The 60,948-nt window shown below is 43.3% G+C and overlaps 4 protein-coding genes across 9 annotated transcripts in view; all 4 read left to right on the top strand.

Moving 5' to 3' along the window:
* The window catches only part of LOC133898814 (uncharacterized), a 6,298-nt gene extending 820 nt beyond the window's left edge, over window positions 1–5,478 (top strand). For all 4 annotated transcript variants that reach the window (XM_062339569.1, XM_062339566.1, XM_062339568.1 and 1 more), the window contains 14 exons: window positions 664–957; window positions 1,050–1,129; window positions 1,227–1,327; window positions 1,417–1,542; window positions 2,964–3,033; window positions 3,166–3,252; window positions 3,334–3,399; window positions 3,513–3,605; window positions 3,700–3,756; window positions 3,838–3,966; window positions 4,037–4,127; window positions 4,222–4,310; window positions 4,646–4,836; window positions 4,977–5,478. In XM_062339569.1, coding sequence (XP_062195553.1) covers window positions 723–957; window positions 1,050–1,129; window positions 1,227–1,327; window positions 1,417–1,542; window positions 2,964–3,033; window positions 3,166–3,252; window positions 3,334–3,399; window positions 3,513–3,605; window positions 3,700–3,756; window positions 3,838–3,966; window positions 4,037–4,127; window positions 4,222–4,310; window positions 4,646–4,836; window positions 4,977–5,085 — 1,524 coding nt within the window. In that variant the 5' untranslated portion in view covers window positions 664–722 and the 3' untranslated portion in view covers window positions 5,086–5,478. The remainder of the gene's footprint in view (window positions 1–663; window positions 958–1,049; window positions 1,130–1,226; window positions 1,328–1,416; window positions 1,543–2,963; window positions 3,034–3,165; window positions 3,253–3,333; window positions 3,400–3,512; window positions 3,606–3,699; window positions 3,757–3,837; window positions 3,967–4,036; window positions 4,128–4,221; window positions 4,311–4,645; window positions 4,837–4,976) is intronic.
* An 18,677-nt stretch (window positions 5,479–24,155) lies between these two features.
* Window positions 24,156–27,396, top strand: LOC133899053 (uncharacterized). Its single transcript, XM_062339965.1, has 5 exons — window positions 24,156–24,512; window positions 25,250–25,467; window positions 26,583–26,711; window positions 26,833–26,964; window positions 27,035–27,396. Exons 1-5 carry the CDS (start codon window positions 24,200–24,202, stop codon window positions 27,146–27,148), a joined length of 906 nt encoding a protein of 301 aa, XP_062195949.1. The 5' UTR covers window positions 24,156–24,199; the 3' UTR covers window positions 27,149–27,396.
* A 10,739-nt stretch (window positions 27,397–38,135) lies between these two features.
* On the top strand, window positions 38,136–43,328 carry LOC133898493 (uncharacterized). 3 transcript variants are annotated; one of them, XR_009906245.1, is made up of 6 exons: window positions 38,136–39,203; window positions 39,282–40,694; window positions 40,786–40,900; window positions 41,500–41,725; window positions 42,434–42,507; window positions 42,990–43,328. XR_009906245.1 is itself a non-coding variant. In XM_062339210.1 (5 exons), the coding sequence occupies exons 1-4, from the start codon at window positions 38,478–38,480 to the stop codon at window positions 41,715–41,717; spliced, it is 2,472 nt and encodes an 823-aa protein (XP_062195194.1). In that variant the 5' UTR covers window positions 38,136–38,477; the 3' UTR covers window positions 41,718–41,725; window positions 42,434–43,328. The 3 variants fall into 3 exon arrangements, 1 of the variants encoding a protein (XP_062195194.1); XR_009906244.1 differs by having other exon boundaries at window positions 41,500–42,051; window positions 42,990–43,288; XM_062339210.1 differs by having other exon boundaries at window positions 42,434–43,328.
* An 8,884-nt stretch (window positions 43,329–52,212) lies between these two features.
* Window positions 52,213–52,985, top strand: LOC133898522 (predicted GPI-anchored protein 58). Its single transcript, XM_062339242.1, has 2 exons — window positions 52,213–52,391; window positions 52,577–52,985. Exons 1-2 carry the CDS (start codon window positions 52,213–52,215, stop codon window positions 52,983–52,985), a joined length of 588 nt encoding a protein of 195 aa, XP_062195226.1.
* Window positions 52,986–60,948: the final 7,963 nt, after the last annotated feature.

Here is a 60,948-nt window from a genome sequence, read left to right on the forward strand (position 1 = left end):
TCCTATAGGGATTGTTCGTGAATTTGCTCTGATTCCGCAAGATTTGGATTACGATTTTTTCTTGGATTTTCCTTTTTGGTATCTTTTTATTGTTAAGGGAACGGGCGTTGCCTCAATTTTGTATTCTTGAATCTGTAGCAAGTCTCAATCTTTGAGACGCTCATGTAACAGTGTTTCCATAATCTTGGAGTTGCTACCTTTAGCCCGTTGTGCAAGAATTTAATGATCTCCGGCTCTTGATTTCGTGATTTGGGGCTTAAAATAATATTTCATTTGGCCATAAAATTTGTAGTTCATCGATGGAGATGTAGTTATTCTGGCCAATTTGATTCGAATTCCTAGTTTTCCTCTGGAAAGTTTAAGGGACCTTTTTTTTTTTTGTTATTCCTTGCACTTATTGTTAAGTGCAGCTAATGTGTAGTAACTGCATTTCTTTTAATTATTGAGCACACTTTTCGTGTCAGTTCCCTAATTACCTTCTGTGATGGTAGATTCCAAACCACATGCTCCCAACCCATTTTTTCTTTGTTTGCTTACTTTTGATGTTTCCCTGTTTATTCCACATGATTGATGCTTGTTTCGTCACATGATCGGTAGTATACTACTCTTAGGAGATGTGCCTTGTATGTTTTTTAATGGATTCTTGGTCCGCTGCATTTGTAGGTTCCATAACTTCCTTGTGGCGTCTGCCTAGAAAGTAGTAAGAAAATACATAGCGGAAGATGAGATCAGTATTTCGGTCTCTCCACCAGCTCCGTCGTGTCACCCAGCACCATGCAGAGAGACACTCGTCATCAAACAGATTGATCAGGCAGCAGAGTGCTCTGGTCTTGTGCAGTTCGACATCCCGTTCACTGAACACGCTACATCATAATGTTGAAATTACCAGATTTACGAGTCCAGCTGTGAAATTATTTAGGTCCATGTTCTCCACTATTGCGGCTGATTCAATCAAAGGTTTCATTTCTCTTTACTTTTTAAGCATGGAGCCCTTTGTTTTCTATTGGTAGCATTTGAATCAAATAATTTACTCTCTTAAACTGTGCTAGATATTGGACGAGCTGGTCCAATGGTGGAATATGAGAGGAGAATAGCATCAGGGGAACTTGTAGATGGCGATAGCTTTCAGGTGTTGTACTGATCCTGACCACCAATGGTTTTTTCTTGGGTAACTTTCTTTCGATGCTGTAGAAAAAGGTTTCCCACATTATTACCGGTTAATACAGGTTGACACAATTCAACAATTGCAAAGGCTCTATGAGGAGCTGATTGAGAACGAAGAAGCCTGCCAGCTGGATAGATATAAGTCATCTGAGAAATCAGGACGGTAAGACCGTAAGAGCAGTTTGAAGTCACTGTCTTCACATAGTTTGTACATATTGAATTATTCTAACCTTACTCCTTGATGTTTGATAGGAGTCGATGGCTATGGTCTCGCCTCATTACCCAGCCTTCTACCTATGCTCCGGTGAAGGGGTTGTATCTGTATGGAGGTGTCGGTACAGGGAAGACAATGCTTATGGACCTGTTCTATGAGCAACTGTAAGTACATCAGTTCTTGGAGCAGATGACACTGCTTTAAGATAAATAGAATGATGTTACGAAATTCAGTCGAAGTTGCTTAAAACTGCTCCATAAATCACCTTTATGGTCTATTTGTTCGTACTGTTTATTGAGGGGAAGTTTGGAAGTATATTTAATGCTTATCTTTACATTGCATTGTCTAAATGAGTTCCTGTCAGGACTTTACAGAACCTATTCAGGGCCTAAGCGTTGTCCTTCCAATTTTCGTTTTTCAAACTGAATATTTTCCCTTCATGCTAATATATATCGAACCTATTCAGGGCCTAAGTGTTGTCGTTCCAATTTTCGTTTTTCAAACTGAATATTTTTTCCTTCATGCTAATATATATTGAAACTTGTTTGTTCACATGTATTGTACTTGCTGTTGCATTGTAGTACCACAAACCATGGAAAAGAAATTGTCCTAAAACCGTTCACTGTGAGTTGCCCGTCTTAGTTCTTAGTCACTAAGGCAATGAGATCACTGATGTAAATCAGTGCGGCTTGCTTATAATAGAATTCACTACAAATCACATAAGAATAGTCCTTGCTTATATTTCTATAATGATGAATTTATTCTGGTAATGAAGCTAGCATGATTCCGATGGACTAACCAATATTAACCATCTGCAAACTGTTGGTACAGCTTTAGCAGAATCTTATGAGTTTAATTAAGCAGAGAAACTTGCTTGAAATAACTCACTGTTGGTTTTACTTCTTAGGCACTAAGGTAATGACCGAATCATTATTGGAAATCAGTGAATCGATTTATCAAAACGTAAATTTTCCTTAATTATTTTAGCACTTATTCGAGGACATACCATTAATCCATCTGGTCTAGGAGCTCTGTCAAATTATTGATCTGTCAGCATAGAAAGGCATAGCTGAAATATAACCGGTCTTGTTTTTGTGACTTTGCAATTCCTTAGAGATGCCTAAGAATTGCCAGTTGTATTTTGGCCAGTTATCTGTTCTATTTTTATTGGGTGTCAAATTATTGATCTGTCAGCATAGAAAGGCATAGCTGAAATATAACCGGTCTAGAGATGCCTAAGAATTGCCAGTTGTATTTTGGCCAGTTATCTGTTCTATTTTTATTGGGTGCAAAATGTCGTAACCTCCTATGATTGTAATGTTTGTAACCTATAGAAATTTTGTCATATTTCCCAAGTTAAAGAAAAAATTGCTGAAAATAAATGAAATGCTATCTTATCCTCCTTAACCTTTTTATGAATGCTGCAAGATATTTGTATTCCCCAAAAAATCTGGACATTACATAGTTTGCATCAAAACCTCATCAATTTGTGGTAATATTTAGACAAATAAGTTGGTCCTTGCATATATTTTTCCCTTCACACTTTTTTTTTCTTGCATAATCTGATTCTCATATTACTTGGCAGGCCAGCTAATTGGAGAAAAAAACGAATTCACTTTCACGATTTTATGCTGAATGTGCATAGTTGTCTACAGGTATTCTCTTTTTGTTATAAGATGTGCAACTGCCTTCTTAGGTCTAGAATTTGTAGTACCACAAACCATAGCAAATATATATATCTTCAGGAATGTATGGTTAACATTTCATAAACGTGCATCTATGAGCAGATGCACAAAGGTGTTTCAGATCCCCTTGATGTGGTAGCAGCTGAGATTTCAGATGAGGCCATCATATTATGTATTGACGAGTTTATGGTATGTGTATCTTTTCTGTTGTAAATAATAATTTGTGTGTTGCTATGTATCTTTCATAACAGTCCATAACTTACTGCACAGGTAACTGATGTTGCTGACGCTATGATTTTGAACCGGCTGTTCAGACATTTGTTCAGCAAAGGCGTTGTATGTGACTACTGCTCATTTTCACTTTCTTATGCCACTGGAACAACCTAATCATCTATAGAAGGATACTTGACATTTCACATTCATTATTTTACACAATGTCTTGTGCTCAGATTCTTGTCTCGACCTCTAATCGTGCTCCAGATAAGCTTTATGAAGGTGGCTTACAGAGAGACCTATTCTTGCCTTTCATTGACACCTTGAAAGTATGAGTTGTTTCATGTTTGTCAATTTCTCTGTTTTGTCAATTGAAGTTGAATGTGCTAGTATGCTGGTGTTTACCTATGTAAACCATTTCAGGAAAGGTGCATCGTGCACCCCATTGGCTCTGCGGTAGACTATCGTCAATTGGGCTTTGTATGTTACCAACTTTTGCAAGCTAGTAATGTTTTTTTTTTTGTTTCCCTTTCTGAAATCTTCAATCTGATACCTGAGCAGGCTGAGAAAGGTTTCTATTTTGTCGAGAAACATTACAGTACGCTTTTTAAACAGAAGCTCCAATCTTTAATCGGAGACAAGGAACCTAGACCACAAACTGTTGAAGTAGTTATGGGACGGAAATTGCAGGTATTTTAGAAGTATTCCAAAGCAGCTCAGTGAAACACACTGTTATTGTTACTTAACCATGACGCTGCAGGTTCCACTGGGAGCAAATGGTTGTGCATATTTCCCGTTTGAAGATCTTTGTGATAGACCTTTAGGTGCTGCAGATTATTTTGGACTCTTTAGTAAGTACATCGGTGCAATGTGATTTCTACCATTAGTATTCCAAAATTTTACTCTTTGACGTAATATAACTGATACCCAATTGTTACTGTGCAGAAAAGTTTCACACCCTGGCACTTGATGGTGTTCCAAAGTTTGGGTATAGTAACAGAACAGCAGCTTATCGGTTTGTCACACTGATTGATGTATGATCCATATCTTCTTCCACATTTTTATGTTTAAGTTTGTATGAGACTCATTGTTCAGAAGCTTCCATTGTTCTATATTTGAACATAGACACGTTGAAACTCGACAGGCATGGCTGACAGCACTAGCAGCTTCCTTTTATAGGTGCTCTAAGGAGTTTTTCTCATTAGTCTAGATTATATGTGATTACATGCTGCCGATAATCATAGTTAGAAATTATTCTCGAATGGAACCAACAGAAATGAATTTCCACTCAGTCTGAAATTCTCTAGCTAATAGATTTGCATGGTGCAGCATAAGTGATCTTATCTCCAAACTACTAATGATTTTTCAGGTTATGTATGAGAATAAAGCAAGGTTATTATGCACAGCCGAGGCTGCGCCAATAGAACTATTTGAGAATATTGTGACGGTTGCTGAAGCACAAAAAAATTCTCCAAGATCTTCGCGTTCACAGAAAAGCGACGATCCTGACCTATGTGTGGACAACGAGCTTGGATTTGCCAAGGATCGTACTATTAGTAGGTAATATAAAATGTGTGTGTTGATATGATTTCAGCAGGCTGTAGTTTTTTTATCAGTCCTGTGCCTGGAATGCTGAACTAAAATTAATCCTATAGACCTGTATGAAATGGATGCCGTATTTTACCCTTTTGGGATTGCAGGTTGACAGAGGTCAATAGTAGAGAGTACTTGGAGGATTTTGAAGCGAGATTGCAGCAGCAGCAGCCCTTGCAAGGTGTAGATAATGGTGGTGATGTTGTACTGGCATGAGTATAGCAGCACTCTGTGCTTGATATTTGAAATTCATCTTGTATTTGCCCACCTGGATTACATAGGAAACTGAAAAGGTCTGCTTTTGCAGCAGTGGTGCATGCAAATTTGCATTAAGTAGTGAAAAAGGCATGCTTAACCAACAGTGATGGATGTAAAAGTACAATAAGCTTTGTAAGAATTTTTTTGCAAATGGGCGGGTGATCCATAAAATGTCTCATTGTAGAGAGGGGGGGGGGGGGGGGGTTTCTTACCGGAACCTGTGTTGTATTTATGTTTGTCAAACATTCAGATAGGCCTAAGCTCGAAACGAGTTGGCCATTAAAAGTGCTCTGGAGAGATCATTTGGGCATTAAAAGCGTGCTCTGGTGGAGCTCATTGATCTTTTTCTTTCGCAATATTTCCGGTGTGTACCAAATCTTACAGGACCATTGTTTGGCTAGTGCATAATATACCTCCATGGTTGCAGCATCAGTTCACTGCATAAATCCATAATAATAGGTAAAAGCTTCATTGAACTTTCATAATTGAAAAAGGAAAAGGTTAACCATTGCTCATATTTTACTATTGTCTTACCTAGCTTTCCTGACATCCTTACCTTAGCAGGAAAGCAGCTCTGGTTATTGTGGTTGCATCATGTCTGCACGCAGATCTAATACCTGTGTCAAGGAAACTGCCTTGTTCCAGAATTGAATGCACAAAACAAATATTGATGGTCAAAATGCTCACCTAAATCTCAAGAACGCATGATACAAGAAATAAGGGAAATGGCTACTTTGTAGACTTCTCTCTTTGTAATATGTTGTATTCTTTCTAGAATCAACAAAGCTTTCTTTTTGTAAAAGAATCAACAAAGGGCACACAAAGATATCAGGATAGGAGACGTCAACTGCAATTCTCGAACTTTAAAGAAGAACATCTAATTCTTTTGGATTCATAACTGGCTGCAATGTTGCCAAGAAGCAAGAAGTCAGCTCTTGCATGATAGCCGTTTAGTCGCTACCAAGAATTTCTTCATTCGACGTTTTAAAAGGTAGAGACGGAGACCGAAAGATAGCTAAGCGGGAGACATTCTGATTCCCTCATGAAAAGATTTGGGCGACATGTCACTCACTCACTCTTCACGATTCACACCGTGCTTGTAAATTGATAGTCGTGAAACCACTGATGCTTGCTGTAGCTACCTACCTCCTCTTCTTAGGGGTTGATGGTTTATGCATCTTTTGGTGTATGGTATGCATATGCATTTTTTTCAGTTTTCATATATTGTACTTTTTCCCTTTTTAATGCTGCATATTATCTGAAAAAGAGCAGATTTTTTACTCGAGTTGTAATTTTAATTATGGAAGTATTTTCCAAAGATAAATATAATTGTATTTTCTTGTGGCCGTTTCTAGTAAAAGTCATGTAATTCCATTACACTTTCCAGAAAGACATTTCTTTTTGACAGATTCGAGTAAACTGAGCGAAAACTCCAACTAGATTTCATTTCAAAAGCTTCCGTTAGCAAGGTGACCAGACATGACTTTATGGTATTTACTACTAGCACTCGGTATTTAATAGGGATACTTGATGAAAAATATCGCTAAACCTTTTGCAAATCATGAGCTCCTAAACCATCTACTTTGACCTAAGGAAGTAGTTTCTAGAAGGGAAATGTCAGTAAAAAAAGAAAAACTAAAAGTAGAAGCCGCAAAATATCCGTGGCACGATGAATAGAACTACGTGTCTTTGGATAGAGATGTTACTCGTAGGAAAAGGGCAATATGATGGATTGGTTCTCGAAGAAGGTAGTCGATTTGTGGGAATCAAGACTAGTTTTGAATGCGGGGTTTCTCTACATTCGGTGCCATATATACAGTTTATTTTATATAATATTTTATTAAAGATCCTGCATTTCAAACAGGACCCAAAACATACATCCTGGATCCCTGATCTGTTGCTCTTAAATTGCAGGTCCTTTTGAACGGCTGCTTTTGCAGGAAGCAAGCAGACACAGAAATGACACGATTGCTATCTGAAAATCCAGACACAGAGATGACATGGTGCAAATTCAGAAAGAACTGGGTTAGTGCCTCCTAAGTGGTTCCAGAGAGGAGGAATTAAGCTTAGATTCCAATTCATCAGTATTGGTCCTGATTTTATATACTGGCAATTTAAATATGGTTTGTCAGCGGCATTCCAACTATATGGATGTCTTGTTTTTGTCAGGATTTACGATATGTTTGGTAGAGCTCTAATTTCAAGAATATTTGGAGCTAGTCATTCTTATCTTCAGAAATTTTTGAAGCTGGAGTTGCGGACAGATTGAGAGTTTTTGATTGAGATATCTTGTTCTTATTTTAGACTAAAAATAGATATTTAAATCACTTTATTTTATCCTACAAACTACAAATCTTGTATGGATCTCGAAGTTGAAGCTCTGCCAAATATAATCTTATATAGCTTAGAGTTTCTTGACATGTTGGCCAGACTCTGATCCAACCATGACAACAAATCCGTCTCATTACTGTAGCTCTGTATTGTTCATCCATCTTCCCCGAAGCTTTTCTCCACAAAAGCTCACCTTGTAAGCTTGGATCCGGCCTCTCCCATCCTTCTCCCGCTTTCCATAAACAATTCATGAGCAGAACTAATAAACTGATATGATCATATCATCAAAGTATAATCTAGACATGTGTATGAAAACACAATATATGACTAGATCTACTATACTCAAAATTAGAAATCGGAGGAAATAAAGTACAAGTAACATGGTTTTTACATACTGGTCCTGTATTGTGGAGGTTTCTGAAAATTTTGGTTGTACTATGTTGACGGCACGATCGATCCTACTAATGACGCGCCTAATTTGTTGATGATGACAGCGGGCAGTGACCAAGCGACTAGGAAGACAAGCCGTGGTGAAGAACTTGAGCAGTCGCGCGAAGCGCTTCTCAAAAACCTTATTCGCCCTCTCCCGGTGCAAGATCTCAAGAGCGAGGGTGTTGGAGACCTGCTCTCCCATTCGTCGGTGCATGCTGATGCTGGGATGGATTAGACTACAGCGGTAGCACAACCGAGAGAGAAAGAGGCAAAACCCAAACTCTTATATAGACTCACGTAATAAGAGCGTTTCTAATTTTAGCGCTATTCTCAATTAGCAGTCTATGTTGTACGTATACCCAATGAGGTAGCCAGGTAGGGTCCTTGCATATATATAGGGAGAAAACCCCCCACCTCTACCTCCATTAGGTAGTAATAGAGGGTGAACCTCAACATGGACCACCTCTCCATAATATGGGCCTTTGAGATTTATTAGGAATTATTACATGAGTCGTTCCTAATAATTCTAACAATCCTCCAACATATCTCAAAGTCTCATAGAGAATTGCCAGTTTTCTACTGTTGTTTAATATACCAGTGTTTCAGTGAAGACTGTTAAGTTGAACATCGACCTAGAACATCAAGCTACACTCATTCACAAATTGAACAATGGACTATGCCTTGAATTGCTAGTTTTGTGCAAACAAGTTTCACTTAAAGTCATAACTGATACTTGGCTGCCAGTAGGCTACCCCGTGGGTGGAGCATATAAGTCCTACTCCACGGTCTCTTCATGAGTTTACTAGAGATCACACAAATCTTAAAGACTGCGACCAACAGTTAGACTCATATAGGTGTGTTCTTTCAAGAATGCCATGTAGGTCAGCATCTTCATTACTTAAAGCCAACAGAACACATTAAGGCAATAGCCAACCTACCTTACAGATCTCTGAGAGTATTGCATCTTCACTCAAGTGAGTCAAACAACAAAGGTACTCTCCTCCAGTTAGACCAATAGTTTGTTCTTCCTAGATTCTAATTCACGGGATCTCCGATCATATAGGTTGGATTACCATTGTGGAATAACTCATATGGGTCGCATACCCATCTCCTACGATGCGTTATCTATCACACTCTGTGATAGTCATTTTGTAAAGGGATCTACTGGGTTCTTAGCTGTTTGGATATAATCCAAGGTTATCACTTCGGAGTTTCTCAATTTCCTGACAGACTTCAATCGTCTTTTTACGTGCCTTGAGGACTTGCCATTATCCTTAGAACTATTTATTGATAATAACCTTCTGATTATCACAATTCATAAGGATAGCTGGTACCAGTTTTTCAACCACAGGTAAGTCTATCAACAAGTCACACAGTAATTCTGCCTCAACAGTGGCTGTGTCTAATGCAGTGAGTTATGCTTCTATAGTTGACCTCGTCAAGATGGTATGTTTGCAAGACCTCTATGACACAGCAGTATCACTTAGAGTGAATACATATTCACTTATGGCATAAATCTTATCAGCATCAGATATCCAGTTTGAATCACTATAACCCTCTGGTATTGATGGGTATCCAGAATAGTGAAGACCATAACTCATACTACCAAGAAAATAGCGCATGACTCGCGCAAGCGCACATCAATGTTCATCACCCGGGTTAGAAGTAAAACGACTCAATTTGCTCATAACAAATGAGATATTAGGCATTGTAGCACTAGCTAGGTTCATGAGTGATCCAATAATCTGAGAGTATCTCAGTTGGTTCCTGCCACTTTTCTTATTGTTTCGAAGTATCACACTAGGATCATAAGGTGTTGGAGAAAACTTGTTATCCTGGTAGCCAAAGCAGCTCAAGACCTTCTCAACATAATGAGATTGTGTAAGAGTAATCTCATTCTCTCCTTTGATTAACTTGATATTTAAGATTACATCAGTCTCACCTAGATCTTTCATATCAAAGCTTTGAGATAAGAAAGACTTGACCGCATTAACCACATTAAGGTTTGTCCCAAATCTTAGTATGTCATCAATATACAAGCACAATATAACTCCCTCACCCCCACCATGATGATAGTACACATATTTATCTGCCTCATTGACTGAAAAGACTGCAAATATTAAAGTTCTGTTGAACTTCCCATGCCATTGTTTAGGAGCTTGTGTAAGGCTCTACAAGGACTTCAACAACTTACACACCATGTCTTCTTGACCTTTTACTACAAACCTATCAGGTTGTTCCATATAAATTTCCTCATCCAACTCTCCATTAAGGAAAGCTGTCTTAACGTCCATCTGATGAACGATAAGACCATATGAGACAGCCAAGGAAAGTCACACTCGGATAGTAGTCAATCTCACAACAGATGAATAAGTATTAAAGAAGTCTTCACCTTCCTTTTAAGTATGACCCTTAGCCACAAGCCGAGCCTTGTACATTTCAATAGTACCGTTGGGCCTAAGCTTCTTCTTGAACACCCACTTGCAACCCACAACTTTGCAACCATATGGTCATTCTATGACCTCCCAAGTCCCATTTGCGAGGATGGAATCCATTTCGCTCTGAACAGCCTCCTTCCAGTAGTCTGCAAATGCAAACGCTTCTAAAATAGACTTAGGAGTGTCATCCACAAGGTACATAGTGAAATTATCACCAAAATATTTTCCAGTCCTTTGTCTCTTACTCCTCCTAGGAGCATCACTGTCATCCTCCTTAGGATCTTGCTCATGTGTTTGTTCAATAAACTCAAGAGGTGGAGTAGGTTCAGAAATTATCTCAGAAGATAGTCTAGACATGCTATGTAAATCTTTCATAGGAAATATGTGCTAAAAAATATTGTGTCACGAGACTCCATCATTGTATCAACATGCATGTCAAGTACCTCAGATTTAACCACTAAAAACCTATAAGCAATGCTCCGATGAGCATATCCCAGAAAGACACAATCCACTGTTTTAGGTTCGAGCTTGTGCTTTTTAGTTATTGGTACATTGACTTTCACCAAGCATCCCTAAGTGCGCAAATAAGAAAGTGACGGCTTTCTCCCTTCTCATTCTTCATATGGGGTTTTCTCCTTATCCTTGAGAGGAACTCTATTCAGGACTTGGCATGAAGTTAACAGGGTCTCCCCCCACCATGCCTTAGATAATCCCGCAGTGTCTAACATGGCATTAACCAAGTTAGTCAATGTGTGATTTTTCCTTTCGGTAACCCCGTTTGATTGAGGTGAATAGGAAGACGTCCTCTCATGAATAATCCCATGTTTCTCACAGAATAAGTCAAAATCACTAGAGAAATACTCTCCACCATGATCTGATCTAATTCTTTTGATTTTTCTCTCTAGTTGATTCTCAACTTCTACCTTACAGATTTTAAAGTGATCTATAACCTCATCTTTCATTTTCAACAAATAAACATAGCAATATCTAGTCGTATCATCAATCAAAGTCACGAAATATCTTTTTCCACCCTTCGTCAATACACCATTCATTTCACATAGATCTAAATGTATGAGTTCTAGAGGTGTCAAATTTCTCTCCTTAGCTATCTTGTGGGTCTTACGAGGTTGTTTTGATTGCATACAACTATGACACTTAGAACCTTTGACCATGGAAAATTTTGAAATTAAACTCATGCTGGAAAGTCGAGTCATAGAACCAAAATTCAAATGACATAACTACGAAATATTGCCACAAATATGGTTCACAGACTTACTGCTGAAATCAGAAAGGGAAAAACAGAACATGCCTCCGCACTCATAGCCTTTACCAATAAATTATCCATGCTTTGACACTACTACTTTATTGGACTCTAACACCACCTTAAACCCGTCTCTACAAAGAAAAGAACCGCTAACTAGATTCTTGTTCATTGTAGGGACATGCTGCACATTTCTCAGCTGCACGATCTTTCTCAAAGTAAACTTCAGATCTACCGTACCAACACCACGAACAGAAGCATGTGACCCAATCCCCATTAGGACGAAAGAATCATAGACGACCTGATAAGAAGAGAACATTGAGATATCAACACATACATGAACATTGGCTCCTGTATCAATCCACCAATTAGTAGACTGAAATACTGAAAATACTGAAGGTAAATTTTCATACCCTATAACTCCATTTTCAGCTTCGCCAATGGTCACCACATTAGCAGTCTTTGAGTTCTGCTTTTGTGGAGCATTTCTTCCCTTGCGGTTTGGACAATCCTTGGCGAAATGTCCAATCTCATCGCACATAAAGTAAAGCAGTTTTGCTGTGTTCATATTCTTCTTCTTAAAGGTGGTAGTTTTATTTGGCTTATTATCTTTTCCTTTGTTATTGTTGTGGATGGGCTTTTGCACCATATTGACGCTAGTCTCCCTCACATCCTTTTAGAGTCACATCCTTAGCCTGAGCTTTTTCCTCAACATCAAGAGACGTGATCAAACTCTCAACAGTAATCTCTTATCTCTTGTGCTTTAGAACAGTGGAAAAGTTCCTCCATGAAGGAGGTAACTTGGCAACAGTGCCTCCAGCCACAAACTTGTCAGGTACATTGATCTTGAGGAGTTCGAGTTCCTTCACGATGCACTGAACCTCATGAGCCTGCTCGACTATAAAGCGATTTTCAACCATCTTGTAGTTATGATACTGCTCCATGATATATAGTTTACTTCCTGAATATGATGCACTAAATTTAGCATTTAGTGTATCACATAGCTCCTTCGCGCTTTGTATGCGTATGTACACATCACAAAGATGGTCACCAAGAACGCTAAGAATGCATCCTACAAAGAGTGTATTGGCATCCGTGAATGTCTTTTCCTGTTCAGCAGTAAGGATTCCTTCTTGCTTGCCATTAGCCACCCAGTAGACATTCATAGCCGTCAGCCACAGAGTGACCTTAACTTGCCATCTCTTAAAATGCACACCAGAAAACTTGTCTGGCCTCAGTGCATCAACAAAACCAGTCATTGATAAAGCTAAGTGCCTACAATAAGGTTTTTGGATTGTTGTAAAATAAGGCACATTTAGGTTTACTTTAATCCATAAATAATTCATGAGTAGAAACTTGTAAACTGATATGATCATATCATCAGAGCATAATCTAGACATATGTACGAAAGCACAACATATGACTAGATTTACTATACTCAAAATTAGAAATCGTAGGAAATAAAGTACGAGTAACATGGTTTTTACGTATTGGTCCTGTATTATGGAGGTTGCTGAAGATGCTGGTTGCACTGTGTTGACGACATAATCGATCCTGCTGATGACGCGCCAAATTTGTTCATGATGGCAGTGGGCAGCGCCTAAGCGACTAGGAAAATGAGCCGTGGTGAAGAACTTGAGCAGTCGCACGGAGCGCTTCTCAAAAACATTATTCATCGTCTCCTAGTGCAAGATCTCAAGAGTGAGGGTTTCGGAGACCTGCTCTCCTATTCGCCAGTGCATGCTGACGCTGGGATAGAATAGACTATAGTGGCAGTATAACCGAGAGAGAAAGAGGCAAAACCCTAATTCTTATATAGACTCACGTAATGAGAGTGTTCTCAATTTTAGGGCTACTATCAATTAGCAGTTTATGTTGTACGTGTATCCAATGAGATGGGGGTCCTTGCATATATATAGGGAGAAACCCCCACATCTATCTGCATTAGTAATATGGTACTAATAAAATATGGGTCTCAACATAGGCCACCTCTTCACAATATGGGCCTTTGAGATTTATTAGGAATTATTACATGGGTTGGCCTCAATAATTCTAACAACTGATCCCCAGATTCATCCGGGAAGCCCCCAATTTGTGAAGCCCGGTGATGCATCCTTTAGAACTATGGCTTCGACCTCTTCAACCTATTTTGTTGGTGCGTGATCTGAGGCGACTACCGAGCGGACCATCGGCATGTCAATTGATCTGCATCGTGAGGCCCCTTCTCCATCTATGCTGCAGTGGTTCGATGGCTTCTCACCGTACATATTGCCTCGTCTCGGCGTGGATGGCGGCATCCTTGTCTGGTGCTCTGGTACTGGAGCCATGGCTGATCTGTACCTCTTGGTGCGGGGCGCTTCTGAGGTGGCACGAGCTTCTTCTCCATCGACGATGCCGATTTTCCCGAGAGGACTTGATTGAACTTTCATTTATGTTTATGTCCTCCTTTTCTTGCTTAAAGACCCTAGCTTAACTCTAGGAACTTGTAAGGAACTTTTTTGCAATTGTACCTTTGCTCTGAGAGTAATGGAGTTTTAAGCCCCTTGAGGGCGTACTTCCTTAAAAAAATAGTACAATGCAAGGTTTAGGTTTGTTAGGTCCGCTCCCTGTAGGTGTGTTTGGTCAGAGGATAAGATTGGATGAGATATGGTCATTCATGTTTTGTTGGATGGATCGATCTAATTTCTTGTTTGATAGCATGGATAGGGTGATCTAATTTCTTGTTTGGTTGGACGGATATAACTTTAATGGGGTTAGCCAAACATTTATGCAACCCGCTTGTCATATATTTAGATTTTCATCAAAATACAATCATGCGAGATCTTGTTTTGTTAATTTAATTGCAATGAATACAATTGTACAATCGGATCACAAATCAGATAAAAAGTTTAGGAGACAATATCATTTAAAGTGTGTGAACAAAAAAAATGCATGGACTCTAACCAACTAGAATATGTCATATCAGCAGGGATAAAGTTCATCCAGAACATAGATCGGTTTGTTTAGCAATTTTTTGCGGATGAGCTCATCTAGCATCTAAGAAAAATATTCCATCTAGATGGTCATCTCATTCAGCTTGCCTCCAACCAAACACATCAAAAAAACTAGATGATCATCTCCCATCCAGGAATATCTCTCCAACCAAATACACCCGTACTATACAAACCTTCCCCTAATCCGACCTAGGGCCTGTTTGATTCAGCTTCTGAGCTGCTTCTAGCAAAAAAAGAGAGCAAGATTGGTCTCCCAAACAGCTCTCGTATAGTCCAATTTTCTCAAACTAGATTCTAGCCCACACCCCTCAATACATACAAACGCGGAAGTGACCAAGGTTAATGTTTTATATTTTCATAGATAATTCCTTATACGAGTAATGTTGTTTCAGCACAATTGTCTGACAAGAAATTGAAATTGTGGTTGTTCATTCTGTGACAACATAGCTTTACACTAATTATGTGTTGGCATCAGGCTGCTGGTGTAGAGTGTTTGTGCTTTGGTGTGCAACAAATATTTTGTTGCTCTACAAGTGAACTTCATATGATTATGAAATCTGAATCTGGGTAGATCTTTCCACCCTTTTTTAAGGATCTTTTAAGTTGATATGTCAGGGTTTGAAAATGATGTTTGGTGTGGAAGATGATGTGTGTGTTTGGCATGTGCTTTTTGGCTCTTTGGGAGAATATGACAATATCTACAGATTAATTCCATGAGCTTGTTATTTACTAATTTTGTTTATTAGTAGTTACCACCTCTTTACTGTCATTCATGTGAAATTCATTGTTATTGTCTGAAATGAAAATGATATGTTTTGTACTCTTGTATAGATGGAAACAATTGAAAAGGCCAAGATAATGGTTGAGAAAGGGATGCATTTTCCACTAGAGTTTTCATTGAAATATGTGTAGAAGTACTAGCAAAAAATGGACCACATGGTTGCTTGAACAATAATGGCTATGGTAACCTAATGGCCAAGTTCAAAGAACACACAGGCAAAGATTACCCCTGTACTCAACCGAAGAATAAATAGGAATACTTGAAGGGTGAGTATGTAACATGGAAAGCATTGAACATCTATGCGTTCAAATTAGGATGAGATCCTAAAACTGGTAGAATTGTTGCATCTGATGAGCAGTGTGAAGAAAAGATTAAGGTACATAATCTTTTAGGTGTTCTTGATGCCATGTTCACTATTTGTTTTTGTTACATGAAATGTAAAAGTGCATCTATCTTTTATGTGTGGTTTTGGTAATTAATAACAATACCTATGTACTAACTATGTTGTTGAGAATTGTTAGTAGGATATTTCATAGGTGATGCATGAAGGAGAGATATGCATAAAGATCAATGAGCTCTAGGTAATGCTCGGCTAAGTGATGACAATACCTATAGACTAACAATTATGTTGAGAATTGTTATTAGGTTATTCCATAGGAGATGCATAAGAAATAAAGTATGGATTCGTTGAAGAATGCCATGAGTTCAAAGGATTGCATCAAACATTGAGATCTTAGTGATGCTCATAAGAAGAAGAAAAAGCTTGAAGATTGACAATAAACATGAAGGCTAAGTCACTTGTGAAGATTAAGTGACTAAAGGTATAAAGTTATCAATTAAGTTTTATAGACTAACCCATGTGCTTTGTGCTTAAGAGTGAGTTGTGATTAAGATCTATAAGAAGGCATAAGTTGAATTGAAATCATATATGCCAAGAGTGAAGAACAAATAATGGACTCCATACATGATAAAGTGAATTTATTGAAGATGTCGGATACAAAATGATTTTCTATGGTAAGACAGTAAAGGGCAAGCAAGACTCAGCTACGATGGACCATCCGTGGTGAAGGGCAAGGAAATGGCTTGGCGCCGAATGACCAAGGTGGCGGCGAAGAGCGAGTGAAGCCTTTGTTCCAATGAACCGTGTGAGGCCATGGGAAGCTATGAATGATTCATATCAATCATATGAACAATCAAGAAGAGATGAAGTGAAGATTATATGGAAGTTGGCAACTCCCAAAGTTTGAAGAAAGAAGCGGTACTCGAAGGTATTCGAAGGCTCAAATGTGATTCAAATGAGTTTTATCTTTAAATTTGAGTATAGGTATGCCGCCTATTAAGAGGAATACAACATAGAGCTAATTATCATGTCTCAGTGCTCAAGAGTTGCTAACCAAAACCAAAGTGAGAGTTCGCTGTAGGAGCCCGATGCCGAAAGTGTAGAAGTGTCAGAATTGGGTTTTAGAGAGTTCCTAGTTTGATCATATGGGTTTAATATTATGAATTCAGTTGGGATGTGTAGTTCTTTGAATAAGATTTTCATAGAGTCTGAAATCGTTGAAATCAGACTTCGGGATCAAAAGTTATCGCCATTTTTCTGAAGGTCGGTTGTGTTGTTTTGTTAACTGTGGAGACTCCGCACATTTCTGCGGAGACTCTATACATTTTTGTGAAGGATCTACAAATTCCAAGTCCAACAGCTAGTTTTGGGGTTAACTGAGAACTGCAGAGTGTCCGCATTTCTTAGGCGTAACAGCTAGTTTTTGGAGGTTGGGTAATTATACCCTCTCACCCCCTCTTTTAAGGGTTGCTGGTGCCTCAATGAAGATACACAAAGCCAAAGCCAAATAGAGTTCTCTCCACTCTATTTTAGTATGAGATTTGAGAAGAAAAGTGAGTTGGGTTAAGAGATTGAAAGATTGAGTGCAAGTGAGCTAAACTTCATTCTTGAGCACTTGAGTTCATCAGCAAGAAGTTCGCGAAGCGTTTGTTACTCTTGGGGATTCAATCCCCTAGGCGGCTAGGCATCGCCGGCAAGCACCCAAGGTTGTGGTGTCCTATAAGAAGTTTGTGAAGGCTTTGATTTCGCCTTCGCAAGGAAAAAAATCAAGAGTGGAAGCTAAGCTCAAGTGTGACCGAGCTTGGAGAGGAAAAGGGTTAAGAGAGACCCGGCTCAAGTGTGATCAAGCCCCTCAACGAAGACGTAGAAACCTCTTGAGGAGGTGTCCGAACTTCGAGAAAAAAATCACGTGTCTCATCTCTTATTTCCTTGTTTTTGAGTTATTGCTCAATTTTTGTGCATATTGCTAGATCTATTTTCTTGTGAACTTTGAGCTGCAGGTACTTGGTGAAATTGGTTTGAATACATCCACTGATGTTGGGTAATTCGTAGATTTGATTCATGTTATATTGCATAGGCATCTCTTGAGTTTTTCCTGAAATCTCCAGAGTATCTGTAGATTTCTACGGAGTGTCCGCACTTTTACGGAGACTCCGAAAAAATCTGCGGATTGTCCGCATATTGCTAATTCATTGCATTTTGTTTGTAAAATTTTCAGGATACGTCTATTCACCCCCCACCCCCTCCAGCGACATCGTTATCCTTTTCAAATGGCTTGTCTATGTTTTTCTAGACCATGTTAGGAGCCAAAAAAAAAAATTAGGTTTGTACCAATGTAAAATGAAGATGAATTACAAATCTTGTTTAATGGTGCTCGCATGGCTTAGGAGGACAAGGGAGGAGAGGAAGAAGTGTTAGACCTCATGTTATGTATTGCACGCTTGCATGGGTTTAGAATTTGTTTAGTATTAAACTATTTATCTTTGTTCATGAATTGTGTTGAATGGGGAACTATTTTTATTCAGTTCACATGTGTTGTATTGAATCTTTTATCTTATTTTATGTGGTCAAATTTTGTTGTTGTGTTCATCTCTTATTTACATCATCTTTCTTCTCACCCAAAATTTGTTATTTTTTAGACTACCCACAATTTGTTATCCAAATTTAAGATTGTGCTCTAGATTTTGTTACATTCATCCCTTCGGAATGTGATTGAGCTTTGCTTCAAAATTCTAAAGATGAAGTGGTGTATTTTGTTTCTATGAAAAATTCTAATACTAGATTATATTTATCTTTAAATATAAAAAATAAATGAAAACAACTATAACTATATTAATCAGTAAACAGATAAGTCATCATATTATTCAGGATTCAGGGGCATACTAGTCATTACACACTTAGGACAGACAATCTCTCAAAAAATCAGGGTACCCAATGGTCAGCTTCTCCAGCTAACAGATTCTCGAGATAGTTGTTTCTAAAAAAAAGCTAGCTTATAAAAAAAAATACTGAACAAAATAGGGCAGTAATTCGAAGCAGCTTGTTTTTTTGGGACAGTTGGCATATCCCACTGGAGCAGCCTCACTCATTGAAGACTGAACTTTTTTTTTGAAAAATTGCAAATACCCTCATATAAGTCACTTCAAGTTGCAAATTTCCCCTACAAATAAAATAATTGTGAAAGTCCCCCTCATGATTCTAACTTGATGATATGTTAACATATTTGCCATGATATGACCTCAAGTACTCTATGTAAGTATGGAAACATGGGGATGAAAAAGGTCTAACAACACACTACAATCTATTGAATCAAATGTGTTGTTGCAATTTCATCCACAAATTAGATCAAAGGGAAAGTTTAGTTGGACATAACACGTAGCTACACTCTCTCCAATCACCTCCTATTTATGTTATAGGCCTACATGATGCACTCGAAGTCATGTCATAGAAAATATATTGATATGGCATCAAGTTAGAGTCCTAAGACGAGATTTTACAATACTATTAGACTTATAGGGTGTTAAACGCAACTATATTACTTGTAGGGGTATTTGTGACTTTAAGAGACTTGTAGGGCAGTATTTGCATCCCCTTTTGTTTTGGCAAACCACAATCTGTAGGTGTTCCCTAAAATATGCGATTAAAGGGATAATTTCTAGATGCTAGCCAATGGCTGAATATGACATTATAAATTAAGGAAAAAGAAGTTCTAGAATGTTCTCTTTACTAATAGAATTGGTGGGTTACACTATTAAGATACAGTAGTTTGATGATATCTTAACAACATTTTGTTAGAATGATATGAATAAATTTGCATTAAAGGTGAATGTTACAATAACAATCGGTAGCTAGAGTTGTCAATTTTCAAAACTATGTCATACCAAGCGGAAATGTTGAGATATATAATTCAGGTATTTTGTTTGCTTCCTAAATGTCTCAACTCACAACACGAAGTATCCCACATCTGTTGTTGTGGTAACTCAGACGATAATAACATTTTAAACACAAATTTCTCCTAAAATCGTCATACCGTTACTATAAATAATACAAGTACATTCCAAAGAAAGAATTATACAAGTGCTTAGAATAGTTGTCACTAACATACTATCAACAAAACCAAGCGCCTCATCTTTGCTAATAGTTACCCATCCACTCAAGTTCTAAATCCTTTGTAACCAGTGAACAAGCGACACAAAGCATTTCTAGATTCTGAAATACACTTTTTAAAAAAGAAATCATACGTATGCTAGGGCCCCACCTAGAAATACGGTATAATCATAATTAGGGATAATTAGGGAGTATCGACGGACTGCCTCCCTCCCTCGAGCCGAGCGTTGTTATTAATATTCGGATCGCCGTCCGCTCCATTCCAGGACCGCCGTCCGCTCCGCCCCGCCCCGCCCCGCCCGCACCCAGTCTCCACCGCCCTCCGCGCCGGCCGACCACGCCTCGATCCAGATCCAGGTAGGCATCTCGCCTTCCTTCCTTCCACCGCAACAGCGCCCTCTCTCTCCTCCCGTCGGCCGGCGCCACATCCCTCCTTGGCCTGGAGTGGAGATCCGTCTGCAGTTGTGGAGTTGATTCATTCTTTTGCTTTAACGGAGTGCTTGTTTGATGTTTGTTCCGCGGAATATTTCCCTTTTGTTTGCTATGAGCGCTGGAATCCGAATGTTTGGGTATCTCCAATCGATCCGTCCAGCTTGTTGCTGCGGGTTTGGTTTGTTTGCCGCGCGGTGGAGTGAGTAACTGATACCGGTGGCTTTTGTTTATTTTCCGAAAATTTGGGGGTTGAACTGTCGTATTAATGGTCCCGGAGATGTCTTCTTGGAATTAGAATTGGGATCCATCGGTTCGGGGTACCGATCGGTGCGGTAACCGGGAGTTGAATTAGGCTGCTGAGAATGATTTCCAGTTTAAACCGGAGATGAGTTTCTGGCCTAGATCTTGAACCACTAGAAAGCAAGAAGCCGTGCCTGATTTGGAAATTCATGGTTCAACTTGGAATAGCACTGCGTAAGTGAGGCTTATGCAATTCCACTGTTGACAACGACAGCGATGGTGCCGCATTAAGGAGTGAGTTTCGCTGTGCAGTGCACAATGTGGCTCCACACTTCCACTTTGATACCCCCCCCCCCCCTCTTCAATCTAAAAGGTCAGATCAAGGCCATAGATAGATAGTACCATGTATATTTGAGTTTCTGAACACTCTCCTTTTCTTAACATAATAGGCAGCTCCGCTGCCCGTTCGTTTAATATATATATATATATATATATATATGGGTTTCTAATTTATGATGGTAACTTTCATGTTGGTAGCTGAAGTAACCATCTGTAATGGTTATTATTTTGGGCCTTTAGCATTGCTGTCAGTGAGAACCTGTTCACAGATAAGTATATGCTTTACTATCACGTGTACACCGCCCTGTTATGTGATATAGGATGAACTATTTAACTTCACCCTGTTAATAGAGTGATATGGTACTCCAGATTTATGTGGTGTAAGATATGCTTTCCGATCTAGTGGAATATAAATAGGCGGAACCATGTGAAGAACATGCATCGATGTCTGTCTCTTGCAGTTTGTTTGCTTAACAAACTATCCTTCTCCTAGTTGGCAATTAAAGCATGTTGCAGGTGACTATAAACTGTATGCTAATGCATGCTTTTTGTGCTGATTTTGTGATAACCTGATGGAAGCACCCAGTGCTTGACTAAAATTTCTATATATGCAGAATGCTAGTGATCGGTCCTTGTCCATTTTTATGTGATACAATAGGCAGTAACTGTTTCCAGAAATGTTAATTGTCCGTTAAGGTTCTGCTTTCAGTGAACAATAGAAATGTTCTTTTTCTGTTTTACGTACACTTGGGTTGACAAAGCACACAGCTAAACCAAGCATCTTGAACAGTAACTGTTATATGAACTCGAATTCCCATGTGCCTTTTCTACTGCAACACTAGTTTGGACTTTGGAGTAACCTTACTCATTTTGTGCCTTTCTCTGTGCTGTCCATCATAAATAGATTCTTTCCTTCCCTAAAAGAATGTGTTGAATCTTTCTAAGCCATCTCTTTGTATCACTATGTGTTGGTGATTAGATTCTAGTTTATTGTAACATTGTCTGGCCCTTAAATTGTTAGTATGATTTGAACTTATGAATGTAGGTATTAAAACAAGTGAGAGAAAATTGTGAACTATGAAGTATGTACTATATAACATTCATTGAAAATATCTGGAATCATTTAAGCAAGAGTGACTGCTTAGTAAAAATGTGAATGATTATCTATTGCATGGTCTCTGATTTTTATTTGGGTTGTCAAGACATGTGCTTATCATACTTACATTTGAATGAAGCTGTATCGCCAGATGTGAAATATTTTTTTCTCTGTCAATTGGCAGTTAAGTTCTTGTTGAGTCACCTAAGTGTCACAGCATATGGATATGGACATGTGTAGTGGTTGATTTGAACATCTGATGGGTTTTATTCCTTAATGTAATCTTTCTTGCAAGTAGATAGCTTGAGAATATGTATTTGTCTCATTGTTCTTACTTAGTCTTTGTTTGGACAGGATTGTTACCACCATGGTTCTGGATTCATTATCATCTCCTCATAGGAGGTCCCAAAACACATTCTTTGTGTCATCCTCAAAGAAGCCTCAGTCATCTCGCGATGATGTGGGCAGTTGGTCTGCACTAGTTGAGCGGCATCAGTTCCTCTTGACAACGCTAGTTGTGCTTGCCTTCCTGTGCACCATCTATTTGTACTTTGCAGTAACCTTGGGGGCACCAGATGCTTGCTCTGGATTGGCAGACACTGAATGGGTTGAATGTCAAGCAAAATCTGCTCTGCGACATGGAAAGTTGAAATTTTTCTAACTCGGTCCTGCTAGACTCATTGATGAAGACCAAATTATTGAGGTTTATATGCGCTCTGGTCACAGTTATTATTCTTCATACCTAGAATCTGTATATTTTTGGTGGTGGGTGCCTTGGTTTGTATTCGTGTTCATGTACTTGTAGAGGCAACAAATTTAATAGTGATAGGAGTTGTCTGTGTTGTGGAAACGGTATAATGAAGTAGGTCACAATATTATTTTTTGCCATGGTGTGCTTAAAACATCATGGCGCTAGTAATTCATCCAGGAGACCTTAATAATGTCTCCCTCGTGACATGTTGTAACTCGCAATTTATTTGAAACTGTCCTACTAAGCAGCCATTTTTTCTTTGAGATGATACGTAAGTAGCCGTTGGCACAATCTTGTGAGTGTTCTAGTTTCATCATTTACTATTCTTTCTGAGAATCAACGGTGAGAGCTTCTCCACCTGATCCATTTCTGAATGCAAAATTGTGTTCTTACAAAACAAAGATCATGGCTTGCCCTGAGTACCGGAAGCTTGGTAGTCCCACCATGCAGAGTCTGTTCTAGATGACTCAATGTTGCAACCGTGAGATGAGACCATGGGGAGAGTTCTTCATCACCCTATAAATTGCAGTGCCTTTCTTTTGGTTTTCCTAAAAAAAAGCATGCCTAATGCCGCTAAAATCAGCAATGATATAAGCGGGGCAGTTAGATTATCTTCAAAATCATTCCCATCCATCATCCTGCTCAAGAATTTGTAAGATAAAAATTAAGTAGTTTATACATTTATTATTAGTTTAGAATTTGAATAAAATGATTGAATAAAACATTACATGTCTACTCCTAGCTCTAGCTCTAAGAATTTCTAAAATTCTACTGAATAGGCCCTAAATGTTGGTTTAGAATTTGAACTATTTGAACATTCTATGTCCAGTGGGAAGCCACAGAGCCCAAAATTGTTGCTACAAATCGATGGATCGGCAAGCGTTCAGAGTTGATAGCCATCTGGTATCTCACCTGATAGATAGTTGTTGGACAGATTTAGTGAATCAAGGGACATCAATTGTGAAATACTTGAAGGAATGGAGCCAGAGAGTTCATTCCAAGACAAGTCAAAGGACTCCAAACTCTTAAAATTACCAATGTATTTTGGCATGCCGCCTGACAGACGATCTCTCCACAAGTTCAGGAATCGCAGACCTTCAAATTTATCAGCTCTGGAGGAATGTCATCAGAGGGAAAGTTATTTGATAAATATAGAGATGAATGTCGGGAAAAGTTACTAACCGTTTTCACTTTTACATTTTCTTTTAGAAACAGAATTGATAATGAAAAAGCCCAGGAACGAAATTGGAATGGTTGAACATTTAAAAAACAAAGCCATTAAAACGGAAACGTGTAGGTATCGGTCGAGAACCGGCAAGGGAAAACGGAACGGGACGGGACACAATCGATACCTGTCCCAGTCTCCTGAGCCCAGCACGGTCCATCAGACGCCGACCACAAACCGATCAGATAAGCCCATCCACAGATCGGGTGGCTCCCGTTCAACGCCTAACGGCGCCCTACCTCCTTTCCTCCCTAAAGCAAACGCCGTGACTTCTCCCTCTCGCACCTCCCCACCCCGCTCGTCGAAATGGCCCTGAAAGCCGCCGTCTCCGTCCACGCCGCCGTCACTCCCCCTCCTCTCCGCCGCCTCCTCTCCTCCTCGAGGTCCGCGGCTCGCAGGCTCGCGAGGGTTTCGGCGGCGATGGCGGTGCAGCCGGCCGTGGTCGTGGGCGGCGGGCGCGTGGGGCAGGCGCTGCTGTCCATGGGCCCGCCGGGAGGGGACGTGCTCGTGGGCCGCGGGGAGAAGGTGCCCGACGACGCGCCGGGGCCCATACTGGTGTGCACGCGCAACGACGATCTCGACGCCGTGCTCGAGAACACCCCCAAGTCGCGGTGGCGCGGTACGTACCCCAATCCCTCCCAGGTCGTCTGGGTCTGGCTGTTCCCGCGCGCTGTGGCTGGTGTGCCCCTGGGCGGCTGAGCGCCTGCATTTGCCCGTTCGAGTTCACGTTCGTTTCTGCGCTGGTGGTTGTCTGCGATCAGGACCGCCTGCGTGTGCGTTTGCTTCGGGCTTGCATTTTCGGCGAGCCGTGCGCGGATATTGAACGAATTGAACTGAATTAGCCAAACTGTTCTGGCGATTCAGTTGAATTTTTGATGTATCTTCACAACCGGGAGGTGGTGTCATATAACTCCAACAGTAACCGACACCTGCATGGTGGAAGTAACACAAAAGAGGCTGGATCTGTTCTAAAAAGGGGCCTAGCTGGTGATGATTGATGGATTAGTGAACTCGGCCATGCCACATTTTCGTTTCTAAAACGGTAAGGTCAGCTTACTGACAAACACAGTATTCTGGATACTGAACTTTTCTGAAGGGCTTCAGATTACACAGAAGCTTGTTTGTTGAAACGCAAAGTGTGGTAAATGGTAATAATCTCTGCAGCCTGCACTCTATGTAATTTGAAGAAACTAGCCTCACAAGGTCAGCCTGTCTAGATGTATACCTTCACTTCCACTCATTTTCGTGACAAGAGATCTGCTATGGTTCTGTCTTATACATCCTGCCTACTGCTTCGTGTATCATGTTTGCTTAATTTTGCTGCATATTGGAACTTCTGAGCCAATATTGGAGCAGATTTGGTGTTCTTCCAGAATGGAATGCTGGATCCATGGTTTCAGAGCAAGGGGCTAGTGGACGCAAATCAGGTCTTGGCGTACTTTGCTGTGTCAAAACTCGGAGAGCCACCAGTCGACGGGATCACTGACACCAACCCAGAGGGTCTGACCGCGGCATTTGGCAACTGGGCCCCAGCAGTGGCTGCCCGCCTGCAAAATGGCGGGCTTACCTGCAAGGTGGGCTTATCAGCATTTCATTAATTATAGCTGGTGCTAACAGATTGTTCTTCAGCAATTCTGCATGCCTCATCAATGGATTCTCATGTCTATCTGTTGCACATGTTCAGTAGTTGCTAGATTTTTGCAAACAAAACCTACTAAGGGTCTGTTTGGCAGAGCTCCCAAAGTGGAATCAGTGGGAGCTTTGACAAACAACAATTTGCAGTTTTCGGCTTCCAAAGTGATTTCTTGAAATAAACTAGATACTGGGAGCTGAAAAAACCAGCTTTCCCTGATTCAACCCCCCCCCCCCCCGCCCTTTTCCTTCACAGAATCACTTACTCCATAGAGAATCACTTTCCTCAAATAATTACTTCCCTAGAGAATTTGGATCAGAGAGAGCTCTACCAAACAGACTCTAAGCCATCCTTCAATGATAAGGCCCAAATAATGGAAATGTTCATAAAAAAGATGTTGATTTTGTCCTTGTGTTGAATTTATCAGTAAGAAAACTTGACTGATGATTTTGGTCCCTTACCTGTGTGTTGTTTATTTTCCATCCTGTCCAAATTGTTGCAAGAGATCCTAATGCTTTTCTCGGCGATCAAGTCATAATATGACTAGAATTTTTTGTGACATCTTATATTAGAGATTGTTACAAGTTTCTACTCTATGAAGGTGTGTGTAGCAAATGCCTAGTAATAGGAAAGAGAATATATTTTTTAAATAAAAATGGAGTACAAATGAGAACAATTTTGGATTTATGTAATTATACATTCCCATGTACCTCCTTTGTTTCTGTACGATGTACTGGACAGTAGGTGCAAGTCATTCGTTACTCAAATGATGAAAATTGTGTACATTCACTTGTCATAATATTATGGTAACCAAAGGGAGAAATCATTAGAATAAACAAAGTTAGTGAGCTGAGAGAGTTGGAGTTCAGCACCAAGTTTCTTCTTTGGATGAGATGTGAATTATTAGTTATTTGTTTGTGCTATGTTTTTTGGGCCAAATCCTTATTCTTTCTGCATGACTTTTTCCTGCAATGGTCCTTGCACTGACCACCTTGTGCAATTTCAAATATTTAAGTATGTTTGTTTGTTGTAATTTTCTTGTATCCTGCCAATCAGGTGCTTGAAAAGCAAGCCTTTCAGAAGCAAATGCTAGAGAAGTTGATCTGGATTTCAGCTTTCATGCTTGTTGGTGCTCGGCATCCAGGGGCTACTGTTGGTGTGGTTGAAAAAGACTACCGATCCGAGGTAACATTCTCTCTCATGAATGTCTTATCAGTCCATGTTCTTGCTTGTTTTCTTTCAATTAGTACTGATAGGCATGGTCCTTCTTGCAAGACAAAATTCATTTGAGCTTTTGTCGTGGCAGGTTGCGAGCCTGATAGCTGAATTAGCATCTGCTGCGGCTGCAGAGAGGGGGCTTACATTCGACGAAGGTATTGAAGAGAGGTTGTGTGCATACTCCAGAGCTGTGGCACACTTCCCTACTGCCGTAAAAGAGGCAAGTCCTACCAGCCTGCATCCTATTCTATTGCCTGCAAAATTAACAAATACGCATTTCAATTGAGCAGTTCAAGTGGAGGAATGGTTGGTTCTACTCTCTCACCGAGAAGGCCCTTGCAGAAGGAAAGCCAGATCCATGCCCACTCCACACAACTTGGCTCAAGGAGATTAAGGTCATATAGAAATTGTCATGTATATGTGATGAGGTCTTGGATTCAGTTTTAAGTGTTCATTTTATCTATGTAGAGAATTGCATATGCTGTCGGGTACTTTAGGTGCCTCTTTGAATTGGATGCTTGTCGCCTATTACACTTGTAATTTCCATGTCACCTGTGCAAAAGTGAACAATTGTGCCATTGTATGTGAATTTTGTGCCCGAGCATGTTACTGCCCTGTATGAAGTTATTATTCTGAGTTCTGATCACCACAAGATACATGTATGGTTTGCTGTCATCGGTATCTGCAGGTCAAATCAACCAAGGTTAGACACCTGCTGCACCCAAGTCACGGACTATGAAACACCGATACTCCATATTGGTGCTGGATACGGCACAGAAACGGCGCCGATATGTATTTACAAAGTATTAAAAAAATATCACAAAAATTGGGATACGTCTAGGGATACTTCTTTGATACGGCAGACGCTCTTTGGCCCGTTAGCAACCCAAAATGACATCTCATCTCCACATTGCCGCCCGCGTCCCTGCACTGCTCCCTCTCGAGTCTTGTCTCCCCAGCCACCGCTTGCGCCCCACACTGCTCCCTCTCTCTCGCCGATGCGCCCCACACTGCTCCCTCTCTCTCGCCGATCATCGGCACAGCGGCGGCGATGATGTGCGTGCCACAGCAGCGAGTCGGAGCCCTCCACGCCAATACCCTCCCAGTTGATGCCCGCACGGCTGCCAGACGCTCCTCCAGCCGGCAGTCGATCGCTCCTCCAGCCGCATCTTCTTTCGGCCGGCTGTCGCCCGCCAGCCCGCGCCTCTATCCGGCAGCCTACCTCCAGATCTAGTGAGTCGCACAGCTACCCACGCCTCCTGTTCCAGCCTCCCTCCAGATTGAGTGCGGGCTGTGCGGCCTTCATCTGAATATGTTAAGCCTGCTGGTCATTTGGATGGAGTAGTACCCTCATAGTCTAATTTGTAGTTATAGGACTACTGGCCACTTGATTAGTGCCCTTTCCATTCTTTTTCTCTTTGAATAACCGTGCATTTGGTACTGTCTGAAGATGTACCTCCATGTCATTCACAATCATATGTTTATAGTAAAACGTATCTACGTATCAGGTTTTTTTTAAGAAAAATGACGTATCCTTATCGGAAGGTCACGGAGACCAGGAGTCTCTTTCCCCGTGAGAAGAAATGGTCAAGACCGTTGTGTGAACACAGGACTAAAAGATTCTCACGTCCCTCGACTCTCCGACACTAGGATTTACCGTTGAATCTATTGCTTGATAAGTATACTACACAACTTGCAGATTCAAAGTGGCGTTTTGGTTCATCAACTCTCAGAGCAGATCCAACCATCACTGATCATTCCCAGAACCAAGCGATGTCTCACTCGACAAGAACCCAGGCAAGTCTTTTAACACACCTTTCTTCTGCTACTCTGCACATCCATATCCAGTGCGGTCGAGCAAGAAGCAGGATCACTACTCAGGTGGAAGTCCACCTTGTCGCCAGCCAATGACGGCGATGAGCCATCATCCCTCTGCTCTCGTGGTCGCCTGCCAAACCGACATGCTCCTGGTCTGGCATCAGGGGCGACGCTGCTGGCCGTGTCACTGAGATCAGCCTCCCTGGCGTTGGCCTCAGCGGTACCCTTGGCGTGTTTGACTTTGCCACCTTCCCGGCACTCACCAAGCTCAACCACCGTAGCAACAGCATCACCGGAACCATCCTGGTGAACGTCACCGGCCTGACATACCTTGACCTGTCGCAAAACAGCTTGTTCGGGGTGATACCAGACACCCTGCCAGCGAGGATGCGTGGGATGAGGTACCTCAACCTGTCGATACCATGTTCACTCTCCGGTATGTGAGAGATCTTGGTGAGAATAAGTTCTCTGGTACAATTACTTCAATGGATAGGAGCTAGCAATCCCTTGCTAAGAGTGCTCCAATTACGATCGAATATGTTGCACGGGAGTATTCCTTGGCGGCTATCACAACTCTCTTCCCGCCAGCTGCTGGATCACGAAACAATTTGGTAGGTTTCAGTTGTGGATTCTGAAAAATAGCTTGTAGATTCTAGGTTGTAGAAAGTTGAATTGTAAAAAGTTGGGATCTAAAAGTTAATGACTGTTCATTTATCTGCATTCTAGGTGAGTTGGATTGTTGTTTATGCATGTCAATAATACCCTCAACTGTTTTGAGTACACTGTTTACCATTTTGTGAGGTTTTAGTATCACCGGAGCCGACGTGGGCACGATGCAGTACTGCTCAATGGAGCAGCTAATGGGAAGCCGGTGCTACGGGCCGGCAGTGGATATGAGGCAGAGCACCCTGGCTTTGTGCCTCTGTTTTCAGCAGCGTAGGAGTAGTTGACACTTGACAGTAGTACCAAATGATTTTAGACGGACATCAGTGCCCCAAATTGATTATTGTAGTCTTTTTCTTTGATTATTGTATCTTCATTGGCAAGAATCATTGCATTAGAATCCCGTTCTTTCTTTTCTCTAATCTTGATTACTAATGCACTCTTTCTCCCTTGACATGTGCCCAAAGAATTTGTGAAATGGAATGCTATCTTTGTGTAGCCTAAACAACTCTGCAATATGGGATACAAATTCTACCCTTTACAGGATTAAAAAAGAAAGATTAATCAACTCAAAAATGGATCACCAAGACTTGAAAACAACAGCTATGCCCTCAATTATCAGAACCCATTTGAGTTATGTTGGCAACTTGGCCTCAGTCTGACACAATCGACTCTACCGAGACATGCATTTCTGAATCTACCGATGTTCTTCACATTGTAACTTCAACAGAGGGGCACCAACCGCAACCGGGGAAGATCCATGGCTGACCGTCGTGCCTGGGAGGGGAGTAGCGTCGGCCGCCATGTGGGAGGGCCGAGGCGCCCTGTACGTGACCGCGCCGGGCCACATCGCCACTCCGGACACATCGTGTCACGCAGCCACACCGGGAATCGACGTCGCACCGTCACCGGGGAAGTAGAACATCGCCGCACCATCATCGGGGAACGAGGAGCCCGCTATGCCTCTGAACAAGCCCACCGCCGCGCCAGGGAATAAGCAAACACGACGAGGTTCTCCGGGCGACGGAGACGCGCCGGGCGAGGGAAAGGCATCGACCACGCCATCATGGTAGGAGAGGGCCGCGTCAAGGTCATCCATGGCGGATCTAGGGTTTCCTGCATCGAGGTCGTGTCTAGCGATCAAGCTCATCTCTGGCGGTTGGGGAGGGGGTCGGGGCGTGGGTCGTGGACAGGAAGGGCAGTGACGGGTGACTATGTCTCAATGTTGATGGGCACTATGGTCTTTTCCAAACTAAAAGTTGAGGGAAGATGTCCAACCATGGATTGTGGGATTGTAACAATTTGAGCTTCGGATTGTTAAAAGCTGAAAGTAAAAGTTGTTTGTTTGTTTCCACTTCAGCTTACAAAAGTTGATTTTCACAATCTCAAGTGGAAACAAACAGACCCTAATGAAACAGTTATTGTTTTGATCCCAAAGGTAAAGAATCCAGACACGCTTAAAGATCTCCGTCCTATTAGTTTATGCAATGTTGTTTATAAGCTGGTATCTAAAGTTGTGGCAAATAGACTGGGAGGAGTGCTGGATGTGATCTCGCCGAGCCAAAGTGCTTTTGTTCCTGGTAGAATGATAACGGATAATGTGTTACTTGCATATGAACTGACCCACTACATGCAAAACAAAAGAAGAGGTGGTACAGGCGTGGCTGCAATTAAACTTGACATGAGTAAAGTTTATGACCAGATAGAGTGGAGGTTCCTGGAGAACATGATGATAAAAATAGGCTTTGCTTGGCAGCTAGTGCAATTGATTATGAAGTGTATACCGATGGTCTCCTAGCAGGTAAAAGCTAATAGACAATATTTAGATGTCTTTGTACCAGAAAGAGGGCTACGTCAAGGCGACCATCCGTCACCCTACCTCTTTATTGTATGTGTTGAAGCTTTTTCAGCATTGTTACAAAGGGTAGAGGAGGAAGGTAGCATTAAGGGAATCAAGATATGCCACGGTGCACCGACAATCAACCATTTGTTTTTTGCGGATGACTCGCTGATATTAACGAAAGCAAATAGCAGTAGTGCCCAATGTTTGCAATTGATTCTAGCTTTATATGAGGCTTGCTCAGGCTAAGTTTTCAATAAGGATAAGTCCTCGGTAAAACTCAGCAAAGGTATAGGTGTAGCAATGAAAGCCAAAATAATGGATAGGATGGAAGTGCGCACAGAAGCTATGAATGATAAGTACCTTGGTCTTCCAGTGTATTTGGATAAATCTAAGACCAAGGCATTTGAGTACCTGAAGGAGAAGGTATGACGTAGGATCCAAGGATGGAAGGAAAAATTCTTATCGAAGGCGGGTAAGGAAATCCTAATCAAGGTAGTAGCACAAGCAATTCCTACCTATGCTATGTCTTGTTTCGACATCACAAAAACTCTATGTGATCAGCTGGGAACGATTGTGGGTCACTTTTGGTGGAGCCTTCAGGATGATGAACATAAAATTCACTGGATTACCTGAGAAAAATTCACCAGATCCAAGGCAAAAGGAGGCTTAGGTTTCCAGGATTTATATACTTTTAACCTGGCTATGCTTGCAAGGCAAGGTTGGCGTTTACTCACGTACCCAGATACTTTGTGTGCACGGGTGATGAAAGCCAACTACTACCAAGGCCAGTACATTCTACGGGTGAATTCAAAGGCGGGCATGTCGTATACTTGGAGAAGTATCCTCAAAGGTGTGCAACTGTTGAAGAAAGGAATGGTCTGGAGGGTGGGAGATGGTAGAAACATCCGCATCTGGGATGATCCCTCGTTACCTAATGGTGTAACTCGCAAACCTCGTACACCAAGAAGACATATTATTGTTACAACTGTGGATGAACTTATCGACCCTATGTCTAGCACTTGGGATGAGGAATTTGTATGTGATCTGTTCTGGACCAAGGATGCCGACGTATTGCCCATTCCATTGAGAGAGCATACGAAAGACACTATTGCATGGCACTATGATCATAAGGGGATCTTCTCGATGAAGTCTACCTATCGCGTGGGTATAGGTGGTAGAGATGGGAGTTCTTCTGCGGCTCAGGAAAACAGGTTTGCTAGCTTTGATTGGCAGAAAATATGGAAGCTAAGAGCCCCAAATAAGATGAAGCAATTTTTGTGGCGGGTAGCTCACAATAGTCTCCCATGGCGGAAGAGCATAGAGTGCCGAGGAGTACAGCTGGATACAAGATGCCCTCATGTGTAATTGTCTTGATGAAGACAGTGGACACTGCCTGCTAAAATGTAAGAAGACAAAAGAGTGTTGGCGAGCTTTGAACTTGGAAGAGGTTCGAGGAAACCTCTGTCATGCTACTCATCGAAGGAAATGCTGGAGGATATATGGAAACTGGAGTCCAATGTGCAGCTAAAAGCTTTGACTTTGCTATGGTGTTTGTGGCAAGCAAGGAATAAAAGCAATGCAAGAGAGAGGGTGAAAAACGCTGCGGAGATTTGTCAATCAGTTACACGTTACCTCTTGGATTTCAAAGAATTGGAGAGACCACCTAAGAGACAAAAACAACCGAATGGAGCTCAATGGAAGAGGCTGGATCCTGGTGTGATCAAGTTTAATTTTGATGGCTCTTACATTCCGAACACAGGTGTTGGTGCATGGGGCTTTACAGCTCGCAATGTGCATGGAGATTGCTTGGCCTGCAGTGCGGGAAAGCTCACAAATTTGTTGGATGCATTCCATGCAGAAGCGGAGGCGTGTGTCGTAGCCATTTGCGAGGCAATTGTCCTAGGTGTCGACCATGTCGTATTCAAATCAGATTGCACAAACCTTGTCACTGCATTAAGGGGAGATTCACTTGACAGGGTAGTGATGGGAGTCATTATCAAAGAGGCGAAGAGCCTATGTCTGTCGTCGTTCATTTCTCTTGACTTTTCTTTTTGTCATCACGAATGTAACAAAGTTGCGCACGAGTGCACAAAGTGCGATGTCATAGCTGATCAGGATGGCAGTGTGTGGGTGCACTCCTTTCCAGCTTCTATTCTGGGTCTGGTGGCCAACGATTTAGCTGAGCACCATATCTAATGGAATAAAATGTTCTGTTCAAAAAAAAAAATTACATCCATGATGCAGCCAAAAATAGAGTTTAACATACCGTTGGAAGCCAGCTATTATATTTTACATCACGTCGCTAGCTTCATATACATCTGCCAAATCAAAATAAATTGGAAGAGGCAATATCATACTTTTGAAGGAAACATTGCACTTATGACAAATATTGATTTGTCAAGCAACTATCTTTCTGATGACATTCCTACAGAGCTAACAAATCCTGAAGGTCTGCGATTCCTTAACTTGTCAAGAAATCATCTGTCTGGTGGTATTCTGAAAGACATTGGTAATCTGAAGATTTTGGAGTCCCTTGACTTATCTTGGAATGAACTCTTTGGCTCCATTCCTTCAAGCATCTCACAATTGATGTCTCTTGATCCACTAAATCTATCCAACAGTCATCTATCACGTGACATACCAACCGGTTCTCAACTCCAAACACTTGTTGAACCATCAATTTATATTTGGGCTCTGTGGCTTCCCACTAAACATATCATGCTTGAATGGTTCAAACTCTACACTAGCACTTGATAGACACAGCCAAGAGCTTGAAGCCCTATACTGGTATTACTCCGTATTAGCTGGGCTGACATTTGGATTTTGGTTATGGTCTGGACCACTACTTCTCTTCAAGCTTTGGAGCGTTGCCATCTTCCACTGCATCTATTATATACGAGATAAGGACGTACAAAAGATTTCTAGCATATGTCTGTGTGATATGATATATAACTATTTTATAAATGTGAGCACCCATGATGAGTCTCGGACTCCAATCTGGGTGGATAGGTTTCACCAAAAGAGTCCTAGCCAACTGAGCTATGCTTGATCATCATATGGTGCTAAAAGAGAGAAAAGGATAAAACAACACATTATGATGTGGCAAGCTGTGGTACCCCCACGTGAACAAACACTACAGTTTCACTAAGACATGTTTGGAATGCAGGATTAGAGAGGCTTGTCACTATCTAAAAAACTCAGAACACCAGGAAACATACACTCCCTCCATTTCTTTTTATATGATGTATTAAGATTTGAAAGTCTTTTAAAGTATGCTTTGACTATTAATTTTTCTTACAATATAGTATTAATTGTTACAAAACCAATATCTTATTGAAAGATATATGAAATACGAATCTATTGATACATATTTTGTACACTAAACATTCGTATAATTTGATAAATTGTTGATCAAATTTTACAAAGTTTAACTTTTTTTAATCCTAATATGTCCTATATTTTGAAACAGAGGGAGTAACAAAGTTGTTTGGATGTGAACGAACACTAAAGTTTCACTAAGGACCTCATTGGAACGCAGGATCAGAGTGGCTTGTCACTATCGTACATGAACTCAGAATATCGAGAAATGTAGAACAAAATTGTCTGATGTGCTATAGGTAAAACACAGGATTCTTTTGGTGGGATGAATTTGTTGGGAGTGAGAATGGGAGGGAGAGATAGATACATTGCTCATGTTTAGAATCCTCCAAAAAGTGGAGGAAATGAATGAATCCTATGAAAATATTTCAATGCAACCCTATGTTCCAAATGGCTCCAAAGAAGAAAAAAAAATAGAAATCCAATCCTACATAATTGTTTTGTCGTAAAGACCCTAAATCACCTAACGAACAACAAATTGTTCTATGAAAAAAGAATGTGGATTCTAAACAATAGTCAGTTAAATATCTTTGTGTTTTTAATTGAATTTCACGTCATCAGATGTGCTTTAGGATCCATGCTCGTCTTGTTGTTTGGTTGCGCGAGGCTTCATGGGCCAATTTTTGCTCCGTGAGCTGCCTCTTCTCCGCCAGCCAGCTTCGCTTCGTGGGCTACTTATTCCTTGCAACCACTTAGCTTCATGGGCTTGATTCGGCTCGTCTTGGATTTATTACTTGGTGCACACTTTTTATGATTTGTTGTTTTTCTTTTGCTGTTCTAAGGGCCTAATTTGTGCTCATATGGGACATTTGAATAACTAGATTCTTAGTTTGATAAGTTATGTATATACTCAAGTTACAACTAACTTTATAGCATAATTTTATGGTTGTTAAATTGTAAATTTTTGAATTTTGGAAATGAGTGACTGAATTGTATGCATCCTAGTTTTGTCTTCTTTTTTCAATCTGCTGCAATTGAAATAACTTTTTAGTCAATTTTACTTTACGGATTGCGAAACAATAGTAGGCTATGTTATATGATTTTAGTTGGATCTGCTAGAGGATTCATGATTGCCTTGGGCTGTTTAATTTGGGAGAATTTTATTTTTATATTTTTAAATAAAAATTTCAAATATATAAGCCCGTTTTGAAAAATTACATATCTAGACTCATGTCTCCCATTGGAAGGGCGACAGGCTACCTATCGCAATTCCAACATGCGACATGTTTAAAAATAAAAAATATTATGTTTCAATAATCTCAAAATTCGAAATAATATCGAAATAGTCATGAAAAATTCTAAAAAACTTCTGTGCTGTAGAGATGTTGTCATCTATCTCTTCAAAAAATATCTTTGGAGAGCTAGCTGATAGCATCCTCTATACCACATAATTTTTTCAAAAATTTTCATCACTATTTTGATAGTGTTTCGAATTTTGAGAGCATTGAAACACAACAATTTTTTATTTTTAAATCTTTCTCCTGTTGGAATGGCGACATGTAACGGGCGATGGGTAGTCTTTCACCCTTCTAACGGGTGACATGAGTCTTTTAAAGCGGATACATATATTTACAATTTTTTGATATAAAATATAAAAATAAAAAATTCTTAATTTGGGAGCGTTGTGTGCCACTTCACTTTTGTGGGCCTGATTCCTTACATGTTGGACATCACGTTTTTTGGGCTGGCTTGCTTTTTTTTTTTTTGTGTGTCTGAGACCACCATGGCCTCGTTATATCCATGCCAAGTTTGCCACAATTGACACGTGACTATCAAGAAAGCCAATTCACCAAATAGAGAGACCGGTTCAGCCACGACAGGCTAGCTAGGTACAGTGAGGCAGGGTGGGGTTCGTAGCGCCCTCTTGCTAGTGTCCTCGTAGGGTTAGGCATCATACTGAAGTCCTAACCCTTTATGAAAAGGGGATTCTACCCATCTATATATACACATGAAGTCTTGCATTGTAATTACACCATAAAATAAAGAAAACAGAGCTCCACCTACGTCTTATGTCTATCGTGTTCTTGCTTATTTGAGGAATTGAACTTTGTCGGCGAAACGGAGAGAGTGGGATTGATCCTAACCGCTAGCAATATGATTCCTAACATTAACATTTCTTACCGTGCGTGATTACTATGTACCTTCAAGTAAAATAATTAAAGAAGGGCTAGCCTTTCCTTTTTTTTATTTCTTTTATTTGCTTGAGTTGGTGAGTTCAAGATTCTTTAAGGGTGGGTGCTTTGAAAATGATTTGGCCATTTCTAGTAATTTGAAGTCTCAGATTCATAAGTCTTATTTCATCTATACTAAAATTATAATAATTTTACAATGCGATCATTTTTTATTAAACTATAAAATTTTCATTTTTAAAAAGTAACTTAGAACTCTAACTTTAAAATATAGTTGATTGTGCAGAAGTAACTTTTTCCAAGTAATAAGAGTGCCATGTAGTTGATTGTGTTGTTATTTTTTAAAAGAATATTTATGTATGATGTACTTCAATTTTTACACGTTCAATAACACCCTAAAATTTTCAGTTATGAAATATTTATTGTACACTAGGTTATTTTTTATTTGCTAAGAAATTGAATACAGTCAAAAAAAAATTGCAACCGATTTTGTATGAGTTAAAAAACCGACTGAATCAGGGGATTTTGCTGCTTGCACAAAATACGCTGATTACGTGTCAACTTGCTGTTGGCCAAAAAAACGAGTGCAATCCAAAAGAAAAAATAGCTGATTATATATCAACTAGATAGTAAAAAAAAGATTGATCGAAATACCAAAGAAATCCAATCTGTTTTTCTTTGTTGTTTTGGCAAAAAAAAAACTAATTGCAACACTTAATTAAAGCAGTTGATTTTACCGGTGCCCTCAAACTGATGTGTCAGTTATATATTGGTTCAAAATCTGACTGCAATTCAAAAGATAAATAGATAAATATCAGCTAGTCACTCCCAAAAAGAATAGAATGGTTTTACAAAACCGAATTCTGTGAATAGGCAAGAGGGCCCAATATGGCGCGCACGCGTATAAGTACAAAAAGTGTGCAGTGTAATAAGGTAGGTGCGGCCCATTAGCTATTCATTTTTATTTGTTTGTTCTTTCCTTCTTTTTCTACTCCATTTAATACCTCCCCAGTAATTCAGTTTTTATTTTTCTCTTTTCACGTGGACTCAACAACTTGAAAAGACCTTCCAGGCTTTGCCAACTTTTTTTTTTTCCTTTTGCGAACGGCTTTGTCAACTTTTTTAGCCAATCCGACATGTTCGGAAAACATACGAAACATTTACTGGAACCTATATCCAACAATCTACAAAGAAATATTCAACTTCATGTGTGATATGTTCCGGCAGTACTTTCTATTTGTTCGGAATTTCAGGTAGTACATTTTGAATTGTCAAATTTCCTTGAAGACATAAAAAGCTAAAAAATATATAATATAAACTTTTATTTTCAATGAATTTTGAACTCTTCATAAAACAAACAGTTTTCAAATTGAGCGCCGTTTTTAAAGGTATAAACAATTTTGATTATCAGAAAAAAAAAATCCACGCGTACTCCGGACCCATCCGGCGCTTAATTCCGAACCGACCTTCGGTGTTCCGTACGCGGGAAAATGAAGACTGATTTGATTTCTGGGGATCCGGAGCCCCAGAAAAGCAGCCCACGCAGCCCACGACCGGCCCAATCTCATCACAGACGCATGGGACACGTCGCCGTCGACCCCCTGTAACCCTAGCGTAGCCCCCGACGCTTCCTTCCCCTTCGCCCGACGCTCCCTGCGGCGGCGGCCGGCGGCGCGGCGAGTCGGCGGCAACTCGGCCCCTCCGGACCCCCCCCCCACTATATATCCTCTCCGCCTCGGCGCTCAAGAGGACAAATCGAGCCTCCGCCCCTCTCGACCAGGCGGGATCGGATCGCAATCGGATCCCCACCCACAGCCCCTTTTCCCCGGCCGCCGCCGCCGCCTCCCGGGGAGGGGTGGGCCCGTCGACGACGGAGGCGAGGAGGAGGAGGAGGGAGAGCCCATGCCGGCCGCGGGGGCCCGCCGCTCCACTCGCGTCTTCATGCCCAAGGCGCCCAAGCCACCCGAGCCCCAGGCCGACCCCGCCACCAGGGTGCTCCGCTCCGGCAAGCGCCTCGCCGCCGACCGGATCCGCTGGGACGTCAAGGACGCCGCCGCTTTCCACGTCGTCGACGATGACGACGACCACGACCAGGACCTGCAGCACGACAAGGATTCCCCCAAGCCGGAACTGCCGCCTCTGACGAAGTCCATCGGGATCGTGTACAGCCGGAAGCGCCGCCGGAGGCCCCCCACCGAGGTCCTCATCGAGGGGGAGGGCAGGAGGTTTGGGATAGTGTACACCAGGAGGAAGGGAAAGCGGTCGAAGGTCGCCCCTCTTCGGCGAGAGCCGGAGCCGGACGCCCCCAGCGACCTCGACGACGCGATTCCGTGCTCCTCCTGGGAGTTTGTGTCGAGAACTGGCTTCTTGGATGCCCATTTGTCGGCCCTAGTCGATGATGCTGCCACTCACGCTGGCCCTGTGACGCTCGTCGTCCTCGTTGATACATCTTGCTCTAGGAGCTCTCACCGGCTCCTGGGCCTTCTTCTACCCGTGCTGCGGTGGATGCGTTGCGGCCGTCAGCAGGGCAAGGTCCGGAACCTAGCCTCTTTTGTCTCGTCTACTGGCATTGCCGCTGCATTTGCGTCGCACGGGTTGCACTTTGTCAAGCTCCAGCGCCGGAGAGCCGTAAGCTTTTTACAGCCTTCATCTGCCTTCTTTTTGTTTCTTGTACAATTGATGTAACATTTGTGCTTCTTCATGTAGTCTGGGTTGTTACATAAGACTTTGGTGCATTGTGGGTGGTGTGTGCTTCATGGTGCCAAGAAATCTGGACCGCTGTTATCAGTTAATTTCTCGGTGCTTCCTTCATATTTCCAGAGCTTGCATACCTTGGTAGCTCTTAATTCCATGTACCTGCCAGCTGTGCTTCGGCAGAGCAGGCTGCTGATTGGGGTATCTGAAGTAATGTATTCTCACACTCCTTTGGATGTGGATTCTGGGTCTCAGAGCTCTGGGATTATTGAACCCACTGCCGACTTGGACAGCAATGGACCTCACAGAGTAGTTCAGGACTATGTGCCCCTTGAACTAGTTGCTGGAGTATTGGTGCATGGTCCAAGGCTAAAGAAGCATCAAAGGAAGAGGAGCTCGACGAGACATCCCAAAAATCAGCACCGCCTTACAGCAAGATTATTTGACAATGCAATTGGGATGAAGCATAGCCTGGCTGCCGCCCAAATAGAAGTGAAACTGCCATCAACTAAGCAAGAACCTCCTGTGGAAACTGTCCAACCCAGAGCACCATTAGAGATTTCTCTTGATTTGCTCGAAAACATGGATGAAAGTGATGTTTCGACTCCCATTGGATCAACTAGGAAAAAGAGATCTTCTTTGAAGAGTCCTATCGAGCGCCTGAATGAAAGGCTGGCCTTGGCTGAGGTTAGACAGAACATAGATTCCGTTCACTGCAAAGCAAACCTTTTAATTTTTCAAGCAGAAAGGTGCTGGAGGGAAGAAGGTGCTGAAGTTATGCTAGAACTATCAGATACCAATGAGTGGTGTATAGTTGTGAAGATACAAGATGTTACTAGATACTCTCTTAAACCTTCAGATCCGAGGTCGAATGGCATTAACCGTTATACTCATGCCTGCATGTGGGCAGTTGACGATGCTTGGAAGCTTGAGTTCACTGATAAGTGGGACTGGCTTTTATTCAAAGAGTTGCATGTTGTGGGTCGGGAACGCAATTCCCAGGGAAAGACAATTCCAATTCCTGGTGTAGTTGAGGTTTCTGATGATATTGAAGGGATCATAACACCTTTCTCACGCCCTGTGCCAGACTATATCAGTGTGGTGGATGATGAAGTTGGGCGAGCTCTCTCTAGGGATTCCATTTATGACATGGACTCGGAGGATGAACGCTGGCTCATTGAGTTCAGTTGTGCAGATTCTGATCAAAATAGCTCTCAACGGAAGCATATTTCTTATGAAGATTTTGAGAACATAATAACCACATTTGAAAAGGATGCATACAAAAATCCTGAAGGAGCACATGACATGGGTCAGCTTCTTTCAAGATATCCTGCTTTAGGAAAGGATGACAACGTGATTGCTGTGTATGAATACTGGACAAAAAAGAGATCTAAGAGAGCTGCACCATTACTAAGGATATTTCAGGTAATTTTGGAGTTAATCCCTACCAAGCTTAATTCTTGTATTGTCTTGACTTCACTGTATCATCTAAAGAATAACACTGTTTCGTCCTTAGGGTGTGCCGCTAAGGCGAGGACAACTATCACAAAAGTCTGCTATGAAGAGAAAGAGGTCTTTCAAGAGACAAAGAAGCCAAGCTGGCCGTGGAAAGCCTGAAGCCTTCTTGCAAGGTACTTAATAACTGCATGAGAAGCCCTACTATTGGATTCTGTGAACAATAAATTTAAATCAGTTGGGCCATATTTTTGGGATAAGCCCAAGGTATGCCGCTATTTAACTGGATAATCCCTAATATGCCATCCATTGTAAGATGACATGTGGGACCAGGACCCACATGCCATTGACAAACTAATGTCATATAAGGATCATGGGAAGTTATTAAGTGGCAAATTGTGGAATCTCCCTATTTTTTATTCTGCATTTGTTTTCTTATACGGAAATCCAGCCATGAGATAAATCTTAATCTCTACCTTCTGTTGTGCTGACTGATGAGTCCCACTACGTAATTCCATAAAAAATCATGATTATAATGCAAACTGCAAAGTAAACAATATTTGTCTTTTTTTTCTTTGACATTTGAGAACAATAACCAAAAAACTTTCTATTTTTTGGGCCAACATTGTTATGCACTTGACTCGAAAAGTAACCTTGCTGTGCTCCAAACAACCTTCTTTTTTTTTCTGTGGGTGATTTAGTATCAATCACATGACTAAGCTTCTACTGAAGTGGAATAATCTTGGTTCATTTTTTTGTGCATTCTGGTTGACAGACAATGCTGAAGAAGAGGCGGCTTTGCAGAGAGTTGCACAAGCCAAACGTGCGGCAAAACAAGCTGTAGAAACCGCTGTTCGTCTGCGCAGTAGAGCTCAGTCTCTCATGGCAAATGCAGACCTTGCGACCTACAAATCCATCATGGCTCTCAAGATTGCCGAGGCTGCTCGGATATCTGACTCTTCTCGGGATCTTGTTTCTACTATCCTCGACTAGTGAAAAATGTGGGCTGTTAATTGTTTTTACGTGGAGGGCATGGGCATTTCTCTTTTTTTTTCTTTGGTTGCATCATTGCTGCCTGATATTGGCTTTCCGATAAGCTGTGGGGCTGTTTTTTTCCTCCTCTCGTGTTGTTAACTTTGCCGAGTCAATTTTGAGGCGGATGCTTGAACTCAAAAACTGTAATTTCTGTATAAATGGAAGTAGCTAGCTAGATTCTGTATCTTATCCGTACCCATGTTTTGAAAGGATGGAAGACAGAAAGTAAAAAAGAAGTTACTGCAACGAAGGGAAATCAAGCATTTGTTTGCATCCCTTTTTCTCTTCAGTGGTATGCTGTCTATAGTATGAGTCTTTTTCTGCATTTCATCACATTGTTTGTCCATGCAGTGTCCTTTTACTGAGCTGCTTTGCTTTATTTTGCAAATAAGATTTTATTATTGCAGTTGCAAATGAGTCCTCAAAATTTCTGGCCATCTTTAAGGATGCAACAAAGTCATTCAAGAGGCTGTTGAACTATCCGATGTTTGATGGACTTGTTTCCTCGTCTTATTCTATGTGCTATCTTTAAATTTGTGTCCAACTCATCAGTAATGCATCATGTTTTCTGTCATCGTTGCTCATTGATTTACATAGAGACAAAATCCACCATTGATTTTGATTCCAAGTTTTCTTTTGTTCTTTTTGTTAATTAAAATTGTATGGCTCTGCAGGTTCTTGCTTACATTGGGAATGAAGATGCTAGGAATTTTTTCCTTTTATGGTGTTGTCACTGGATGACATTAAGGTAATTGCATAAAATATGCCCAGATATTATGCATCTTGTTAGATCTTAGATACCAAATATCATAGAAATTTTTTTTATGGAAAGATCATCTGAGTTGCTCAACTTTTACAAGAACATCTTCATTTTGTTACTAATTTGAAGCTGACTTGCATGTCAGCTAATCATTATTTGACTTGTGCATTTATGCCTCCACCCATGTGTATGTAACTTGAAAAAAGCTTGCATGCCTTTGTTTGTTACCGATGAATTAATGTGTGTATTTTCTCATATACAGATTATAAGTGCTTCCTTTTCTCAAATTAGCACTTCAGTTTTCATAATTTTCTGAAACCAGTATGCTGACCAGAACTCATTTCAGTACTTGTCAAAGTTGATAGGGAGTTTTGAGAGTTCTGCTTTTGGTAGGAAGGCAGCGATATTTGTTCAAGAAAATTTATGCTCCCTTGTCTATTTACATCTTTAATGTTTTGGTCCTGGCCCAGAAATGTGCTGAAGATGTCTTGAAGGACAAACTCGCATAACTCTACGAGTCTGAACTAACCAGTACCTGAATCTGAGTCTCAAGATCAACCTCCTTGCTTCACTGAGATATTCTGCATTGTGGCCCCAGAGAATGGAGATGTAAAAAATTGTTGTTGGGAAGAATCCAGATCAAATAGTTTTATGACGAATTAAAAGATTTCCTTCTAGTGATCTATATACTACTTTCTGATATGTATATACAATTTTGTAAGATACACTTCCGGCTCAATCAATAGTTGATTCAGTTATAACTAAGGTATATACTACTTTCTAATATGTGTATATAATTTTTTGAGATATACACAGGTTTATATTACTTTCTGATATGTATATACAATTTTGTAAGATATATATATAATTTTCTGAGATATGTATACTTCTTTATAAATAAAGTATATATTTTTTCTAAGATGTATATACTACTTAAGATGTACATATTATTTTTTGAACACTCATTAGAGAGAGTATAAAAAAAGGTTCGATCCATATGCTAATTTTCTGATATGTATATACTATTTTCTCTGGAGGTATATATTACTTTTTAAGATATATATATATATATATATTACTTTTTGATATGTATATTTTTTTTATAAGTGAAATCTTTTTTTAATGTATATACTATTTTGTAAGATGTACATATTTCTTTTTGAACACTGTACACCAAGAGTAAAAAAATGCTTTATATATTTTTATATATACGCACTTGTGTGTTATTTTACATCTTAAGCCATCTCCAATAGAAACTCTAGAAATTCACACCCTATAATACTATTAAAATATTCTTTAATACTATTACAACATCTTTTATTTTTTTTCATCTTCAACAGACATCATATTTTATATCTTTTATTACTCTCCTTCTCCCTTCAGACTCACGTGTATACTCAGTGCACAATGATGAGGCATGCTACAGTAGGTAGCAAATTTGCCGGTTACTCCATCCCGATGGCATTACTGCAGCAGCAGAAAAGTTGATTTGCAGTATCTGTTAGAGAGGGATACGGTGTGGAGGAAGATGTATTTTATTGTAGTAGGAAGCAAAAAGTACAGATGCTATCTCTGTTGGAGTTGGCCTTAGGTCTAACCTAGCCGGTCCAACTTCTAGGCCCTGCTCGTGTCTAGTAGTTTAGTAGTTTATTAGTAGTTCTGTAGTGTATAATAGTGCTCAGTAGTAAATATTTACTATGATTCGGATGCTTAAATAGTTGTTATTATTTTTATTGAGTAGTTATGTCAGTAGTTGTTTATGCTCATCACTGTGTTGAATAAATTTTATACAATTGAGACCTCTTGCATATCTATGCTCATCACTGTGTTGAATAAAAGTTTTGCATTAGGTTCCGTACTTCACCGCTTAATATCTCTCACAGCGTGGTTACTAGCCTCATCGTCCTCTCCTTGACTCGTGTCGAATCTCGGGATGAGATTTTTTTTAAGGGGGAGGTTTGTCACGTCCTAAATTCTTAATCACGCATTTAAGTAAAATTATGCTTCTTAAGTATTTTGCTTAATTTTATATAATGGTAATGTGGAGCGCTAATGCACTTCATTAAAAATCATTTGGATAAGAGAAAGAAAATTGCGGGAGAAAAGAATGAAAATTGCTTTGGAATTACTCATGTTCTTTAACATGTGGGCTCGACAAGTGGCCCCACCATTCCACCTACTAAATGGGGCAGCCCCACCTGCCCTCTCTCTCCTCTCCTCACTCCACACGTCCCCACCAAGTTGCAGCAGCAGTAGCTTTCCCTCTCACTCTCCCACTTAAGCTCACTCTCTCTTTTCTTCCAAAATTCGAACTCAAATGGAGGATTCAAGGTATGCATGTGGTACCATTGCATTCTCTAGCTCATGAGTTACTCATCTGTCCAATCTATTTTCGTTTTTGTGGAAGAATCGAGTAGTTCTTAGTGTTCTTGAGCTTTCTGAGTAAAAATGGGGTTTTGGTCGAAAATGAGCTCTAGAGTCGTATTGATAGTTGATGAGTAAGTTTCAGGACTCTTAGACTATCCATAACATGTTCCCTTTTGGTTTGAAAAAGATTGCAACTCAAATAAACCAAAATCCACTCGAGAACAGTTTTTCTGGGCTAGCCCGGACATTCTGGATTCACTCGGAGACTCCGGGTTCAGCAAAAATTGTCTGTTGAATTATGTTCCAAATTGGTTAGGGTTAGGGTGCGAGTTTGGTTTAGAATCTTTTGGATAGAGCATATGCACATTTGTGTAGCACAGATTTGTGAAGTGAGTCAAATCACCTAAGGTGAAAAATCGTGAAGAACTCAAGTCTGTATCACTCGAATAATCCGGTCAAACCCGGAGACTCTAGGTAGTTATGTGGTCGTGTAGCCGAGAGCTTCGTTCGGAACCTCACTCGGAGTGTCTGGCACATCCCGGATAGTCCGGACCAACTCGGAGGTTCCGGATTAAGTTAAAATAGTGGCTAACCGAGAGTCTTCACCGGAGGATGGCTCGGATACTCCGGAACCCAGATATTCTAGATTCACCTAGATACTCCGGGCCAGTCAAATAAAAAGGCGGCAACCGAGCGTCTCTTTTGGAGGGTCACCCGGAGGGTCCGAACCCGGATACTCCGAACCAATCCGGATACTCCGGATGGCTGTTATATTTCGGATTTCGTTTAGATCGTTTAGTATTGCATTGATTTGCATATCTTATGATTCTAGCATGTTGTTAAGCTTTGTAAAATACCTTTTGCACTTCATTCATACTTATTGCATTGCACACGTTGATCCTTTTTAGAGATTGTCGATTCGTTGATCCCGGAGGTCCAGGGCGATCCCGGCGCGTCCCACCTATTTGAGCCAGTGCATCCAGGCAAACAACTAAGCATATTGATCCCTCTTGTGAAATTGGATAAGTCTAAAATTGATGAAATATGTTTATGTATGTATGCAGGTTTAGTGAGTCTGTGTCAGGTACCAATGGGTGGAACCTATGTCGATTGCATTCTTCTACTTTGAATACTTGTGTATTTACATTCCTTGTAGCCTTGAGATGTTGTTAATGTCCAGGTTTGAGTTTGACTTCTATGCTTAGCCATGCTTAGGTCATGTGGTAGAAGTCGAACGATGGCACACCCTGTTGTTCGTGAGCATATGACCTTCTTATGATTACATACACTTGATGAGGTTGAGTTGGTTGTATGAGTAGTGAGTATGAAGCGAGGTGTGGGCGGTGCTAGGAGGTGTTTTGTCCTGCCCGGATGTGGAGTTCCCCTGGGTAGGTCAGTAGAGGAAACCGGACACCGTAGACTGCTTTGCGCCAGTTAAGCACCGATCATCGGTATTATTTGCTTTAGAACTTATCTTACTTACCACACGCCGATCTAATGGTAAGGCGAGCCGAATACCTTTGCAGCTGTGGCTTTTTGGGCGTGAACATCGACGGTCTGAGCGAGCGGGCTTGTAGCGGTACTAGTTTCCTCCTGGAGTATAAACAGTTCGAACTGCCGCCCTCTCGGTCATGAGCATGCTTTTGTCCATCTGCATCGGTCGTAGAGTTTCAAATATGGTTTGTGGTTCGGTATGTGGGAGATGGTGATGTTGGTTCTTGTTACTTTTTGATACACATGTTGGTTACAATTACATTTGTTCAGTTGTTAGTTGCAGGGTAGTTTTCATATGTTTTGATTATGTTTTTAGTCGCTCACACATATGTCTAGGATGCTTAGTATGTTTTACCTAACATGTGGCTCATCCTTGCTAATGATCAATGCATAATCCTTAGAGTCGAGCTATGTATATGTGCTCTATATGGTTTAAATCTTGCGAGTACCTTCGTACTTATGTCTGCGCTTTTAGGTACTCCTGCTGCTGGAGAAGAGGCTGTTTTTGGTTACTTTGTACCTGCCGATCTTAGTGGCAGGTAAGAGTAGTGCATCCTACTCTGAAGGTAGCGTGTTGAGACGGTGCCTAAGGGTATCTGGCGTCGTTCTCTTTTGTTGTTTATAAGTTTAACTTTCCGCTGCGTAGTTTTTTTTTTAGGAGTTGAGAGGTTTGGTCTCCTCCTAGCTCGCTTTTGTTGTAAATTATTGAAATTAGTTGCATGCTTAATACTTATAATATAAATGTTTATTACTCGCTCTTTATTAAGCTATGTTGTGATGTACATGTTTGAAGGCATGTGTTCCGATCCTTGTGCACAAAACACGTGCTGGGACTACTGGAACGATATTTGGGTTAATCATTGAAGTCGTGATTAAGTAAATAATTGACTTAATGATAAATTCAAATACTATTTGGACGGTTCCTCATAGCATGATATTAGAGCTTGGTTTAATGAAGTAGCCTAAACATAATTAGAGCGTTGTTTAGTAAGTAGTTAACTTCACTAAGCAACTCACTAATATTTCCTTCGTGCATTTGCATGATTAATATGTATGACCTGCTATATTATGCCCCTAAGAATAACATTTGTAGTTCGTGCTCTTTGCCACTCATCAGCTTCAAGGCCCGACGGGCGTGTAGTGGTCCAACTATTTGGCTATGCACCCCGCCAATCATCGGGTGTCTTGCGCAGAGTTTCGTCAGGCATTCCGTGACTTTCACATTCCTAAAGGCCTTATGGAGATCAAGAGACGAGAGTTCATGGACCTCAAGCAAGGAGACAGAACTGTCATGAAGTACGTGCAGATGTTCAACCATCTTGCGTAGTATGCTTAGGATGAGGTTGACATCGACGAGCAGAAGCAATACCGTTTTGTCAATGGCCTCAACTCGAAGATGCTGGATCGGCTGTCCGCACACAAGTTCACCGACTTCAACAAGTTGGCGCGCATCTCTCACGATGGAGTTCAATCTCAAGAACCACTAGGAGGAGAAGAAGCGAAAAAGGGGTCCATCACCTTCCATGGGCGGGAGCTTTCAACTCGCCCGCACAGAGAGTCAATCTCCACCATCACACATGTCGGCCTCGACAGCTCCACGACCAATGTGGATGGTGCATCGCCCGTCTTTCTCCGCTCCACAAGGGCAGCTTGCAAAACCCGTTGGCTCTCAAGTGAACGTGACAGGTGGCCTCGGCGGCCCATGCTACAACTACGGCCGTGTCGGCCACTATGCTCAGGATTGCGCATATCCGAAGCCAGGAGCCATGGTGATCGCTCCAAGGCCACCACCAGCTCAGTCTGCACCTCAGTCCTCTCAGGCGACCCATGTCCTCAAGCGTGGCTGAGCATGCCACACCACCACTGATGGCGTTCATGAGAGTGACACCGTCCTGATGGGTACGTTGTCTATGCATTCACATTCTGTCATAGCTCCAGCAGTTGTTCTTTTCGATTCTGGAGCTTCTGACTGCTTCATAGGGGCAAGTTATATTCGGCGTCATGGGTTGATAGTCAGCACCACCCCTACGCCCTTTCTTATAGATGCACCTGGAGCCAAGGTCCTTATTAAGCAATATGTTCCCAATGCATCGGGAATCATCAATGGGATGTATTTTGTTGTGAATTTGTTAGTAATGGACTCAAAGGGGATAGACATCATTTTGGGGATGAACTGACTCACCAAGAATAATGCGGTCTTAGATTGTGCTCAGCGGATAGTTACTCTAAATGGTCCGTCCGACACCCGTATTCAATTAAAGCTTGAGGGTGTTGAGTCTTGTCTATTTGCTGTCAAGGCTGTCCCACCATAGAACTGTTAAGTATTCCTGTGGTGTGAGAATTCTGGATGTCTTTCCGGATGAATTGCTAGGAACGTCACCCGACCGAGCAGTGGAGTTCTCTATTGATCTCATGCCTGGAGCGGCCCCGATATCAATATGGTCTTATAGGATGCTGCAAAACGAATTAGTAGAACTGAAGAAGCAGTTGAAGGAGTTACTAGAGAAGGGGTTCATTCGCCCAAGCTCCGCATCCTGGGGATGCTCGGCACTCTTTGTGAAGAAGAAGGATGACACTCTGCGGATGTGTGTTGATTACCACCCACTGAATGAAGTCGTCGTGAAGAACAAGTATCCTCTCCCTAGGATTGACATCTTGTTCGATCAGCTAACCTGAGCCTGGGTCTTCTCGAAGATCGACTTGAGACTAGGCTATCATCAGATTAAGGTTCGGCTGGAGGATATTCCAAAGATAGCTTTCTCGACTCGCTACGGGCTATATGAATTCACCATCATATCCTTTGGATTGACGAATGCGCCAGCATTCTTCATGTATTTGATAAACACGGTGTTCATGGAGGAATTAGATAAGTTTGTCGTGATTTTCATCGACGACATTCTCATATACTCCAAGACTGATGCAGAGCATGTAGAGCACCTCCGTATTGTTCTTGGCCGACTCAGAGATCATCAACTTTATGCTAAGTTCAGCAAGTGTGAGTTCTGGATCAGGGAGGTAGCTTTTCTGGGTCATGTTCTGTCAGGAAACGGTATTGCAGTTGACCCAAGCAAGGTGCAAGATGTGCTTAAATGGGTACAACCCAAGAATGTCACAGACATCCGGAGTTTTCTCGGACTTTCGGGCTATTACCGCCGGTTCATCAAGAATTTGTCCAAGGTTGCCAAGACAATGACCGAATTATTGAAGCAAGGCAACAAGTTCGAGTGGTCAAGTGAGTGTGAGTCTGCTTTTCAGATTTTGAAGAAGTTGCTCACGACCACTCCAGTTCTCACTCAACTAGATATGAGCAAGGGTTTTGATGTCTATTGCGACGCTTCTTGCATGGTTCTTGGATGTGTCCTTATGCAGGAAGGCAGGGTTGTCACTTATGCCTCACGACAGTTGAAGCGCCACAAGGAGAATTATCCGACACATGACTTAGAGCAGGTTGCAGTCGTGCACGCTCTGAAGATCTGGCGTCATTATCTGATAGGGAACTTGTGCCATATCTATACTCAAGCCGATCTGAGCATGAGGCAGCGAAGATGGCTCGAGTTGATCAAAGATTATGAACTGGATGTTCATTATCATCTAGGCAAAGCGAATGTGGTCGCCGATGCACTAAGCCGGAAGGCTCATTGTCACTGCCTTAGAGTCGAGCCCGGGAATGCCACACTTTGTGATGATTTTCGCCGGCTTGGGCTCAAAATGGTTCCGAATGGCTTCCTTGCCAATTTGGAGATCAAATCCACTCTCCTGGACGATATAAAAGCAGCTCAAAAGGATGATAAGAGCCTTGCCCAAATCCGGGAGAAGATGAAGATCAGCAAGGCCGTATGCTTTTCTGAAGATAATTAGTGCGTTCTGTGGTTTGCGAACCGACTAGTGGTTCCAAGGGTCGAAGCACTGAGGAAGAAGATTCTTGATGAGGCTCATGACTCTTTGCTATCCATTCGTCCAGGGAGCATGAAAATGTATGAAGACCTCAAGCCACGGATTTGGTGGACTCGAATGAAGCGAGAGATCGCTCGATATGTAGCTGAGTGTGATGTCTGCCGAAGAGTGAAGGCTGAGCACCTCAAGCCAGCCGGTACACTTTAGCCTTTGCCCATTCCTTCCTCGGAGTGGGAGGAAATTGGAATGGATTTCATTACCATCTTGCCGAAGACTTCGAATGGGTACGACTCCATATGGGTCATTGTGGACTGACTCATGAAGTCAGCACATTTTCTTCCCGTGAAGACCCAATACAATGGAAAACAGTATGCGTTGTCCTGGCCTTGGGACTCGAGAACCCCTGGATCCCATATCACCAACAGCAGCGCCTGGGCCCATCGCAGGCAATGGTCTAGAGACTGAGGGTGGGGCCCTATTTCTTCGAGGCCAACCAAAGCATTGGTGCCACGTGACTTTCTGTCGCTCGGTGCTGAAATCTTCGCGGGCCTTGCAATTTTGATGCCCAAGCTCTTGGTATAGCCCAAGGAGGAGGCGAAAGGGCGCGTGCCCTTTTGACTTTCGAGGAAGGCGATGATGAGGCGGGAGATGCCCAGGCTTCTGCGCGGATCAAGGAAGACGTGCCTCGCTTATTGCACCGAGGAATAAGGCGTTTGAACTCCCAGCGACAAAAAAGAGGAGAGGCAACGACCTATTGCCTTCCTTACTCGTCATTATTGCCTTTGCCGTTCTTGAGCACTGGGAGCCTTCTCTTCAGCCTTCAGTGCACTTTGACTCCAGTCTCCTCCAGTGCACTTCCCACACCTGAAAATGCCAAGGGCAGGAGGCGGCCGTCGGGAAGCGTCGAACGTCGGCGGCATTATGCCAAAACCCCCCTCCTGAACGAGGAGGGCGCAGAGAAGGTGTGGAAGCTTATGGTCCCCATTGGCTAGCGGGGATCATCGGTGGTGACGCCGGCCACCCATCCACCCGCCCCGCGTGGGCCCGGGCAGATTGTCATCTTTGCCTCCTTCGTGGCCGCTGGTCTAGTGCCGCCGTTTTTGGCGTTCTTCATGCAAGTGCTGGACACTTACGACGTCTAGTTGGCCCACCTAAGCCTGAATTCGGTGGTGATCCTGGCGGTCTTCGCCCACCTTTGCGAGATGTTCGTAGGGGTGCCGCCATCTGTGGCGCTCTTTCGGCACTTCTTCATCCTCCGAGCGGCCGGGAAGAAGAAGGGGTCGGACGACGTGGAGGTCGTGGGCTGCTGTAATTTTCGCCTGTGGGAGGGTGTCAGCGACACCTACATCCAGCAGGTGCTGCACGGCAAGTGGGACAACTGGCGCCGGGACTGGGTCTACATCGACGTCAGCCCCCACGACTGCCTTTTGCTACCCCGATCGTCGGCGGAGCCCAACAAACGGGTCTGGGAATCCGCCCCCGCAGAGGATACCTGCCTACGCCTAGTGCTGAACCGCATCGAAGACCTGCGCTGGGCGGGGCTTACCTCGTTAATGGTGGTCGCCGACTTCCTGCGCTGCCGGCTGGCCCCTCTGAGGGAACGTGTCCGTCCCGCCTGGATGTACACCGGGCCTCGTGATGTGGCGAGGACGTGTATAGGCGAGGGTGGGAATCTCGATGAGGGGGCCCTAGAGGCGCTGCTCAAGGTGGTAACCGGCGTCAAAGACCTCGCCCCGGTGGTCCTGCCACGCAAAGACCAGGCGCTTTGCTCAGACCCGAGCCGGACGGCGCTTTGCTCAGACCCGAGCCTTTGACGCCCAGGGGCCGACAGACCGCACGAGGCGCCGAGACCCCGGGACACTACACATTCCCGGGGCGGACGAAAACGGAGGGCGGGGCGCTGCCATAGACGATGGCAGACCGCTGAGCCGGGGTGACATGGGGAATTGTCCCCGGTCGCTCATCTCCCTACCATCCTCGTCCTCTTCGTCGCCATCCCCTCCGCCATCCCCGCACCGAGAACCTCGGCCGACGGCTGGCGACGCGACGGCCGGCGACCGAACTGGCCAGCTCTCTAGAGTAGGTTCTGGGGCAGATGCTGGGACTAGTTCACAATGGCCCAGGGGCCATAGCCCACCCCAAAGAGGAGAAGGCCGGAGCCCAGGCCGAAGGCCCCAGAATTCTAGATCCTGCAGTCCCGATGGTGGTATCGCGGGCCAAAAACCACGTGCGCCCCCTTTTTTTTTTCTTCGAGCTCATTTTGCTCGTGTCTTGGCTGGGGGTTAATCTGTTTTTGTTCCAGGCCGTCCAAGGGTTCTCCAGGAGGCTGGACGTCTCCCGAGCAACCAAGGCCTTCCCCTGTCCATGAGTTGAGAGCCCAGGCTGGGTCTGCCCCGAGCCCTCCGACTGGGGAGGAGCAACCAGCTTCAGGGGAGGCCGTCGTGACAAGGGTGGCACTGGCGCGGCCGCTGTTGGGGTCCCCGAGCGCCTCTGCTGAAAAGGCGCCAAGGGGACCCAGCTCTCGGCCATCCACTGGACAGGCCCTGGAACCCCTCCCCGAGGTGCTCGAGGCGGCCATTGCGGCGAAGAGGGCCGAGCTCAAAGAGGAGCGCACTGCCCTCATCAACGAAAGGGGCCGGCTGGAGGAGGACCGCAAACTCCTGGAGAACCGTGTGGCCACGGCCCGCACAGCCTACGAGAGGACCCTGTAGGAGCTGGCCACCGAGCTGGAGGCCCTGGAGGAAGTGCGCGAGGAGGCTGTCACCGCGCAGAAGGAGGTTGAGCGATTGGGGGAGCGTGCTGGTGAGCTGGCCACCCGTGAGGAGCGGCTTGCCTTGCGCGAGCAAGAGGTTGCCTCACGGGAGGAGGTGGTCGGCAAGCGGGAGGAAACCTTGTGATTCGCTGAGACGGACCTCTGCCACCAAACCCAAGACTTCGAATGCGGCCGTGCCGACATTCTTCGCCGGGAGGAGCAGGTTGCACTGCGTCAGATGGATGCCGATCTGGCGTCATCGGCGCTTGTCGCCCGGGAAGAGAACATCGCCAACTAGGAGGCAGGCTTAACTGCCCGAGAGCAGGCCATCGAGGCCCTAGCAGAGCAACTAGAGTGGGCCTGCACTGAGGTTGCTGCCAAACTCCAGGAGGCACGGGCCGTGAAGGACATCCCTGCCAGCACCGCCAATGGCAAAGGTCTTGAAGCTCGGCTGAAGAAAGCCGAGGAGGATCTTGATGTTGTCTACGAAGAGCGGATGAATGTTAAGGCAATGATGCAGGATGTCCTTCGGCAGGTGCGGGGCTTTGTGGAGGCGGCTGGGCTCGGGTCCGTGTCTGTGGTTCCCCAGGGCTGGATACGCTAGGCCATCTTGCCCTTGGGTTCTCGGAGATGGCCCAGCGCCTTGAGGCTCTCCCCACTGCTGTCCAGGAACTCCATTTTGTACTTCTTCTTCCTTGAGTTTGTTTGTACTGATGTCCCGAGAGGCATTGACCAGGCTGAGCACTGGCAGTTTACCCCCGAGAACAAGGTTGCCCCGGCCACTCGCGCTCGAGCAGTAGGACCACCCGAGATCCTTGGGTTTCGGTAGTGCTCAGGGCACTCGGCTCCCGAGCATCCAGCCCCCGAGCCCGCGTGTAGGATCCCGTGCTCGGGGCGCGCAGCCCCCGAGCGCTTGCGAGTACGTGGCTGCTGAGTCAAATAGACACAGATAGACAAAAATTCTTTTGCTCAGGAAGTGAAACCACCTAGCACGGTACCCACCGTGTCGGTGTATCAGGAACCGGGGGTCCCTGAGTCCCAAGACTAGGCCGGCCGTCCGCCACGTGTCACCATCCCGCGAGGTCCCCCCTGCAAGATGAGGAAAATCTAAGTTCCGGGAGAAGGTGCTCGGGGCCACAGCCTCTGGTTCCCGAGCACCCCAGTTCCCCGATGACCCGCAGAGTCCAAGTACCGGGAAGAAAGTGCTCGGAAGGGTGCCCGCTCGCCCCCGAGTACCATAGTCCCCCGATGGGCCGAACAGCCAAGTGCTCAGGAGAGAGTCCTCGGGGCTGCACGTGGCGGCCCCCGAGCGCTCGGTTCCCCGAAGGATCTACTCAAGTGCTCGAGAGAGAGTGCTCGGGGCTGCATGTGGCAGCCCCTGAGGACTCGGTACCCCGAAGGATCTGCTCAAGTACTCGGGAGAGAGTGCTCGGGGCTGCACGTGGCAGCCCCTGAGCACTCGGTTCCCCGAAGGTTCGCGCAAGATCACCCGACGCCCCGACGACCCGAAGGGACCCGTCGGCGAGGTGTTAGCCAGTCAAAGGTCCAATGCCGCATTTAATGGGCATGCGCGGCCTGACATCCTAACATTCTCAACTGCCCACGCCTTAGTGTCAGTCCCTGCCATGCTTTGGCAGGGGGGCGTGGGTCCATTAATTGCACGGGTCCCGTCCCGTATCATCCGGGGTACCTCGGGATAACGTTGCCAGGATCAAAGCGTTCCGCCTGCCACCCTGCCCTGACAGAAGAAGAAGACAGGGTGGGCGCGCCGGGTGCCTCTGTGGCTGCCCGGTGGGCCCTCTCAACGGCGCCGGGACGTCCACAGTGGCGGGTGGTCGGATGCGCGCCGCATTTTTCCACCACCCCTGTCACTTCGCCTGGACGGAATGATGACGCCTTTCTCCGTGGCATCTTGGCACTCGCGCCCCCTCTTTCCCATTCGGGGTAAGTCGAGGTCGGCATGTGTATAAAAGGAAGGGATGGATAACACAGGAAAGCAGACCTAGTTTTTTGATCCAAGATCAAGTAACCTGAGACGAAGAACACCACAAGCAAGCTCGAGTAGAGCTAGAGCAAGAGAGCCTCAAGCTCTCTGTTAGACAATACACCCTTGTAACCAGACACATCCTTGAAGAATTCCCTTCAAGGAAGGATATTGCATCCACACAGGAGTAGGGTATTACGCCCCCGTGCGGCCCGAACCTGTCTAAACCTCGGTGCATTTATTTCTTTTTTGCACTAGGTCGATCATCCCCCACCACCGGCCGTTGCATTTATTTCCGTTTCCATTTATTTCCCCGACGAACATGTTCAGGATCATCCCCCTGGCCGAATCTTTAAAAAGGGGTCTCTCGGGATCCATGCCCGGGCGCCACCGAACCATATGACCTCTGGGTTATGCCTCTGTCCGCTCTCGTCCGCCGGTTTGGGTATTCAAGAGGTCTCGGGTCGAAAACGAGAGCAGTCTATAACAAGTACCGCACTGACAGAGCGCACCAGGCAAAGAAATTCCCTATTCTCTCTTAAGTCACAGGCCGACAATCAAGAGCAGCTCGACCGCGAGGGCTTCAATGCCCCGGTCTCTGGTCGCCCCCAAGGGTCCTCGGGTGGTCCTACCACTTAGGCATGAGTGGTCGAGATCACCCGACCCCGGGATCCTCGCATGCCTCTGGGTGCTCGGGCACTCCGCTGAAGGAACCAATTCCTCGGGCACCCCGAGCTCGGAAGCACGCACCCCACCTGGATCGGTTGGCCGGAAGGCCGATAGCTGTCCGGTGAGTGGTTAAATTCAGACAAATTTGCGTTCAATAATTTTATGTTCCCGAGTCATCCTCGAGGGCTCTCGCATTTTAATCTGCTCGGCGAGATGATCTCCTCGCGCACAAAACCCTACCGTGTGTCTACTTTTTCCTGGAACGACAGAGCGGTTCGTAGAAAGGAGTACCGCGCGTACGGTAATGTTCGACCGAAGCCCTTCGTGGTGGTCGTGGTGTTTGGTCTGCTTTTAAGGACCCCGAACACTACCGAGTCCTTGGGTGCCCTGGGTAATCCTATCGCTCGAGCTGCTCGAGTAGTCCGGAGCTCAGGCCTCAGGGGCGGGCTGTCAGTGCTCGGTCCGGTCCGTCTTAAGCCCGGGCACCACCGGACCACGGGGACTCTTGGTCACATTTCCGCCCGCACGCGTCTCCCGTCTACTAACTGAGTGGTCGCGAGGTGAAAAAAGTGTTCACCGGTCACGGCGTGTTCCGTGCTGGATCGATCTATCTCCCGAGCAAGGAAGTTCGTGTCTTTGTCTTTCAACTTAGACGATGCGGACTCGCGAGAGCTCGAGGGCTGAATGCGCCAACAACAGCAATCGGGACAACTTCGTTCTCGGGGATGGAAAGGTCGGGAACGGTCCGACTGAGTACTCCCCAGGGCTTCAAGGCAAAACATCAGAAGGAACATTAAGTACTCAAGAACACTGGAGTTGCGAGCCCAAAGAAAAGCTGCCATTATATTCACAAGGCAAATACAAGCATTTCTAAGGGATCACTCCCATATTTACATCCGTCAAGACAACAACAAAAGAAAGAAAAACGACTACAAAAAGCCTAGTCGGCGGCGGAGGCGGTAGCCGAGTCTTCTGAGTCGTCCCCAGGGGCTGGCGGCGGCGGCACTTCCCGCCTAAAGCCGGCCACCACTTCAGCAGCGGTACTCCGAACCGCTTCCCGGGCAGCCTCTCCCTCGGCTTCAACCACTCCTTCCCGCGCCGGCTCCAGCGGGAAGTTCGGGTCTCTGCTTCGGTAGCAAGCCAGGACGTGCTCGGCCACCGCATGGGCCAAGCCACGTCCCTCCCGGGCGGCGAGTTCTTGGACAGCCCAGGGCAGGGCCTCGAGGCACTCGCAGACCTGCTGAATGTTGGTAATATGCCCTAGAGGCGATCGAGTTTGCGGATTGGATCTGCTAATGGGCTTTAATGTTGATTAAAGGGCCATTAGGGTTTAGAGTCATAATGGGCTTTAATGTTGATTAAAGGCCCATTAGCGTGCTCTATATAAGAATAGGCAGGGGCCAAGGCGCATTGAGTTTTTTCAGAAACCCTGGCCGCCTCCTATTCCCGAACTCCCTTCGAAACCCTAGCCAGGCGCGCGGTGCTAGCACACCGGCGCACGACGATTCCATCCTTGTACGTGTGGATACCGTAGAGGCGCTGCTACTATTGCGGTGCTGATCTACTCGGGAGTACTCGGGACGTACCCGCGAGCACTCGGAAGGTGCTCGGGACGTGCTCGGGACGAGGTTGACGATCGACTACTTGACGCGCACGACGTTGGATTGGTCTGCTCCAACTCTTCTTCCGCTGCACTGCTCGTCAAGTGGTAATGATTCATGATCCCCTACTCGCATGGCTTCCTGGTTGAATGCGGTAGAGAAAATTTATTTTGTGCTAGCGTAGCCTACCCGCAACCCTTCAGTGGTATCAGAGCCATCCTGCGTAGTTTTCGATCTGGATCAGTCACATATAGAAGATATGTGATAGAAATAGATTAGATCTATTGTTTTTGATCAGTTCATATGATGGATTGATCAATGCACGGTTGGTTAGGTGAATTAGAGATCAGATGAGATGCCAGTCGATGAAACCACATAGCCAAAAAGATTAGCTCGATCCCCCACCTGGTTTTGCGTGCGACTTGCCCCTACCGGCTGGAATCACTGTCGGGGCTAACTACGTGCATCGCGACATGGTCGGGAGAACAACAGATCGAGGTCGTGTGTGCTGTCATCGTTTCTGGAAAAACCTCACGCGATGATCAATGGGATTGATCTAATGTAAATTGAGGCATTATGAATGACTCGGAATTGGCTCGATACGATCGATCCGATGAGATTTTCATAGCAATTTCATAGATGCGATCTATGTACAATCTATGCGTGTACGGGACCGCCGTCGCGTACACGCATAGATTGTTGTAATAACATGATCCCATCACGACATTAGAATTCGATTCTATGCTTAACTCGTTTTTGCAGAGAATGTGTGACTGGTATGGCCTTGTGATATGTGATGCATGTGTGTAATTTTTCATGGCCTGCGTGTCATGGTTAATTGCAGCCCAAGGCTGTCATGTTATTGTATAACGGCCTGCGTGTCGACTTGTGATGCTTCTTCTCATGTAATTTATCTAGTGCTATTAGGTGTAATAGACTAGAACAAGATCATGGAGATTTGAAGCATGATGACCCGGAGGACAGGAACCGTGGCGATGAAGATCACTATGTGAAGGGGTCATACTATGTCACAGTTAATATGATTGCCTGTGATGTTTTTATGTTCCTGTCATACTATTTTTTCATGTTTTATGTGTGGTGGATATGATTTTCATGATAGAGTAGTTTCCCTCAGAAAAATCAAGAGTAATTGATGCCCTTCCAATAGCTGCACCTACAAAGGTTTTGATCATTGTGTGGTAGGTCTGCCAAAGCAGGGTGCCATCATTTATCTTAACCAGTTAGAGTGGATGTCGGACATCCACACGCATAGTATTGGTTTACTTGATAAAGCTATCAAAACGGTTTTGGGCTTTGGGGCATGGTGTTGGGCGCCGGGGCATTCGATGCCACCCAGCAAAGAAGAGTCACATAGGGATGTGATTAGCAAGGTGGTGCTTACCTATGTCACTAAGTTTCTAGCAGTGATGCCAAAGCTCACTAGAACTTAGTTGAATATGGATCTTGATCCTCTATATGTTGTTAGAGGGAAAACACATATAGTGGAGTATCTTTTGTTAAATTGTTTAATAGAAGATTCACATAGGCATAGTGCTGAACCTGCATTTTCTGTTGTAGATTATGGCACCGGCCGCTAGTAACACTTCCAGTTTTAATTTGCGATCGATTCTTGAAAAAGAGAAGCTTTCTGGAACAAACTTTATTGATTGGTATAGAAATCTGAGAATTGTTCTCAAACAAGAGAAAAAGGAATATGTTCTAGAGGTCCCCTATCCTGATGAACCAGCTGATAATGCTCCTGCCGCGGATCGGAGGGCTTATGAGAAGCACACCAATGATTCACTGGATGTTAGCTGCCTCATGCTTGCCTGTATGTCCTCTGAGCTTCAGAAGCAATATGAGAACAGGGATGCCCATGATATGATTGTGGGACTCCGAGGCATGTTTGAGAACCAAGCTCGGGCCGAGAGGTACAACACCTCAAAGTCCTTATTTGCGTGCAGGTTAACAGAAGGCAGTCCAGTCAGTCCTCATGTGATCAAAATGATTGGTTACATTGAGAGCCTGGAAAAACTTGGTTTTCCCCTTAGCCCTGAGTTGGCTACGGATGTAATTCTCCAGTCGCTCCCTACGAGCTTCGAGCCGTTCATTTTGAACTTTCATATGAACAGCATGGAGAAAAGCATGGCTGAATTGCATGGGATGCTAAAAACTGCTGAGGAAAGCATTAAGAAGAGCTCTAGTCATGTGATGATGGTTCAAAAGGATAGCAAGAAGAGAAAGCGCAAGGGCAAGGCTAAAACTTCGGATGAGATCTCGAGTTCTAAGCCTAAACCTGTTGGAAAGCCCAAGGCTAGCTCTGCCGCTTCTGACACTTGCCACCACTGCCATAAGACTGGTCATTGGCGGAGGAACTGCAAATTGTACTTGGAAGAACTCAAAAAGAAGAAGGGAAGTAAGACTTCCTCTTTAGGTATAAATGTTATTGAAATTAATCTTGCTACTCGTCCTGATGATTCATGGGTATTTGATACCGGATCAATGATTCATACTTGCAAATCGTTGCAGGGACTGAAAAGGACTAGGAAGTGTGCAAGAGGCGAACTGGATGCTCGCGTCGGCAATGGTGCAAAAGTTGCTGCGTTGGCCGTTGGCGTTTACTCCTTATCGCTACCCTCAGGATTAGTTTTGGAATTAAATAATTGTTATTATATTCCTGCCTTGGGCAAAAACATTATCTCTTCTTCATGTTTGGAAGAAGACGGTTATGAATTCATAATAAAGAACAAGTGTTGTTCGATATTTTTGAATGGTATGCTCTATGGTAATTGTCCATTAGTAAATGGATTATATATATTGGATCTTGAGGATATAACTATCTATAACATTGATACAAAGAAGCCTCGGCTTAATGATTTGAATCCCACTTTTGTTTGGCATTGTCGATTAGGTCATATAAATGAGAAGCGTATGCAGAAGCTCCATAAAGATGGTCAACATTCATTTGATTTCGAATCATTTGATACATGCGAGTCTTGTTTACTTGGCAAGATGACTAAGACGCCTTTCACTGGTCGAAGTGAGAGGACAAATGAATTATTGGCCCTAGTACATACAGATGTATGTGGACCGATGAGTTCTACAGCTAGAGGTGGTTTTCAGTATTTCACTACTTTCACCGATGACTTTAGTAGATATGGTTACATCTACCTAATGAGACACAAGTCTGAATCCTTTGAAAAGTTCAAGGAGTTCCAGAATGAAGTACAAAATCATATAGGCAAGACAATTAAATTTCTGCGATCAGATCGTGGAGGTGAATATTTGAGCCATGAATTTGGTGATCATCTAAGGCAATGTGGAATCGTTCCACAATTGACTCCGCCGGGTACGCCACAATGGAATGGGGTGTCCGAGCGGAGGAACCGAACTTTGTTAGACATGGTCCGGTCGATGATGAGCCAATCTGATCTTCCATTGTCCTTCTGGGGATACGCTCTAGAAACTGCTGCTTTCACATTAAACAGGGTTCCATCTAAGGCTGTAGAGAGGACACCATATGAGATATGGACCGGGAAGCGTCCCGGATTGTCTTTCCTTAATATATGGGGTTGTGAGGCTTATGTAAAACGTTTGTCGTCTGATAAGCTCACTCCCAAATCTGATAAATGCTTCTTTGTGGGGTATCCTAGGGAAACCAAAGGATA

The sequence above is a fragment of the Phragmites australis genome, chromosome 18 (genome assembly GCF_958298935.1).
Source record: "Phragmites australis chromosome 18, lpPhrAust1.1, whole genome shotgun sequence".
Lineage (NCBI taxonomy): Eukaryota > Viridiplantae > Streptophyta > Magnoliopsida > Poales > Poaceae > Phragmites > Phragmites australis.

Excerpts from the sequence above, each read along its gene's own strand:
- LOC133899053 (XM_062339965.1), top strand. The coding sequence starts at position 24,200 with ATGGCCCTGAAAGCCGCCGTCTCCGTCCACGCCGCCGTCACTCCCCCT. Across the intron at positions 26,712-26,832 it reads AAAAAGACTACCGATCCGAG|GTTGCGAGCCTGATAGCTGA; the intron begins GTAACATTCTCT and ends TTGTCGTGGCAG. Across the intron at positions 26,965-27,034 it reads TCCCTACTGCCGTAAAAGAG|TTCAAGTGGAGGAATGGTTG; the intron begins GCAAGTCCTACC and ends TCAATTGAGCAG.
- LOC133898493 (XM_062339210.1), top strand. The coding sequence starts at position 38,478 with ATGCCGGCCGCGGGGGCCCGCCGCTCCACTCGCGTCTTCATGCCCAAG. Across the intron at positions 40,695-40,785 it reads CATTACTAAGGATATTTCAG|GGTGTGCCGCTAAGGCGAGG; the intron begins GTAATTTTGGAG and ends TTTCGTCCTTAG. Across the intron at positions 40,901-41,499 it reads GCCTGAAGCCTTCTTGCAAG|ACAATGCTGAAGAAGAGGCG; the intron begins GTACTTAATAAC and ends TCTGGTTGACAG.
- LOC133898522 (XM_062339242.1), top strand. The coding sequence starts at position 52,213 with ATGGGGAATTGTCCCCGGTCGCTCATCTCCCTACCATCCTCGTCCTCT. Across the intron at positions 52,392-52,576 it reads GCTGGGACTAGTTCACAATG|GCCGTCCAAGGGTTCTCCAG; the intron begins GCCCAGGGGCCA and ends TTTTTGTTCCAG.